This window comes from Vicia villosa, unplaced genomic scaffold (genome assembly GCF_029867415.1).
Source record: "Vicia villosa cultivar HV-30 ecotype Madison, WI unplaced genomic scaffold, Vvil1.0 ctg.000464F_1_1_1, whole genome shotgun sequence".
In the NCBI taxonomy this organism is placed as follows: Eukaryota; Viridiplantae; Streptophyta; class Magnoliopsida; order Fabales; family Fabaceae; genus Vicia; species Vicia villosa.
Window position 1 is genome coordinate 68265 of NW_026705222.1, and position 72089 is coordinate 140353.

At 36.1% G+C, this 72089-nt stretch overlaps 3 protein-coding genes across 3 annotated transcripts; 2 read left to right on the forward strand and 1 right to left on the reverse strand.

Moving 5' to 3' along the window:
* Window positions 1–36234: 36234 nt before the first annotated feature.
* On the reverse strand, window positions 36235–37776 carry LOC131628564 (uncharacterized). The gene is made up of 2 exons (XM_058899393.1): window positions 37243–37776; window positions 36235–36255 (listed from the first exon to the last, which is right to left on the reverse strand). Exons 1-2 carry the CDS (start codon window positions 37774–37776, stop codon window positions 36235–36237), a joined length of 555 nt encoding a protein of 184 aa, XP_058755376.1.
* A 5575-nt stretch (window positions 37777–43351) lies between these two features.
* Window positions 43352–46198, forward strand: LOC131628565 (helicase-like transcription factor CHR28). Its single transcript, XM_058899394.1, has 6 exons — window positions 43352–43399; window positions 43918–43988; window positions 44079–44992; window positions 45367–45494; window positions 45579–45800; window positions 45887–46198. Exons 1-6 carry the CDS (start codon window positions 43352–43354, stop codon window positions 46196–46198), a joined length of 1695 nt encoding a protein of 564 aa, XP_058755377.1.
* Window positions 46199–50152: 3954 nt separating this feature from the next.
* On the forward strand, window positions 50153–51873 carry LOC131628549 (uncharacterized). The gene is made up of 3 exons (XM_058899379.1): window positions 50153–50332; window positions 51281–51402; window positions 51571–51873. Exons 1-3 carry the CDS (start codon window positions 50155–50157, stop codon window positions 51628–51630), a joined length of 360 nt encoding a protein of 119 aa, XP_058755362.1. The 5' UTR covers window positions 50153–50154; the 3' UTR covers window positions 51631–51873.
* The last annotated feature ends 20216 nt before the right edge of the window (window positions 51874–72089 follow it).

A 72089-nucleotide genomic window follows, 5' to 3' on the forward strand; every position in this document is an offset into this window, starting at 1 on the left:
GACTTTTTATCGATCGGAATGTCGCGGTTAAGCATGAGTCGCCACCGACTTTTATTTTATCCAAACAAATTCAGAAAGGCTAAAAGAAACAGAAAAAAACCTTCTAAACAAATCTAAGTTCGGGGGGTAATTTATGCAAAGGGAAGGTGTAAGGCACCCTTTGCATCCATGGTTTTCCATGGGCTCTTAATTGCTTTGCTTGCTCGTTTTCAGAAAATGTAGATGAAAGAGGAAAAAATGGACTTTAGCTCGTAAATGAGCGTAGCCAGTTTTTGAAGAATTTTGAGAAAGAATATAGAAAATAGAGCATAGCAAGGCAATTAGGGGCAATTACCTTAAACTCAGATGATAGGTCTCTTTTTAGCCTTTCAGAATGAAAGGATCAGTCCTTGCCATAAGAGGGCAGGAAGCCTTTCGTTTGGATGTTAAAGGGTCGTCGAAACATCCTTTGCCATAAGACTGTCCCATGCCATAGAAGGGCAGGTAGTCTAAGGTAAGGATCAGAATAAGCCTTATTCGTAGGCAACCAGAGGATACCTCAGCCTTTTCTGTAGGCAACTTCCGAGGGTCGAGGTCATATAGTGTATCGAAGGAAGCATCATTAGGGTCGTATGACCTTTATTTATCGAGGCAGCATGGCTGAGGTATCCTCGTATTCGAGGGACATGGCTTATTCTGCAAAAACACAAGGCAACAGGCAACAAGGCAACAGGCAACAAGGCAACAGAGAGGTTACCCCAAAAGTGTGCGTGTGTGCAACAATCACGTGGTTAATTCAATCAAATTATCTTGTAGTTAGTTATTCTAATTCAATTAACAGGCTTGCACTCCCTAGAATTACTAACCACGCAATATAACAAATACGGGGAAGGGAAATTGCAACCAGCGGAGGAGAGGGGAATTGAAACCAGCGGGATATAAAAATAAAAGGCAAAAGGTTTAACATAAATAATAATTTAAAATAGGGTTTAGGGTTACCAATACTCGTAGCTTCGGCAGTCGACAAACCCTGAAAATTGGAAAAGAAAGAATGAATAGAGGGGTGAGTGCATTATCGGTTCGGAGGCAAATGAGGTTAACCCTAAAAAAAAAAAGAATAAAGAATTTAAAAGTAAATCAATGAAGAGTACTTAGCTTGGCATTTGCCCTGACAGGGTTGGTGGGCAAAGGTTTGCCTGAAGCATTGACTCTGACCATTAAGAACTGAAAGAAGAAACATCAAGGCGTGAGTGTATAGGCAGTTCATTGGTATTTAAAAATAAACCCTAATTTTAAAAGGGGGAAAATAAACAAAAGGAGAGAATAATTTTGCGTTAAATATATAAAATAAATAAATAAATAACGAGAGTTGAATCGGAACTTAGCTTTTGGTTCGATCGGGTGCATTGTCGGAAGGTACTTGAAAAGACAATCCTGAAAAGGCACAGAAGAAGAAGATTTTCAGTGTATGGCATGATCCTCGCCAACCCTGATTAGGGCACAAGTTAATCATAATTAATAGATTAAATAAAATCGAACTGACTAATTATTGGTATTCTACCTAATTAATTAATTCGACCAAAATAAAATCTCGATTAAATATCCTAACCCTAATATATATTAAAAGGAATACTAACCTAATTAGATAATTAAATTAATTTATAAGTTTAATTAAATAAAATTATCATTAACAATTAAAATAAATATTTTTTGTTTTTTATGTTTTTTATGAAGAAGCAAAATCAGAAATAAGTTGTATATAAAAAAGAAATCTCAAAAGAAGTTGAAAACAAATGAGAGAAAAAAAATTATAAAAGAAAACTACATTATAATTAAAACAAACCGAAAAATTAGGGATACTTAGCTTTCGATCCTGTGCTGCACTTCCATGAAGGACCGTGGTAGGCTGCAGATCTTCAGACGTTGGATCTGGTATTAGGGATATCTGAAGGCCTTGATGGGAGGGTGCACCGTAGTCTCGACTTGACTTGCTACACTGGATCTGCATTTGAACACAAACAAAGAACAACAAAAACACATAATAACAATTGCAAGAGGCAGGGATCGAACCCCTGCCCTTGCCTACTAATTGAAACGCATCCTTTGCCAATAGACCATGAGCTATTTGCTGTTAAGATTATCATCACTGTATATAATAAATAAACAACGAATATTTTAAAGTTTGAATGGCACTCGCGCGCCCTGGTTCCTTCATCTTCTTCGTTGCGAATTCTGGAAAAAGTACAGGCTTTTCCCTACGGTTCCAAGCGTGGCTATACCCTGCAATAATCAAAACTCGACAAATATGCAACATAAATCCCATATAGATACATGAATCGAACGTAAATTTCCTTCTAAATTCAATGGCATCAGTCTCTACAACTAATTTTACCTATTTATTGAAACCCCAAATCAAGGTTTGAAAACCTAACAATGGCAATTGTCACAAATATGCACAGAAACGAAATTAAATGTCCATAGAGTATCGAAACATTGTCGAGATCAAGGATATGCAATTGAATTTCATAAAGAGTGCATGAATCAATGTAATCGAAACCGAAAACATAAGCGCAAACCGTGAGGTATATGGTTCTGTTCTTCACTTGTTGGTCGATTTAAATGACTGGTATAGCTCTAGAATTGTTCAAGGAACACGTTTGAAACCTCAGAATGTCTTGAATTGCCTTCAATCTCTCCAACCGAATTCAAGCTTTCTTTGAGATTTTTTGCGCTTTCTTTGTGTTCTATATGGCTGCCAATCCTCCTCCTTTCTCTCTTCTTGCAAGTCTGTATATATAGTGAATTCAATTAGGTTTACAAAACATGAACCAAATCTTTGATTGGAGAGATATGAAGATTTCATTTGGAATTTGTATAGAATCTTTCCGATTTTGGAAATCTTGAACCATCCTTATGCCTTGCACGATTTCTTCCCACATTTGATGATTGGGTGATTGGAAAATTAATCTCATGACTTATTCAAATTATTTATTATTTTACTTAAATTATTTAAAATGAATAGAATTCATATAAATAAATAAAAATAAAATAAAATAATTGGCCTATGAATAGTTGTTTGGCCCATGGACACATTTTGAGATTCAACAATTAGGCCCACTAATTCAAGACATCAAAAAAAATCATTATTTTGATTTTAATGCATTTTCACATAATTGTCCATCTTTAATAATCCATAACTCTCTTAATAATGATCATAGGACGGTTATGGAGTCCATTTGAAGCATCATAAGTTGACTTGTCTTTGAGAAGAACAAAACCCTAGTTGGAGGGTGATTGCTTAGGAGAGTGGTAATCAGACTTATTTTTTCAGTGCTTTGAACCAAAAATTGATGGGCAAATTTTGGGGTATGACAGATGGTCAAGGCAGAATCAGAACATGGGTCTATGGAAGCATCAGAAGAACTTGAGATCAGAAGCAGAAGCACTGAAGTTCTCATGGTATCACGCTCAGAAGCACTTCAAGGTCAGAAGATAAGAAGATGCTATGCACCAAGCTGTTTGACTCTGATGATATTCAAACGTTGTATACACAAACATCAGATCAGAAGAAAGTACAGGTGGCAGGCTACGCTGACTGACAAAAGGAACGTTGGAAGCTATTAAAGGCAACGTCAGTAGACACAGCGTGAACAAGGCTCGAGGTAGTTGACAAAAGCGTGAAACATTAAATGCAATGTTGTACGGAACACGCAAAGCATTAAATTCTCCCAACGGTCATCTTCTCAAGTGCCTATAAATATGAAGTTCTGATGAGAAGCAAGGTTACGAATCCTGAACGAACTTTTTCTGAAAAACTTGCTGAAACGCTGTTCAACTCAAAGCTCAGAAACTTCATCTTCATCAAAGCTCACTACATTGCTGTTGTAATATATTAGTGAGATTAAGCTTAAACGTTAAGAGAAATATCACTGTTGTTATTGTAGCTTTTCAGAAGCATTTGTAATACTCTTAGAATTGATTACATTAATTTGTAAGTAACTAGAGTGATCAAGTGTTGATCGGGATACTCTAGGAAGTCTTAGCTTGTGTCTAAGCAGTTGTAATTAGAGTGATCACGTGGTGGTCAGGATACTCTAAGAAAGTCTTAGCTTGTGTCTAAGCATTTGTTCCTAGAGTGATCAGGTTGTGATCAGGATACTCTAGAAGACTTAGTCGCGGACTAAGTGGAAAACCATTGTAATCTGTTGCGATTAGTGGATTAAATCCTCAAGTGAGGTAAATCACTCCGTGGGGGTGGACTGGAGTAGTTTAGTTAACAACGAACCAGGATAAAAATAACTGTGCAAATTGTTTTTATCGTTCAAGTTTTTAGACTACACTTACTCAAACCCCCCCTTTCTAAGTGTTTTTCTATCCTTCAATTGGCATCAGAGCGCCGGTTCTAAGTTGCAAGCACTTAACCGTGTTTAGAAAAGATTCAGGAAGAGAAACACGCTTCAGTAAAAGATGGCTGGTGAAATTCCAACAGATCCACCTGCATCAACATCTGGCTCTGCTGAGCAATACAATGGTAACAATGGTTATACTAGACCACCATTATTTGATGGTGAAAACTTTGAATACTGGAAAGATAAACTGGAAAGTTACTTTCTTGGTCTAGATGGTGAACTATGGGATCTTCTGATGGATGGTTACAAACATCCAGTGAAAGCTAGTGGCGTAAAGCTTACGAGGCAAGAAATGGATGATGATCAGAAGAAGCTTTTCAAGAATCATCATAAATGTAGAACTGTTTTGCTGAATGCTATCTCTCATGCTGAGTATGAGAAGATATCTAACAGGGAAACGACCTATGATATATATGAGTCATTGAAAATTACCCATGAGGGAAATGCTCAAGTCAAGGAGACTAAAGCTCTTGCTCTAATCCAGAAATATGAAGCCTTCAAGATGGAGGATGATGAAAACATTGAGAAGATGTTCTCAAGATTTCAAACGCTAACTACTGGATTAAGAGTTCTGGATAAAGGCAACACCAAGGCTGATCATGTAAAGAAGATTATCAGAAGCTTACCCAAAAGATGGGGTCCAATGGTGACTGCATTCAAGATTGCCAAGAATCTGAATGAAGTTTCTTTGGAAGAGCTTATCAGTGCCTTGAGAAGCCATGAAATAGAGCTGGATGCAAACGAGCCTCAGAAGAAAGGTAAGTCTATTGCATTAAAATCTAATGTTAAAAAATGCACTAACGCTTTTCAGGCTAGAGAAGAAGATCCTGAAGAATCAGAATCTGAAGAAGAAGATGAACTGTCCATGATCTCCAGAAGGGTAAACCAACTCTGGAAGAGCAAGCAAAGGAAGTTCAGAGCCTTCAGAAGTTCAAAGAGATTTGAACGTGGAGAATCTTCTAGTGACAGAAGATCTGACAAGAAGAAGGCTGTCTGCTATGAGTGCAATGAGCCTGGACATTACAAGAACGAGTGTCCAAAACTTCAGAAGGAGAATCCCAAAAAGAAGTTTCATAAGAAGAAAGGTCTTATGGCAACATGGGATGATTCTGAATCAGAATCAGAATCAGACTCTGAAGGAGAACAAGCCAACTTCACGCTGATGGCTACAGAAGATGATGGATCAGAATCTACATCGGAATCAAATTCTGAAGAGGTATTTTTTGAACTATCTAGAGAAGAGTTAGTTTCCAGTTTAACAGAACTTCTGGAACGCAAGGCTCATCTTAGTATCAAATACAAAAAGCTGAAGAAGCAGTTTGAATTTGAAACTAAGAAGCTGGAAGTGGAAAACTCTGAACTGAAGGAAAAAGTTTTAAATCTATCCAAAGATAGTGGATCTCCTTCTGAAACAGAAAAATCCATTCCTAGCATGAATCATATTCTGAAAGAATATGACTCGAGCTTCAGAAAGTTCTTATCTAGAAGTATTGGCAGAAGTCATCTTGCTTCTATGATATATGGTGTTTCTGGAAACAGAAGGTTTGGTTTTGGCTATGAGGGTGATACCTCACATAAATTTGAACCTGTTGATGATCTGAAGATCACATACAAGCCATTGTATGATCAGTTCAAATATGGCCATGCTCATGATATTAGGCTCACTTCACATGCACAGAAGTTTAACATTGTTCACACCAAGAAGCATGTGACACATCCTAAGAAATATCGTGTTGACAAACCTAAAGAATATCATGTTGTTCCTCCTGTTAAATATTTTGCTAAACCCAAGTTCAATTAGAACTTGAGGAGAACTAACAAGAAAGGACCCAAGAAATTGTGGGTACCTAAGGAGAAGATAATTTTTGTTGCAGATATCCTTGGCGGCAAAGAAGACAAAAAGCAAAATGTCATGGTACCTGGACTCTGGGTGCTCGCGACACATGACGGGAAGAAGGTATACATTCCAAGACCTGGTGCTTAAACTAGGTGGAGAAGTCAAGTTTGGAGGAGATCAGAAGGGCAAAATCTAGCCTCTGGAACCATAAGTCTTGGTAACTCTCCTTCCATAACTAATGTACTTCTTGTAGAAGGATTAACGCATAACTTATTGTCCATAAGTCAATTAAGTGACAATGGTTATGACATAATCTTTAATCAAAAGTCTTGCAAGGCTGTAAGTCAGAAGGATGGCTCAATCCTATTTACAGGCAAGAGAAAGAACAACATTTATAAGATAGATCTTCAGGATCTTAAGAATCAGAAGGTGACTTGTCTTATGTCTGTTTCTGAAGAGCAATGGGTCTGGCACAGAAGATTAGGACATGCTAGTTTGAGAAAGATTTCTCAGATTAACAAACTAAATCTGGTCAGAGGACTCCCAAATCTGAAATACAAATCAGATGCTCTTTATGAAGCATGTCAGAAGGGCAAGTTCTCCAAACCTGCATTCAAGTCTAAGAATGTTGTGTTTACCTCAAGGCCGTTAGAACTCTTGCACATTGATCTGTTTTGCCGAGTCAAAACAGCATCTGTCAGAGGGAAGAAATATGGATTAGTCATCGTAGATGATTATAGCCGTTGGACATGGGTAAAGTTCTTAAAACACAAGGATGAGTCTCATTCAGTGTTCTTTGAATTCTGCACTCAGATCCAATCTGAGAAAGGGTGCAAAATCATAAAGGTTAGAAGTGATCATGGTGGCGAATTTGAGAACAGATTCTTTGAGGAGTTCTTCAAAGAAAATGGTATTACCCATGATTTCTCTTGTCCTAGAACTCCACAACAAAATGGAGTTGTAGAGCGAAAGAATAGGACTCTACAAGAAATGGCTAGAACCATGATCAATGAAACCAATATGGCTAAGCATTTCTGGGCAGAAGCAATAAACACTGCGTGTTATATTCAGAATAGAATCTCTTTCAGACCTATTCTAAATAAGACTCCTTATGAATTGTGGAAGAACAGAAAGCCCAACATTTCATATTTCCATCCTTTTGGATGTGTATGTTTTATTTTGAATACTAACGATCATCTTGGTAAGTTTGATTCTAAAGCACAAAAGTGTTTCCTTCTTGGATATTCTGAACGCTCTAAAGGCTACAGAGTATACAATACTGAAACATTGATTGTAGAAGAATCAATCAATATCAGGTTTGATGATAAGCTTGGTCTTGAAAAACCAAAGCAGTGTGAGAATTTTGCAGATTTTGATATTGATGTATCAAAAGCAGTAGAACCAAGAAGCAAAGCTGTAGAAGCTGATAGTCTCAGAAGCAATGGATCAGAAGATCAAGTTGCTGCATCTTTAGAGAATCTCAAGATTTCTGAAGAGCCAACAGTCAGAAGATCACCTAGACTTGCTTCAGCTCATTCAGAAGATGTGATCCTTGGGAAGAAAGATGATCCCATCAGAACAAGGGCATTCCTTAAGAACAATGCAGAATGTCAATTAGGTCTTGTTTCTTTGATCGAGCCAACTTCTGTTGACCAAGCTCTAGAAGATCCTGACTGGATAATTGCCATGCAAGAAGAACTAAATCAGTTTACAAGGAATGACGTATGGGACTTGGTTCCTAGACCAAAAGGATTTAACATCATCGACACTAAGTGGGTGTTCAGAAACAAGCTAAGCGATAAGGGAGAAGTGGTAAGAAACAAAGCCAGACTGGTTGCTCAAGGTTATAGTCAGCAAGAAGGGATTGACTACACAGAAACCTTTGCACCAGTGGCCAGGTTAGAATCTATTCGTCTATTAATTTCTTTTGCCACTCAACATAACATCACTCTTTATCAGATGGATGTCAAGAGTGCCTTCTTAAATGGTTATATAGATGAAGAAGTTTATGTCCATCAACCTCCTGGTTTTGAAGACTCCAAGTCTCCAAATCATGTTTTTAAATTAAAATCATTATACGGATTGAAGCAAGCTCCGAGAGCTTGGTATGAATGTAATACGGTGAACTGACTTTTTATCGATCGAAATGTCGCGGTTAAGCATGAGTCGCCACCGACTTTTATTTTATCCAAACAAATTCAGAAAGGCTAAAAGAAACAGAAAAAAACCTTTTAAAGAAATCTAAGTTCGGGGGGTAATTTATGCAAAGGGAAGGTGTAAGGCACCCTTTGCATCCATGGTTTTCCATGGGCTCTTAATTGCTTTGCTTGCTCGTTTGTCTTTAGAAAAAGTAGATGAAAGAAAAAAAAAGTGGACTTTAGCTCATAAATGAGCGTAGCCAGTTTTTTGAAGAATTGTGAGAAAGAATATGAAAATTGAGCATAGCAAGGCAATTAGGGGCAATTACCTTAAACTCAGATGATAGGTCTCTTTTTAGCCTTTCAGAATGAAAGGGTCTATCCTTGCCATAAGAGGGCAGGAAGCCTTTCGTTTGGAGATTGGAGGGTCATCGTGTTATCATTCGCCCTAAGACTATCCCATGCCATAGAGAGGCAGGTAGTCTAAGGAGAAGGATTCAGAATAGCCTTTCGTAGGCAACCAGAAGATACCTCAGCCTTATTCGTGGGCAACTTTTGAGGGTCGAGGTCATGTTAGTATATCGAAGGCAGCATCATTTTTAGGGTCTCATGACCTTTTATCGAGGCAACATGGCTGAGGTATCCTCATATTCGAGGGACTGGCTATTCTGCAAATAACACTAGGCAACAAGGCAACAGGCAACAAGGCAACAGAGAGGGTTACCCAAAAGCGTGCGTGTGTGCACCAATCACGTGATTATATTCAATTATATTATCTTGTAAATTAGTGAGGCTAATTCAATTTAATGGTTGTCACTCCCTATTTTACTAACCACGCAGTTTAATATAAAATAACAATAATAGCAAATATGGGGAAGGGGACAATGAAACCAGCGGATCTCCAATAGGGTTTGGCATAAGTAATAATAAAAGACAGAAAATATCAGGGTTAGGGTTTAGGGTACCACTACTCGTAGCTTTAGCAGCCGACAAACCCTGAAAATTGGAAAAGAAAGAATAAACAGAGGGGTGAGTGCATTATCGGTTCGGAGGCAAACACAGTTACCCCTAAAGAAAGCAAAAAGATAAAGGATTTAAATAAATAAATAAAAAGCAACTTAGCTTTGCATTTGATCTGGTATAGTTGGCAGGCAGAGGAAGCCTCGGAGGTAACCCTAAAAAATGGCAAAGGCAGACAATAGGTGAATGTATGCATAGTTCAAGAAATATAAGGGCAAACCCTAAAATCAAAAGGAGACCAAATAGGCTTTTAAAATAAAATAAATTAAATACTTAGCTTTGATTGGAAGGTTGATAATTGAGGGTTGTCTGAAGCATTGACTCTGACCCTCTGAGGATTGATAGAAAAATAACAAGAGGAAGCAGTGAGTGTATGGCTAATTCAATGGCAATTAAATTTAACCCTAATTTGACAAAAAAGAACAAGATAAAATAAAATGATTATTTAAAATAAATATGAAGTAGGACTTAGCTTTTGGCTTGACGTGGCGCATAGTCGGAGTATATTGGAAAACCAACCCTGAAAAGGCACAGAAACAAAAGTATTCAGTGTATGGAATGTTCGTCGTAAACCCTGATTAGGGTATGATTTAAATAAGAAAATATAAATGATTTAATTAATTATTGGTCTCGCGACCTAATTAATTAAATCAGGACAAGAAAATAAAATCGAATGCGAAAGTAATTTTTATGAATTTTTTAAAGTTATAATAGAATAAATATGAATTTTTGAAGTTTTTTTTAATAATTAAATCAAATTAAATAATATTGATATAAATAACATGTATATTAAATATTATATAATATAAATAAACAATAAGTATAAATTTATTCATAAATTTTTTATATAATTTATAACATAAAACACATTTTTTATTTGATGAAAAAGAAAAGAAAAAAAATATATATATTAAAATAGAATGAAAGAATTGTGTAATTAGAATAAAGGGAATTAAAAAACTCAGCTGCTGATCGTGTGCGGCGCAGGCGCGTGTCTACGGTGGATTGGCGCTTCTGTAGGCGTTGGATGCTTCTGGCTATGGATCTGACGGCTGCGATGGATTGAAAGCACATGATGCACATAGATCTTGATGTACCGGACCCCACGAGTCTTGCGCGCCTTTTTGTGTTTGAATCAGCCAATGAGAAGCTGCCACGCTTCACCTCCTTCAACGCAACCGTCGCCTTAGGCTATACCTTCGGCGGATCCGTTGCTAAAACCAATACCTACGGATTTTTTCCGTAGCTACAAAACCTGCACATCAAACATCGTAGTATGCGACATATAAATGCAAACAAAGACCATGGATCGACTGGGTTCAATCTTCTGAACGCAATGGTACCCTTATTACGTCATAATTTTGCCTTAAGCCAAAAGCCCCAATTCGAAGCTTAAGGGTCCATCAATGGCGGATTCTCGCACCTGCATCCAAACTTAACCAAACTATCCAGAAACGTTCTACACATTACCACAATCATGAATATGCAATTACATTTGATTAAAGATGTATGTATTATGCAAATCGACAAAGAATGGAAAACGGCAAACCGAGGAGTATGGGGATGCGTTCTTGATGTCTCAGGCCCTGGGAACGATCGGGAAATCTTCCTTGAGGATCTTGGAACACGTTACAATCAACAAAATCACTTGAATTGTCATCTAATTCAGAACTCGAAATTGAGTTTTCTTGGAATTTTTGGACTCGGTTTTAGGGTTCTTTGGCTGCAGAATCCGTCCATTTGTGATCTGAATTGTTTGTATATATATAGGAGACTGAATTAGGGCTATAAAATTGGATGAAATCTCAATGAATCTTTGATTGCAATTTTGATTGGAATTTGATTTTTCTAGTTTCCAAATTTGGTCTAAATCCAATATTTCCCTCACTAATTTGATTTGCACGAATTTGGTATTGATTATTGGATATTTGTGTGATTGATGATGATTGAAAAATAAGAACACATCACATATTTTATATTTAATACTTTTATATAATTAATTCATGATTTAAATGATTAAAATCATTAAATAATTAATAAAAATACTATAAAATATAAGGATGTGATTCTTGGAACGTGCATGGACTTGGAATGAAGATTGGGTGAAAAGGAAATGGGCCCATTTGGAAATATTTGAATTTTTGAACCTTTTCTCTTCACATTTGCCCTTGAAAATAGTCCAACTTTGACAAGGTCTATATCCATCAATTTTTGAGGTATGGAGGTGTTCTAGGACTTTTTAGAAACCTTAGATAATCCTCTAACCAATGTCTTTGGTCTCATGTCAAAATTATTTTCCATGCTCCTTGTGTGTCCTTTTGAAAAAAGTGACTTTTTGTTGTCTTTTGAAAATGACCTATAATGTTTTAGTCCATATCTCTCAAATGAAGCATTTTTAGACTTGGCATGTGAGAGACAAAATTGTAGAGAATCAAATTTCCTTCAAAATTAGCTTTGGATGGAGAATTTCTGATGTTCCGTGTGAGAGTTATGGCTGGTCAAAGTTCAGTTGACTTTTCCTATACAAAACCCTAATTTAGAAACTTCTTGATTTGCTGAATTTTGATCTTTCCTTGATGGATCATGATCAATTCTTGATCACATGGTGAATGATACTTCAATATGAGGATCTTGACAAAAAATCAGAAGTTTTGACTTTACTTTGACCACAGTTGACTTTTTAGGTCAACTAGTCAACTGTTGATTTTCTGAACAGTTAAGTGACCATTCCCTTGAATTGAGACTTGATACTTGTCATAGAGGTCATGTGAGATATTTTGAGCCATATGGGATGTCTTGGAGCCACTGATTCATTGATTTTCTTTCTGAACGACAAAGCCCTAGTTCTCTGATCTTTGCTTAGGAGAGATGTCTTTGAGCTTTATACCTTGATTTGAATTTGAATAAGAGAAATAGTGTGGGCAAATTTTGGGGTATGACAGCTGCCCCTGTTCAATTATCTTAAACCTGAAGATATAGAGTGGTTTGTATGCCAGCCGGTATCTGAAGGTGGAAGATGATTGAACACTAGAATACCAAGAAATTTGCCCTAGCAAAAATAGGGACTTTTGTCGGAGATGGGCTTAAAGATGCCATCCAGGTCTTGAGAGAAAGTTTATTGGAGACTGACTTAGATCTAAGTCTTTTGATCTATCCATGGAGGATATTCGAAACTAAGTATCAGAACTAAATCGTCGTCTTGATTATCTCTGAACTATCTTCGAAATAATTGTCACAATTAAATCTCTATCTTGATTATCTCTGAACTGTTAAGTATCAGAATCAAATCTCTGTTTTGATTATCTCTGAACTATCTTTGGAGGATACCCAAAATTAAGTGTCAGAATTAAATAACTATCTTGATTATCTCTGAACTATCTTTGGAGGATACCCAAAATTAAGTGTCAGAATTAAATAACTATCTTGATTATCTCTGAACTGTTAAGTATCAGAATTAAATCTTCGTTTTGATCATTTCTGAACTATCTCTGGAAGATATCCAAAATTAAGTGTCAGAACTAAATCTTTGTCTTGATCATTTCTGAACTATCTCTGGGGAATATCCGGAACTAAGTATCAGAATTTAGATATATGTGTTGATTATCTCTGAGCTATCTTTGGAAGATATCCAAAATTAAGTGTCAAAATTAAATCTCTGTCTTGATTATCTCTGAACTATCTCTGGAAGATATCCAAAATTAAGTGTCAAAATTAAATCTCTGTCTTGATTATCTCTGAACTATCTCTGGAGGATATCCAAAATTAAGTGTCAAAATTAAATCTCTGTCTTGATTATCTCTGAACTATCTCTGGAAGATATCCAAAATTAAGTGTCAAAATTAAATCTCTGTCTCGATTATCTCTGAACTATCTTTGGAGGATATCCAAAATTAAGTATCAGAACTAAATCTCTGTCTTGATTATCTCTGAACTATCTCTGGAAGATATCAAAAATTAAGTATCATAACTAAATCTCTGTCTTGATTATCTCTGAACTATCTCTGGAAGATATCCAAAATTAAGTATCAGAACTAAATCTCTGTCTTGAATAAGCGTCAGAATTAAATCGTTGACTTGATTATCTCTGCACTATATCTAGAAGACAATGTTTATTTGATTGTAGAAATAAGCTGGAAAAAGAAACATTAGTTTTATGCAATGTTGTGATGCATGCATTGTAATGTTTATGAATGAAAGTGTTATGCATAGGCAATGAGGCGTATGTATGTTATGTATGAATTTACTATGACACATGATATACGAAAATGATTTATGCTATTTGGAGTATCTTGAGAAAATAAATCTCTGTATCATTGTGATCTTGACGTTCCATATTGTCTTGAAGAAGTACAGCCGGGGATTTATGATTTAGGCTTGGGGATGATCAGAAATTTGATGTACCCTGATTGGGGACAAAAAGTATTAGTAATCCATGTTGGAGAAGAGGAATGTGTCGGGGAACCGACAATGTTGAAGAGGTAAACTCTGTTGAGGAGCTATGTCTTTTGTTGGACGAGTATGTTTGAAGATATCTTTTTGAGGATTACTCTGTGGGGATATGATCTCGTGAAGTCGACTCTGTGGGGAAGCATGGATGCCTTGAACATTGCCCCCCAGTGATTATAGCACTTGCCATTCTTGGACTCGTATTGGTTGGAAAACACCAATGAATGTTGATCGAAGCGTTGAACATGCCTTGTATACTTTGCCCCCAGCTAATAGGAACTTGAAGAGATTCACCTCTCGAGGACTTTATGAAGTGCATACTGTAGGTGACATGCCCCTAGTAATCGTACAGTTAGGATGATGCCCCTGACTGTTTGGAATCTTGACTTGATTTCCCCTGATGGATTGAGTAAAACGTGCCATGCCCCTTGTATACGTAGGAGACATTGCTTCTTGGAGTAATCTTGTCTGTCGGGATAACTTTCAGTCATTAGTTGTACCCTGTGCAAGTCCTTTCTTTTGCTAACATTTGAAATTATGTAGCAGAATATGTTTAATAATGTATTCATGAGATGCAATGCATACGTTTGTCTTGAGTTGTTTTTTTTTTTTGAAAAACATTAAAGCAGGAAATGTAAAAACATGACATTTGTAAGAACATGATATTTATAACAACATGCCGTTTGTAAAAACGTGACATTAACTCGGCATTTATGGTAAACCTTAAGGAGTCAGGATACCTTTTTGGTGACAGTATGCTTTCGAACTAACCATGCTTCAGTTAGGACTTTCAAGGGTTGTAACGTGGCTTGGTTCACGGTTTAAGAAACAAAGGATAATGGATCAAAATTTATTTATACCCATCCCCTTCTTCGTGATGTTCTCCAGTCCTAAGCTCAGTTAATTCAACTTATGCATTCAGGTTCCAAGAGACTTTTGGATTTGCACCTTTGATAATGATGATGGTTCACAAGAAAAGAGAACTTTTTAGATGGCAGTCCCTTCTTCCTTTTGGTAGTCACAACATTGTGTTGTTCAAGAATTTATTGACTTCTCTTTTTTCATTTTTTTTGATATCCCTAACTTTTGCCTGAACTGTCTATTTTGAGCTTACAGTCAGCGGGGTGCCTTGATTTTTGCCTAAGTCTTCTTTTTGATTTTTGACTTAGCAGGCTTTTCTTTGTATATATGTTTTTTCATTTTTTTTGAAAGATATTGATTGCCTTGCTTAATGATTGATGAACCATGATTGGATTTTGATTGACATCTCCAACGCTTCTTTGATGTATGCGAATGAACGCTTGTGATTGAAACCCTTGTCGAAAGGTGTACTGAATGATTCTCTTAAAATAGAATGCACAGCCAAATTAACTGAGCACTACCCTGCCCCAGGTTATGATCAAGGGTTTTAATTAGTACAAGAAAGAAACTTCTACTTCTTAGGCTCAAAGGGGTTGACGAGGGATTAACATCCTTATATCTCCACTATTTAGGAATTGAAACAATGCCTGTACATCGTCAGCATAGTCCGCTCAAAAGCATATTGTATGAGGTTGCGGTATCGTTTTCGTCATCCTCCCTCAAAAGGCTTACAACTTTAGCAAGAGTTGAATAAACATAAAACATATGCAAAGTAAATACGCAATTTAAAATGAGTGATAACGAAATAATGTACTCAAGACAAACATATGCAATGCACTGATGATAATTATTAAAACAGATAATGTCTATCATAAGTCGAATGTTTAAACAAACAAAATAGAAATTGAAAATGAAAGTAAATCTAATGATCTAAAAAGTTCATCCTTCTAGCCATCCATAGCATTAGCAATCTTGTTGTGATTAGGCATGGGAGCAGTGATCACATTAGGAGTTGCAGGGGTGTCGAACTCAATTTCGCCAGCGTCGATCATATCTTGGATCTTGTTCTTCAACGGCCAACAATTCTCTGTGTCATGTCCAGGACTATTAGAGTGATATGCGCACCACGCATTGGGTTTGTAACTAGGAGCAGAGGTGTTAGGATTCTTAGGAGGATCCCTAAGGGTGATCAAATTTGCCTTTAGCAGATGTTGTAAAGCTTGAGCTAGCGACGTGTTGATCTTTGTGAATTGACGTCTGGGTGTAACTTGTTTGTCTTGACGACCTTGTTGAGGCGCCGGTATGGAGCTCAGAACTGCCCCAATATGTTGATCATGGTTTATCCTTTTCTGCCCATACACAGCATTGGAATCTGACCTCCCATTGAAATGCTTCTTTGTAGTACTTGAGGATGTAGCCACTTGAATCTTACCACTTCGAATGCCACTCTCGACACGTTCGCCAGTCAGTATGAGGTCAGTAAAGCCAGACGAGGAGCTACCCAGTAAGTGACTATAGAACGGTCTAGTTAACGTGCCTGTAGCAACCTGCCTAAAAATTATAACTTAGAGAGTCGCCACCTATTCTGAAGGGCGAATAGGAAACCCTACGCAGTATAGAGATCAGGGTAAGATACTATATTCAGGTCGAGGGAAGGTGTTAGGCACCCTCAACCCTTTCCTAAAGGCTAACATTCAAAGATAAAGGTTTACGGCAAGGTTTATAAAGAAAGGTGACAAACAGTTAATAGGGTTAAAGACATGATTAAGATTTGGAGGAAGGGGACTCGCCTTGTTGCCAAGTGCCTACGTATCTCCTTATGGAGAATCAGAGTCAACGTAGTTCGGGGAAGGGTTGTACGCCCTTAGAGTTAGAGTTTGAATGGTTTGAAGGCTTTTTTACTGGCCTGTCGTAGTTTTGAATGAGGATGAAAATCCGTAGTTTGAAATTTGTGGTTTGAAAAAGACGGGTGTTTTAAGAGTGGGCGTACAACCCTGATTTTGATTTGTACTATTAACTGCGATAGTCGATTGATTCAATTACCATAGTTAACAGATTAATAGTTGTATCATTACCAATTCTAATCAATTGATTTGATTATTACTAATAATGAATTATAATATATTTTTTTTAATAATTCTATGAATTGATTTGCATTGTTACCCCTCGCAATCGATTGATTCGATTAAAAAGAATAACAAATTGAAGCGAGAGGAGAAGAACAGTTAATCATCACAACTAATAAAATAGTTGCAACCATTTAACCAAATAAAAATTAATTTTATTTTAATTAAATAAACAAACATGAAGTATATCCCTTTTTTTATTTTATTATTAGATTAAACTAGATTTAATTAATTAATTTTAAAAGACTAAAACTAACAAAAAAATACATCCTAATAATTACTTACATAACAAAATGAAAAGAAAAATATATACATGTGGGAAACAACCGCCCCACTATTGTTGTTTCAAGCTTTGACTTTTCCAATTTATGAAGCTCCAATGGGAGCGTGACAAGTGGCGTAATTAATTAAAAATAAAAAAACAAAACAAGCATACATAGAGAAAGAACCTTTCTCCTCTTCTTTCACGATTTGTTTCTTTCACAACTTGTTTCTGCACTTTTCCTTTCTTCTTCTCCTTTTCCCAAAATTCATTTTTCTCCCCAAAATAACAAAATCCATACATCATCAAATATTTAAAAGAAAGGAAACTTACATCAAGATGGTGGGGTCGAGAGAGACGGATCGGAATCACGGCGTTGGCGGCTTGTATTCGAGGTGGTTTTTGGAGGTTCGGTGGTTGATTGACGGCGTCGTTGAATCTGTTGAAGAGTTGCTCGTTGTTGATTGAAGCAAGGTCCAGTCGAGGTTGCGATTGTTCCGATCTGAAGTTGCTGCCGCAGCGGTTTCGTGTTTTGGCTTCGCATGATTTCTTCCACTTCTTTAACTTTACTCTTCCTGAAAAAGAAATTTGAAATAGATTGATGGTGATATCTGTAGTTAGTGATTTGGATTTGTGTTTTTATTCACTGTGTTTTGAATGATTTGTTTTAAACATTGATGAAGACTTAGTTTTAATGGAAAATTATTTACAGAGTACAAGCAATTGTTGATTTGAATTTGTACATGGCCATGAAAAAAACGTGAGGGTTGATGATTACAAATCTGAAACATATTGGCTTACTGTATAATTTAAAGATGATAAAGAAAGCTAGTGATTAGTTCTTGAAATTGTTAAAGAAAAAATATTTAAAGGTTAATAAAACTTAATAACAATTAGTATCTAAATTATAATAATTAGATAAAAGAATTAGAATTAGAATGGTTACCTATAGAAATTGGTTTTATGAGAAGCTAAAACTATAACGATTTTATAAGTTAATATAATTTTGGGATTTGTTAACACATATACACAATTGAAAGAGTTTTATATACATAAGATATTTTAAGATAAAACCATCAAATATTTATCACATGGTTGAAAAATAAAAACAAATTAAAATTAGAGAGGGGAGCCTCATATTTTAATCATCAGCCAAATAACATTGAAAAATTTTAAGAGAGGCCTCAGGTGTCATCATTGGCCAAAAGTTTGAGAAAAAAGTTTTAAAAACGGGGAGGCCTCATAGATTAATCATCGGCCAAAACAAGGTTAAAAAAACCGTAGAAAGTTTTTGTGAAAAAAAAAACTTAAAAAAGTGTAAATGAAATTTGATAGAATTGTTAGATAATTGTTGATGAAAAATGTGAAGGTGGAGTGCTCTATTTATAGAGTGGAATTAGGTCAAGAGCAATCCTAAAAAGGAAATGATCCAACCCAAAAGGCCCATGGACCTTCTTGATCCCCAAGATTAAGAACCTGGACGTACTTGTGTCCAGGTGCGAAAAAAGATTAAAAAAATAGTTTAAAAACATAAAAATGCACCAAGCGGGAACTGAACCCGTGACCTTTTATTTGCAAGCCTTACTTCCAAACCAACTTAGCTATGTTATTTATTTGAAATAAAAAGCCAATTGAAGGTGTATGAAGCATCGGTCATCATTTTCTATTTATTAAAATATAAGCAATTTAAGAATAAACTACTATATTTTAAAATAAACTTTAAATCGAATATTTATGAAATTCAGGATGTCAATGTAAATGAATCCAAGATTTTATAAAAAAATCCAATTTTGAAAATAATTTCGAAAACTTTTGTCACTAAAAAGTGTGGGCAAATTTTGGGGTACAACAGCTGCCCCTGTTCAATCTTCTTAAACCTGAAGAGGTAGATTCGCATGTTCGCCATTCGTGATCTAAAGGTGGAAGATGATTGAACACTTAAGTGCCCAAAAATTTGCACTCATCGATGCGGGAAGTAATGACGCTGGAGATGGGCTTAAAGATGCCATCCAGAAGTTGACAGAGTGTTGTCTGTGATGGAGGAATTCATCAAAATGAAGTAATGTCTTACATAAGACTACCTGGAGAGGTTCCTGAATAAGGTAGATCAATTAGGCTTTAAACAAAGCTCGGGAAGAACTGTCTTGTAGAAGATTAACTGAGAAGCTCCTTGAAAGGGCAAGGGATGTCTTAAAAAAATCGGATAAATATGTTAAGGAAGATTACCTAAAAAGGTGGAGATATGTCTTAGAGAAGACTACCTAGAAAGGCTCCTAGAAAGGATATAAAACGTCTTAAACAAGACTACCTAGAAAGGCTCCTAGAAAGGATATGAAACGTCTTAAACAAGACTACCTGGAAAGGCTATGGTACGTCTTAAACAAGACTCACCTGGAAAGGCTCTTAGATAGGATACGGGATATCTTAAACAAGACTTACCTAGAGAGGTTCCTATAAAGGGAACGATACGTTTTAAACAAAACTATCTAGAAAGATTCCTATAAAGGGAACGATATGTTTTAAACAAAACTATCTAGAAAGATTCCTATAAAAGACACGATACGTTTTAAACAAAACCATCTAGAAAGATTCCTATAAAGGACACGATACGTTTTAAACAAAACTACCTAGAAAGGTTCCTATAAAGGTCATGGGACGTTTTAAACAAAACTACCTAGAAAGGTTCCTATAAAGGTCGTGGAACGTTTTAAACAAAACTACCTATAAAAGGTCAGGATACGTCTTACACAAGACTGCTTGGAAAGGATAGGATACATCTTAAACAAGATTGCCTAGAAAGGTTAGGATACGTCTTAAACAAGACTGCTTGGGAAGGTTGATAATTGTCTTGGACAAGAATACCTGGAGAGGTAAGAAATTCTTTGATTGCTTCTAGATTGTCTTTGAAGAAAGACTTGGAATGAGGTATTGGAATTGTATCTGTTAAGATTGAATCGTTGATACGATCGTATTTGCACTGTAATTGGATGATAACATCCTTTTCGATTATGAAATGACCTGAAAAGGCAGCGTTAGTTTTATGCAATGTCATGATGCATGTGTCATGTAATGAGATTCTCAAAATAAATGAGAATTATGCATGTATGCTTATCCCACACTGCGGGATGTAAATAGTACAGGCGTGGGAAGATCAATTATGCAACAATGCTCCTTGTATGATACTAGTGTGACTCCCCGATTATCAGAAATTTTGAGAGACGTGCTCCTTAATATGAAGGAGGGACCTTTAGAGGGAACTCGAGTTCCACCATGTCTTGCCTGATATGCATTGCCCCAGTGTTTGATTTTTTTGAAAGATATGCCCCTAGTCAATAGGATCCTTGGTTGTATGCCCCTGTTTTAGGAAAACCCTCTGGATGTGGTTTCCCCATTCAAGAGTCTTTATCAGGAATGATCGTCTTTGATTAGACCAATTTTGAGGTCTCCTTGATGCTAAGTGTTGATTTAAATGTGAAGCAGATTCTTTTCAGAATGAGTCATGCGTTTAGGTTGCATCCTGACGGACAATGATTTGCTGAGTACTTAGGATGAGATGATGCCTTCTATAAGACTACCTGAAGAGGTCCTTGGAAAGAAATGGGATATTGTCTTAAATAAGATCGCGCTTTAAACAAAGCTCAAAGGGATGTGTTTGTGCAGAGGGTCAAAATATTCCTATAGAGGACAGAGACTTGTTTTTTTTTTTGTGGTGTTTTAAACAAAACTTAGGAAAAGATATCTTGAAGAAGATCACCCTAAAAAGGATGGTGAACTGTCTTAGAGAAGACTCTGTACTTTAAACAAAGTTTGACAAGGTTCTTGAAAGCATAAGAGAAGTTTGAATATGTCTTAAAAGACTAACTAAAAAAAAATTTAAGAGATGTCTTACAGAAGACTACCTAGAAAAGGTTCTTGGAAAGGAATATGTCTTAGAGAAGACTACCTAGAAAAGGTTCTTGGAAAGGAATATGTCTTAGAGAAGACTGTTTGAAAGGGTTTGAAAATAGAAAGGATAAGGTGGGTCTTTAAAAGACTGTCTGAAAAAGGCTCCTAAAAAGGGTGAGAAGTATTTGAACATGTCTTAAAGAAGACTATATGGACAGATTGAGAAGTATCCTATAAAGGTTCCTGGAAAGGATGTGAGACTGGCATTGACACCATCTGATACTGAGTGACCTTTGCAACGTGCCCCCAGGTGATGGACTTGCCCCATGGGCTATTCAGCATCCTTGAGAGATTCCAATGGATCTTGATTAGATTGCCCCATGTAAATGGGATAATGACGAGTTATGCCATGTGTACATATTAGCCATCCCAGTCATGAGTAAGGGATGTTTCTTCTTTTGACGAGTTTTTAAAGCTACTTCGTCAGTCAGTAGGATTTTTAGCCATTAGCCATGCCCCATGCAACTTCTCCCTGATGTTTAAACATCTGAAACTACATAGACAAGTGTACTTTGTAATGAAATTCATAAGATGCGAATGCATATGTTTGTCTTGAAAGTTTAAAAACATTTTTTTTGAATAAAACGAAGTTTTTTTTTGTAAGAAAGTGATATCAACTCAAAAGTTATAGTAGACCTTAAGGAGTCGGGATACCTTTGGTAACAGTATGCTTTCGAACTAACCATGCTTCAGTTAGGACTTTTAAGGGTTGTAACGTGGCCTGGTTCACGGTTTAAAGAAACAAAGGATAGTGGCTCAAAGTTTATTTGTACCCATCCCAATCTTCGTGATGTTCTCCAGTCCTATGCTCAGTTAACTATGCATTTAGTCTCCAAAAGAATTTGGGGAATTATGACATTGACTTTTATGATGGTTCAAAAACCAAAGGTTTATCTGCAAAGGCAGTCATTCTCCTTTCTTGTAATATCTTTCCTTTTGTCAAAGGTATATAGTGACCTCTTTTCGACTTCGTTATCCCTAACTTTTGCCTGAACTGTTCGTTTTAAAACTACAGTCAGCGGGATGTCCCAATTTTGCCTAAGTCTCCTTAATAGGTTTCGACTTAGCAGGCCCTTGCATTGCTTTCTCTTTTTTCTTTGCGGATATTGACTTCCGAACTTAATGATGACGGGGAACCATCGGTGATTATGTTCAAAGGAACAACTTGGATTAATTAAGTTAACTGAGCAACTACCCTACCCCAGGTTATGTATTAAGGGTTTTATTTTATATGAAGGAAAACTCCTACTTCTTTAGGCTCAAAGGGGTTGACAAGGGATTAACATCCTTATATCTCCGTTATTTAGGAATTGAAACAATGCATGTACATCGTCAACACGGTCTGTTCGAAAGCGTAGTGTATGAAATTGTGGTATCGTTTTCGTCATTCTCCCTCTAAAGGTGTACGACTTTTAACGAGAGTTGAATATCACAAATGAGAAAACCGAGTAAAAACACAGTTTTAAATATAGTGAGAACACTAGGAGTAAATCAAGACAAACGTAAGCAATGCATTAATGATTATTGTAAAGTACACAGCATATGTCGTAAGACTAATGTTTAAACAAACGGAAAGAATTTGCGAATGAAAACAAAACTAATGATCTAAGAAATCCTCCTTCTAGCCACCTATGGCTTTAGACTTGTGAGGATCTTCGAACACAATGAGCCCTTCTTCAATCAAATCTTGGATCTTGTGCTTCAATGGCCCACAATCCTCTGTATCATGGCCAGGACTATCTGAATGATAAGCGCACCTAGCATGATGCTTGTACCCAGGAGCGGGGTTAGCTGGAGCTGAGTATGGAGGCAGCAGAGTTACCAGGTTCTGGCTGAGCAGACGTTGCAAAGCTTGAGACAGTGGCATGTACAACGGAGTGAATGATCGTTTTGGCTTGGACCTCCAGGTGCGTTGGCCACCCTGTTGCTTTTGCTGATCCATTGATCTCTTCTGCTGAAATCTTGTTGGATAATATGGTCGGGATGTTAGGTTATCCTTCCCAATGGTCCCTTGTTCTGGAGATAGAAGAGGAATCTTCTCTTAATGTCATGAAAATGATGTGTATGCCATGCATGATATGTATGATATCTTTTTTTCTTTCTTTTTTTTGAATAAAATATGATGCAAGAATGCCCCTGATGTATGATGAATGGAAAAAGAAATAAATAAAAAAATGATCAACACATATATATATACATATAGCACATAATCACATAGGTTCATAGGTCCGACGTAGCGGCTCTTGGGAGCCAACCTTATTATAGGGGGGTTCTAGAAGGTCTCATGGGGTCGTTCGTAGCCTCCGAGACTTTTTGTCTCTTCGGATTTTAGAACAACTCATTTTATCCATGAGGTTCGAATTTTTGGGGTAGGTTCTCGGAGAGATCAGCCAAGTATCCAGTCCAGCCCTCAACAAAGTCAAGCCTCATTTTGGACATTTCTGAATACTCAACCCACTCCGAGTGGAGTTATCAATGAGACTCGTAGGCGATTCATACTCCCCTATTGATCTCAAAGTTAACTCCCACACTTAGGGTTTAACACAACATAGAAAATACCAGCAATGCATATAATATATAATCAAACATTTTAAGGCAGATAAATAAACATTTAATCAAAAAAACAAAAAAAAACAAAAACAAATAAATAAATAATTTAAAATTTATTAAAAGAGATGAACCTCCCCTAAACCCTAAAAATGGCAAGTTTTCTAACCCTAAAATGCGCCCAAACCTAACCCCTGCCAAAACCTATAGGAGCATAGTATTCACCATTTAAGTGGTCCCCAGCAGAGTCGCCAGCTGTAGCAACCTGCCTAAAAATTATAACTTAGAGAGTCGCCACCTATTCTGAAGGGCGAATAGGAAACCCTACGCAGTATAGAGATCAGGGTAAGATACTATATTCAGGTCGAGGGAAGGTGTTAGGCACCCTCAACCCTTTCCTAAAGGCTAACATTCAAAGATAAAGGTTTATGGCAAGGTTTATAAAGAAAGGTGACAAACAGTTAATAGGGTTAAAGACATGATTAAGATTTGGAGGAAGGGGACTCGCCTTGTTGCCAAGTGCCTACGTATCTCCTTATGGAGAATCAGAGTCAACGTAGTTCGGGGAAGGGTTGTACGCCCTTAGAGTTAGAGTTTGAATGGTTTGAAGGCTTTTTTACTGGCCTGTCGTAGTTTTGAATGAGGATGAAAATCCGTAGTTTGAAATTTGTGGTTTGAAAAAGACGGGTGTTTTAAGAGTGGGCGTACAACCCTGATTTTGATTTGTACTATTAACTGCGATAGTCGATTGATTCAATTACCATAGTTAACAGATTAATAGTTGTATCATTACCAATTCTAATCAATTGATTTGATTATTACTAATAATGAATTATAATATATTTTTTTTAATAATTCTATGAATTGATTTGCATTGTTACCCCTCGCAATCGATTGATTCGATTAAAAAGAATAACAAATTGAAGCGAGAGGAGAAGAACAGTTAATCATCACAACTAATAAAATAGTTGCAACCATTTAACCAAATAAAAATTAATTTTATTTTAATTAAATAAACAAACATGAAGTATATCCCTTTTTTTTATTTTATTATTAGATTAAACTAGATTTAATTAATTAATTTTAAAAGACTAAAACTAACAAAAAAATACATCCTAATAATTACTTACATAACAAAATGAAAAGAAAAATATATACATGTGGGAAACAACCGCCCCACTATTGTTGTTTCAAGCTTTGACTTTTCCAATTTATGAAGCTCCAATGGGAGCGTGACAAGTGGCGTAATTAATTAAAAATAAAAAAACAAAACAAGCATACATAGAGAAAGAACCTTTCTCCTCTTCTTTCACGATTTGTTTCTTTCACAACTTGTTTCTGCACTTTTCCTTTCTTCTTCTCCTTTTCCCAAAATTCATTTTTCTCCCCAAAATAACAAAATCCATACATCATCAAATATTTAAAAGAAAGGAAACTTACATCAAGATGGTGGGGTCGAGAGAGACGGATCGGAATCACGGCATTGGCGGCTTGTATTCGAGGTGGTTTTTGGAGGTTCGGTGGTTGATTGACGGCGTCGTTGAATCTGTTGAAGAGTTGCTCGTTGTTGATTGAAGCAAGGTCCAGTCGAGGTTGCGATTGTTCCGATCTGAAGTTGCTGCCGCAGCGGTTTCGTGTTTTGGCTTCGCATGATTTCTTCCACTTCTTTAACTTTACTCTTCCTGAAAAAGAAATTTGAAATAGATTGATGGTGATATCTGTAGTTAGTGATTTGGATTTGTGTTTTTATTCACTGTGTTTTGAATGATTTGTTTTAAACATTGATGAAGACTTAGTTTTAATGGAAAATTATTTACAGAGTACAAGCAATTGTTGATTTGAATTTGTACATGGCCATGAAAAAAAACGTGAGGGTTGATGATTACAAATCTGAAACATATTGGCTTACTGTATAATTTAAAGATGATAAAGAAAGCTAGTGATTAGTTCTTGAAATTGTTAAAGAAAAAATATTTAAAGGTTAATAAAACTTAATAACAATTAGTATCTAAATTATAATAATTAGATAAAAGAATTAGAATTAGAATGGTTACCTATAGAAATTGGTTTTATGAGAAGCTAAAACTATAACGATTTTATAAGTTAATATAATTTTGGGATTTGTTAACACATATACACAATTGAAAGAGTTTTATATACATAAGATATTTTAAGATAAAACCATCAAATATTTATCACATGGTTGAAAAATAAAAACAAATTAAAATTAGAGAGAGGAGCCTCATATTTTAATCATCAGCCAAATAACATTGAAAAATTTTAAGAGAGGCCTCAGGTGTCATCATTGGCCAAAAGTTTGAGAAAAAAGTTTTAAAAACGGGGAGGCCTCATAGATTAATCATCGGCCAAAACAAGGTTAAAAAAACCGTAGAAAGTTTTTGTGAAAAAAAAAAACTTAAAAAAGTGTGAATGAAATTTGATAGAATTGTTAGATAATTGTTGATGAAAAATGTGAAGGTGGAGTGCTCTATTTATAGAGTGGAATTAGGTCAAGAGCAATCCTAAAAAGGAAATGATCCAACCCAAAAGGCCCATGGACCTTCTTGATCCCCAAGATTAAGAACCTGGACGTACTTGTGTCCAGGTGCGAAAAAAGATTAAAAAAATAGTTTAAAAACATAAAAATGCACCAAGCGGGAATTGAACCCGTGACCTTTTATTTGCAAGCCTTACTTCCAAACCAACTTAGCTATGTTATTTATTTGAAATAAAAGGCCAATTGAAGGTGTATGAAGCATCGGTCATCATTTTCTATTTATTAAAATATAAGCAATTTAAGAATAAACTACTATATTTTAAAATAAACTTTAAATCGAATATTTATGAAATTCAGGATGTCAATGTAAATGAATCCAAGATTTTATAAAAAAATCCAATTTTGAAAATAATTTCGAAAACTTTTGTCACTAAAAAGTGTGGGCAAATTTTGGGGTACAACAGTGCCCATGAATATGTCCACCAACTCTCTATCGTTCAAAGAAGGTCGGACCCTTCCAGCTAGATCTCTCCACTTTTGTGCGTACTCTTTTAAACTTTCTTTAGGTCCCATAGACATGCTTTGTAGTTGCATGCGAGTTGGTGCGAGATCGGAATTATATTGGTATTGCTTATAGAAAGCAACAACTAAATCTTCCCAGGTATGGATGTTGGTACTTTCCAGTTGATAGTACCATTCGAGTTGAGTTCCAGATAAACTTTCCTGAAAGAAATGGATCCAGAGCCTCTTATCAGCAGTGTGAGGCTGAATCTTCCTTACATAAGACCTCAAGTGTAGTTTAGGACAAGAGACTCCATCATACTTAGCAAAGGCGGGAGTTTTGAATTTTGGAGGAATAACGACCCCAGGCACAAGTCCAAGTTCTTCAAAATCCAGCCCAGGTACCTTCTGAATTTCCACACTTCTCAGACGCTCTTCTAACATCTTGTATTTGTCAACGGGATGTTTGCCCTCATGGTAATAATCCTCTTCTTTTTCAGAGAGTTCGGCAGAATCGTGGTTACTTTTTGCATCGGTTTTGATACTAGCATCATCATCTTGCTCATCCTCATCACTGTCTTCAGAGGTTTCGGCATCCCTGAGTTGCAAGATTGGTCTAAGCATTTTCACTCGAGTCTTCTTACCCTCTTTGGGAGCTTCAGCTTCTTCAACCTTTTTGAGAGGGCCTTTGAACCTTCTTCCCAGATTGAGAACACCTTTAGGTTTCTTGGTCTTCTTTTCCTTCTTAGTCAGAAGGGATTTCAGCTCATCTTGCCCCTTGGACAAATTCAGAATCAAGGCTTGGAACTCAGTGTTTTGAGCTTGGAGATCCTTAACTGATTGTTCGAGATTCATGATGCTGAAATAAACAGCGAGGAAGGATGAGAGACCTATTGTAAGAAACCTGTTATGCGATGTTATGAATGTAAATGCAATGCTTTCGAGGATCTATAGGAAATTTAGTTTGCAACGTTTAGACATTGAATCAAACACAGCTATGTCTAGAGAATTCTGGCTTTCGTCTTTGGACGTCCTTCTTTGAGAATCAAGCTCACCATATCGAGTGGGTCATCGCCTCTGATTCGGGATACTTCTGAATTTAAAGGTACCTGGCTAGAGGAAAATAAATCCTCTTGCCCCTTGATAGGTATCGAGTCTCTGAATTGGAAGGCACGTGGCCAGAGGAAAATAAATCCTCTTGCCCCTAGATAGGAATTCAGTCCTTGATAAGAGCACCTGAAATTGTGCGCCCTAAATTCCTAAGATCCTTGAAAGGGTTAGTTGATCATGTTATGCTTATGATGTCATGATGTCATGATGTTATGCGAATGCAGTTCATTAGTCATAGTGTGAGATAGTAAGGACAAACAAGTCCTTTCAACAAAACCTGCGAGAAAATGAAGGTTAGTAGCAAACACAAACAAGTCACACAAGTCAGGCAAGTCACACAAGTCACACAATTTTGCCTTATGGTTAGGCTTGCACGTGGTTCACAGGTACGTACCCTCCCCCTGAAGTTTAGTTGGTTCAACCTGTCCTATATAAAGATCGGGTTCTAGGGAGCTCATATCATTGACCTTTCTCGAAGGCGCTTATCTCAGTTCGGCAATCGAATCACCAACCGAGAAGGTCCTGAAAGTCCAGTCCATATGAGTGTAGCTTCGAGTATCAACCAACTTCAGTCGGAACCAAAGCCAGCCATCTCGCTACTTTCTAAAAGGCCAAGGTCAAGTTCGACTAAGGTTCTAAGGGCGAATTAGTGCTTAATGACACCACGCGGCAGCCAAGCATTTCCTCAGGTCGGATCCCAAGGAACACCAGGACAAACCAATGTGTCACACTAACGATGGCCATCAAGTCAACCACATCAGTATACGCTGTGCAGTCTCATTGATCTCATGCCATTTACCTAAGGTACTCAGATCCGGGTTAGGATCTTTCACACAGCAGAATACACAAAACAGCCCTGCAAAAGTAAAGCAAACAAAGCAAACAATAGAAAACATTTAAGTGATTCCTAAACTTTTAAGGTAACCCCTCTTTTATCGAAATTTTCCCCAGCAGAGTCGCCAGTTCTGTAATACGGTGAACTGACTTTTTATCGATCGAAATGTCGCGGTTAAGCATGAGTCGCCACCGACTTTTATTTTATCCAAACAAATTCAGAAAGGCTAAAAGAAACAGAAAAAAACCTTTTAAAGAAATCTAAGTTCGGGGGGTAATTTATGCAAAGGGAAGGTGTAAGGCACCCTTTGCATCCATGGTTTTCCATGGGCTCTTAATTGCTTTGCTTGCTCGTTTGTCTTTAGAAAAAGTAGATGAAAGAAAAAAAAAGTGGACTTTAGCTCATAAATGAGCGTAGCCAGTTTTTTGAAGAATTGTGAGAAAGAATATGAAAATTGAGCATAGCAAGGCAATTAGGGGCAATTACCTTAAACTCAGATGATAGGTCTCTTTTTAGCCTTTCAGAATGAAAGGGTCTATCCTTGCCATAAGAGGGCAGGAAGCCTTTCGTTTGGAGATTGGAGGGTCATCGCGTTATCATTCGCCCTAAGACTATCCCATGCCATAGAGAGGCAGGTAGTCTAAGGAGAAGGATTCAGAATAGCCTTTCGTAGGCAACCAGAAGATACCTCAGCCTTATTCGTGGGCAACTTTCGAGGGTCGAGGTCATGTTAGTATATCGAAGGCAGCATCATTTTTAGGGTCTCAAGACCTTTTATCGAGGCAACATGGCTGAGGTATCCTCATATTCGAGGGACTGGCTATTCTGCAAAAAACACTAGGCAACAAGGCAACAGGCAACAAGGCAACAAGGCAACAGAGAGGGTTACCCAAAAGCGTGCGTGTGTGCACCAATCACGTGATTATATTCAATTATATTATCTTGTAAATTAGTGAGGCTAATTCAATTTAATGGTTGTCACTCCCTATTTTACTAACCACGCAGTTTAATATAAAATAACAATAATAGCAAATATGGCGAAGGGGACAATGAAACCAGCGGATCTCCAATAGGGTTTGGCATAAGTAATAATAAAAGACAGAAAATATCAGGGTTAGGGTTTAGGGTACCACTACTCGTAGCTTTGGCAGCCGACAAACCCTGAAAATTGGAAAAGAAAGAATAAACAGAGGGGTGAGTGCATTATCGGTTCGGAGGCAAACACAGTTACCCCTAAAGAAAGCAAAAAGATAAAGGATTTAAATAAATAAATAAAAATCAACTTAGCTTTGCATTTGATCTGGTATAGTTGGCAGGCAGAGGAAGCCTCGGAGGTAACCCTAAAAAATGGCAAAGGCAGACAATAGGTGAATGTATGCATAGTTCAAGAAATATAAAGGCAAACCCTAAAATCAAAAGGAGACCAAATAGGCTTTTAAAATAAAATAAATTAAATACTTAGCTTTGATTGGAAGGTTGATAATTGAGGGTTGTCTGAAGCATTGACTCTGACCCTCTGAGGATTGATAGAAAAATAACAGGAGGAAGCAGTGAGTGTATGGCTAATTCAATGGCAATTAAATTTAACCCTAATTTGACAAAAAAGAACAAGATAAAATAAAATGATTATTTAAAATAAATATGAAGTAGGACTTAGCTTTTGGCTTGACGTGGCGCATAGTCGGAGTATATTGGAAAACCAACCCTGAAAAGGCACAGAAACAAAAGTATTCAGTGTATGGAATGTTCGTCGTAAACCCTGATTAGGGTATGATTTAAATAAGAAAATATAAATGATTTAATTAATTATTGGTCTCGCGACCTAATTAATTAAATCAGGACAAGAAAATAAAATCGAATGCGAAAGTAATTTTTATGAATTTTTTAAAGTTATAATATAATAAATATGAATTTTTGAAGTTTTTTTAAAAATTAAATCAAATTAAATAATATTGATATAAATAATATGTATATTAAATATTATATAATATAAATAAACAATAAGTATAAATTTATTCATAAAATTTTTATATAATTTATAACATAAAACACATTTTTTATTTGATGAAAAAGAAAAGAAAAAAAATATATATTAAAATAGAATGAAAGAATTATGTAATTAGAATAAAGGGAATTAAAAAACTCAGCTGCTGATCGTGTGCGGCGCAGGCGCGTGTCTACGGTGGATTGGCGCTTCTGTAGGCGTTGGATGCTTCTGGCTATGGATCTGACGGCTGCGATGGATTGAAAGCACATGATGCACATAGATCTTGATGTACCGGACCCCACGAGTCTTGCGCGCCTTTTTGTGTTTGAATCAGCCAATGAGAAGCTGCCACGCTTCACCTCCTTCAACGCAACCGTCGCCTTAGGCTATACCTACGGCGGATCCGTTGCTAAAACCAATACCTACGGATTTTTTCCGTAGCTACAAAACCTGCACATCAAACATCGTAGTATGCGACATATAAATGCAAACAAAGACCATGGATCGACTGGGTTCAATCTTCTGAACGCAATGGTACCCTTATTACGTCCTAATTTTGCCTTAAGCCAAAAGCCCCAATTCGAAGCTTAAGGGTCCATCAATGGCGGATTCTCGCACCTGTATCCAAACTTAACCAAACTATCCAGAAACGTTCTACACATTACCACAATCATGATTATGCAATTACATTTGATTAAAGATGTATGTATTATGCAAATCGACAAAGAATGGAAAACGGCAAACCGAGGAGTATGGGGATGCGTTCTTGATGTCTCAGGCCCTGGGAACGATCGGGAAATCTTCCTTGAGGATCTTGGAACACGTTACAATCAACAAAATCACTTGAATTGTCCTCTAATTCAGAACTCGAAATTGAGTTTTCTTGGAATTTTTGGACTCGGTTTTAGGGTTCTTTGGCTGCAGAATCCGTCCATTTGTGATCTGAATTGTTTGTATATATATAGGAGACTGAATTAGGGCTATAAAATTGGATGAAATCTCAATGAATCTTTGATTGCAATTTTGATTGGAATTTGATTTTTCTAGTTTCCAAATTTGGTCTAAATCCAATATTTCCCTCACTAATTTGATTTGCACGAATTTGGTATTGATTATTGGATATTTGTGTGATTGATGATGATTGAAAAATAAGAACACATCACATATTTTATATTTAATACTTTTATATAATTAATTCATGATTTAAATGATTAAAATCATTAAATAATTAATAAAAATACTATAAAATATAAGGATGTGATTCTTGGAACGTGCATGGACTTGGAATGAAGATTGGGTGAAAAGGAAATGGGCCCATTTGGAAATATTTGAATTTTTGAACCTTTTCTCTTCACATTTGCCCTTGAAAATAGTCCAACTTTGACAAGGTCTATATCCATCAATTTTTGAGGTATGGAGGTGTTCTAGGACTTTTTAGAAACCTTAGAGAATCCTCTAACCAATGTCTTTGGTCTCATGTCAAAATTATTTTCCATGCTTCTTGTGTGTCCTTTTGAAAAAAGTGACTTTTTGTTGTCTTTTGAAAATGACCTATAATGTTTTAGTCCATATCTCTCAAATGAAGCATTTTTAGACTTGGCATGTGAGAGACAAAATTGTAGAGAATCAAATTTCCTTCAAAATTAGCTTTGGATGGAGAATTTCTGATGTTCCGTGTGAGAGTTATGGCTGGTCAAAGTTTAGTTGACTTTTCCTATACAAAACCCTAATTTAGAAACTTCTTGATTTGCTGAATTTTGATCTTTCCTTGATGAATCATGATCAATTCTTGATCACATGGTGAATGATACTTCAATATGAGGATCTTGACAAAAAATCAGAAGTTTTGACTTTACTTTGACCACAGTTGACTTTTTAGGTCAACTAGTCGACTGTTGATTTTCTGAACAGTTAAGTGACCATTCCCTTGAATTGAGACTTGATACTTGTCATAGAGGTCATGTGAGATATTTTGAGCCATATGGGATGTCTTGGAGCCACTGATTCATTGATTTTCTTTCTGAACGACAAAGCCCTAGTTCTCTGATCTTTGCTTAGGAGAGATGTCTTTGAGCTTTATACCTTGATTTGAATTTGAATAAGAGAAATAGTGTGGGCAAATTTTGGGGTATGACAATGAACGTTTAAGTTCTTTCCTTCTAGTGACCTTCAGTGCTTCTGCTTCTGATCTCAAGTTCTTCTGATGCTTCCATAGACCCATGTTCTGATTCTGCTTTGACCATCTTCTGATGTCTTGCCAGACCATGTTCTGATGTTGCATGCTGAACCTTCTGAGACAAAGCTTCTGAGCGCTGATTTGTGCATACTCTTTATATATTTCCTGAAAAGGAAATTGCAATGTATTAGAGTACCACATTATCTCACACAAAATTCATATCCTTGTTATCATCAAAACTAAGAATATTGATCAGAACAAATCTTGTTCTAACATCGACCACTGGCACAATGGTCCTGACAACACCAAGCTTAAAATCATACCTCAGCTCTAATATGGCATCGTCCACCGGTATAGTGGTCCTAAAGATGCCTAGTTAAAAATTATAACCATGTTTCAAACTCCAACTAGTGTCGACCATAGGCATAGTGGTCCAAATGACACTGAGTCCCAATTTTAACTATTGACATATAAATAAACAATGACAAATAATAATAATATTCATTGTGTTGTCAATTTCTCTAAGTAAAAAATACTTGATAAACCAACACCTAAAGTGTCCAAAATAAAATACAACGTGATAAGAAAATGACATGAAGAGTAAATTCCCACTAACCAAGTGTATCAAAAGAACTCAAAATACCCATGTTCTCAACATGGTTTTTGAACACAATGGGCCTAAGTCCCTTGATTAGTGGATCAACAAACATGAAATCAATACTAATTTATCTTTCAAAACAAGTTCAAAACCAGTTCAAAGAACTAAGGTATCACTAAGAGGTCAACATTATCACGCAATCCCCTTTAGGCGGAATGCACAAACCCAGGTCACAACACGGGTCGGAACCTCAAATAAGTTACTCGATGAGCATACATTAGGTTTAAAAATCTATCTCCTTTGAATAGATAAATTCTCTAAACCAAAGCACCTCTAGCAACTTAATCCACAAATTTCAAGATTAGTCTACTCAATGAGCATACATTGAATTTAGAAATCTATCTCCTTTAGGCGGATAAATTCTTTAGACTAAAGCATATCCAATAGCTATATCCATAATTAACCATAATCTCTACATACAATTATCCTCCTTTAGGAAGTCGATCATAATAATGACTGAAAACAATTCCTCAAACTACAAAAAGGCTTTAATAAATTAAAATGAGTGATCTCACTTTGGTGGTAATCACACCGAATAATTTATAGAAATTCTACGTATGTGAATTATATAAAGTGTGGTGAATTCATACTGTGTATGTATGTTATTCATTATAAGTAATTATATAATTTCTATAATGATGTGAATTATCACCCTTCTGTTGGAATATTTTTTATAACGGCATCGCTCAGGTACAGAAGATTAGAGTTGCTTCTAGCAAGAGAGTAGCTAGAGGAGTTATTATTATTTTATTTTCGTATTTTGGATTTGTGTCATGCTCTGGTTATGAAACAGTGAGAAACATTTTTATTCATGTTTTTAGCAATATTTTGTATAATATTTTTATTTTGTTATTTTAATAAGTTATGTGATGTTTGGATTTGATGCCTCCTTTTTCTAATAAAGTAAACTATTATGAGACAATAATGTGTTGTCCGAATAAATGTGATTCTGCTGTTACATGCTTATGTGAAAGTGTATGAAAATCATGAATTTTAATTAAGTGTTATTGAACATAGGCATTTGTGGTTTTTGAAAATTTACATTTGGGTTTGGATATAGAAAATAATAACCAGGTCAAACCTACTTAAATCCACTAATAAAAAATTTATTACTAGTGTTTTTGTTGTGTGTTGTATAATTTATTACTTATAGTCTTAACTTATTTAGACTTAATTAGTGTTTTTTTTCATAGTGAGTTATATAATTTACTACTTTTTTAATTGAAGCATTTTGTTTCATATTTTATTTATTTATTCTAACAATTTTAACTTCTTAATTTATAAAATTACATTCTTGATATTTTTTCCTCAAATTCTCATCTCATTCAATTTCAAAAGTTTGATTCATTAATGACGTGACATTGCTTTGATAGTTTTTTTTATTCGTGCACGGAGTGATAATAATTACTATAAAAAAGCAACATACACCTATTTAAAATTTCAAGTTTAAACTTAAAGAATGAAATTCAATTTAACATTATTGACTTTTGTTAGTTGAACCAAGATATTGATGTGATTGTCATCCTTATAAGTTGGGAATGTATTCTTCCGCCTGAATTTTTTCCATGTTTCCTTCTATGATAAATCCTAACCCTTTATTTTATTTTTAAATTTTAAATATCCTAATTTTTTTCAATGATCATGATTTTACTGGACCGACCCTCCATTCATTGAAGAGAATCTAGTCCTTTGTAAATTTAGATGACATTCTTGTAAGTGGAATAATTTCATGGATCAATTATATGAAATTAGAACACCAATACTTACTTGTTGCAGACATGATTTGGGAATTAGGATTGTCGTTATTTTCACCTTGATTCGATCCCTGAAAAGATGAATGACCGGATCTTCCTTTGTATCTCACACTCCTCGTTCACAACTCTCACTGGGGCAAGTTGTGGAGCCGTTAGTTATGTTTCTAATTTTGTGATTACATAGGGGACCTAGCCAAATAATATATATAACCCTAGTCCCTACCCATTACGGGCAAGGGTTAAAAACCCACACTTTTGCCCACATCAATCAGGTTTCGGATACTCAAGCTTTTAATTAAAATGATTACTTAACCAATAAAGGAGCCTATTTATGCACCCCCATCAGAATCATGACTAACACATTTTTCACAAACTAAATAACAATTGATTATAGCCCATAAAATGATAAATAACTCTAACATTCTCCCACTTGGGCAAAATCAATTGTGTGATTTTAATTTTAAAAATACATTTTGAAACGACGTTCAGGTTAATGACTAATTCTTTAAAATTCGGTCGCATTTTAAGGAAATGTATGGTTTCAGGTGCAGTATATAAATGACTCCATCTAACAAAAATTAAGCAGTATTGAATCATGGCAATTATTATATTCTTCATTGACAAAAAACCTTTCATGGTTACAAATACTACAGACCCTGTCAACTAGTCAACTGTTATTTTCTTTATCAGTCCTAAACAATTTCTCTCAAATGCATTAACGCCAAAGAAATTGCATGGTTTTATAAATCATAATGCCTCAGCTCCAATATGATGTCAACCATCGGCACAATGGTCTTGACAACACCAAGCTTAAAATCATACCTCAGCTCTAATATGGCATCGTCCACCGGTATTGTTGTCCCGAAGATGCCTAGTTCAAAATTATAACCATGCCTCGACTCCAACTAGTGTCGACCATAGTCACAGTTGTCCAAATTACAATGAGTCCCAATTTTAACAATTGACGTATAAATAAACAATGACAAATAATAATAATATTCATTGCGTTGTCAATTGCTCATAATAATAATAATATCTTCTTGAGCTTCAATACTTATGTTACGGATGAAAAACGCCTCCGATTTATTCATGTTAATATCTTGGCCCGACGCTTCGGCATACACCTTCAAAATATACATAAGGTGTCTAACTTCTGTAAGATTTTCCCTGCAAAAAAGAAAACAATTGTCAACATAAAGTAAGTGAACACCGAAGGTGGCCCCCTAAAGATCTTGATTCCATGAATGTCTCCTCTGTCAACTGAGCTTATGATAATGGTTGTAAGACCTTTGGCTATGAGAATGAAGAGATAAGGAGAAAGTGGATCTCCTTGTCTCAATCCCCTTTCTGGCTGAATGGGTCCGACACGATCCAAATTAAATAAAACAGAATAATGAACTGAAGTAACACACATTATCTTCCAGTGAACCCACCTTTCTGCAAATCTCAATCTAACTAACATCCCTCTCAAAAAAACTCCAATCAACCCAATCGTACGCTTTTCTAATATCACTCTTAAGAGCTAATTCCGCAATGTTACCTCTTGTCTTGCATTTTTTATTATGAATAACCTCGAAAGCTATCAATGCATTATCAAGAATAGATCTCTCTTCCACAAATGCCGATTTCTCTTCTGACACACACTTAGAGACAACATTTCAAGCTGTTTGCAAGGAGTTCATATACCATTTTATACACCACATTACATAAAGAGATGGGCCGTAAATCCTTCATCGTTTTCGGGTTCTCACAATTAGGAATAAGACATATATTAGTTTCAATAAGGGTAGCAGGAAAGAAACATCTATGTATCCAGTGAGTTACGGCACTAAAAATATCCTCTCCACAGACTTCCCAAAAATGTTGGTAAAAAGTTGGGTTGAAACCATCTCGACCTGGAGATTTATCTGGGTGCATCTGGTGCAATGCCACATACAACTCATCTTTTGAAATAGGACCCAGTAGCTTAGAAATATCTTCTTCTATGATCTTAGGTTGGATGTGCGATTATACCGGTTCATGAACATTTTGTTTTTCTTGGAACAACATGGTGAAGTAAGTCTTAGCCATATCACATAAGCCAGTTAGCCCGCTGCTTCCAAAAAATTTCTTCACGGGCTAGCAACTGCGCATGCTTTTGATGATTGCTGTTACCATCTCCAAACTAGCCTGATTACCAACTTTGTTGTAGTGTTCCATCTCATTTTCACATTCTTGTACTTCCTCTCTAAACCGACTTCTCTTCCTCCTACTCCACCTTCTCAGCTCCTCCGCACAACCCCCTAACCTATCTGATATTTCCATCCCTATGTTAGGCCCCCTCCCCACTTCGACAACATCCTGAATATCTTGCTCCAACAAACATTTATTTTCAAACTTGAATGAATAACGGTAACAGTGTCTTTCTGTGGGGTCTGTATGAAGAATGATAGGATTGTGATCCGAATGCGAAGCCATCAAGTTAAGGAGCCTCGTATTCAGAAACAGCTCCAGCCACTGAGTTTTTGCCATAGCCCGATCGAGTCTTTCTTTGATCATATGTGGAGTACCTATACTTTTAGTCCAAGTGAACTGATACCCTTCAATGCTGATATCAGTAAGATTGAACTCTTCAACTGCATTATGGAACTCGTTACACATCCAATTCGGATGTGAATGGATGCCCCTCTTGTCCTCTTGAGATAACATATCATTAAAGTCCCCAATGATACACTACGGATTGTCCGACATGTCTCTAAGGTCTCGCAACATATCCCAAGAAAATTTCTTATGCCCTCGCTTCGGGAAAGCGTAATAAAAAGTCAACCGCCAATGCCCTCGAATATCATCCTTAATTATCATGTTCACAAAGTTCTACGAATAATTCAACACTCTACACTTTATATTATTCCGCCTCAACACCGCAAGACCACTACTCCTTCCATCAACATCTACTGCCAAGCAAGAATCAAACTTCAATGTGACCCTAACTGTTTCCATCTTCCTTGCGTTCGCGAGAGTTTCTGAAAGAAAGATTATGTCCGGACTATCAGGTTGAGCAATGTTACGCAGATTAGGAATTGCACTCAAGATGCTCAGACCTCGGCAATTCCAACTCAGAATGATCATTATTTTCGGCAGTCCTGGCTGCCAGGACCTACCGATAAAAAATGCTGAAGTTTTTCCCCATCATCATTTGTATGTGTCTTCCCATCCTCTCTCCTTCTTTTCTTTTCCACCTGCACCTCCATACCTTTGGAATCCATCTTTTTTTGCATTATAGGGTAGTTTAGATTTTGGTTTGAAGATGGTGATATGCGACCAGTATTGTTGCTAGAATTTTTTATGGTTTTGGCCTTAGTATTGAGTTTGTTTTGAGCTTTGCGGTTGGTTTTGTGATGTTGGTATTATGGTCATTCTTATTCGGTTCCAGTTGGGAAATATTTAATTATGGGTCCTGCAAATTTTGACTACTGCCATTGGTTATGGCATGTTGGTCCTTATCCTTTAATGTAGCAGCTTGAAAAGAATATGGAAAATTGGTGGGGTCATGTGTGGCTATGTGATTGGTTTTATTTTGATTAAAAGCCGACAATGAGTGATTAATGTTGGGGACAAAAACACGACAGTGACCGACAATCAAATCATTTGGTAATGATGAGAATGTTTTATTGTTTTGGACAGTTGTGGAAATTGAGTTAAGTGTAATAACTCTTGTGTTTGGCTGAAGAATAGGACCATAACATGCATAGATATTCAACGTATCAAAATTATGGGAAATGATACTCTTGTCTCCAGAATTCATTGAATTTCCATTCCAAATCACTCCCCTCCTCCCCTTCTCCATCAATTTCAAAACAGAAACCTTCCTCTTTTACTTCTATCTCATCTTGAATGGACAACCCTTCAATATTCACATCTGCCATGTAAAACCAGATTCGGATCGGACCGCAAAAGTGCAAGAAACAAAGACTAAAAACAAGGAGAAACAAGCGCAAGAAACAAAGACTAAAAACAAGGAGAAACTCTTCTCAACAGAGAAGTCAAAACAAGCCCTAGCAGAAGACTAGAGAAATTTATAACTTAAAAATATTTGACATTGTTTGTTATGAAAGTAATTATCTTTTTCTTTTTTTGACAACCAAAAACTTAATTCATATCATTATATAATAAAAGTTCAATACAAAGAGGAGTCGTGTAGAACAAACTACGCCTAGTCCAAGAATCGGCCGCTTTTGCTAATGAATGAGCAACGGAATTCGCTTGGCGTTTTACAAACTTTACCTCAAAGTTAGAAAAAGTAGACAACAAAGATTTAATGGAAGAAATAATACATCTAAACTCAGAAATACCAGTGTTATTGGAATGGATGGCTTGAGTAACGCTTTGGGAATCACTCTCGAAAATGACATGATCCAAATTCAAATCAATAGCACTAAGCATAGCCTCCTTAAGGGCCAAAGCTTCCATCTCAGGAATTGGAGAGAGACCAAAATCCCACGCGGTACCTGCTACCATAAAGGCACCCGAGTTGTTCCTCACACACCACCCACGATTCAAAGTGCCACGACTAATATTAAAACCCGCATCCACATTACACTTCACCGTACCAATCCTCGGCGGAGACCACCTTACATTAGAAACCTGAACAGAAGCACGGTTAACATTCTCTTGAGCCATATGCCACTCTTGCCATCCAGATAAAGCATATAACCCGAGTTTGGAATACTCCTCACTCTCCTTATTCCAAATCAAATTATTTCTATTCCTCCATAATACTTCGATCATCACCGCAACACTTCCTGCCGTCAAATTATCTTCATGACTACATACATCAAAAATCAAAGCAGAAGCATCAGAGAAAGTAGATAACCGAGGATCAATAACATTGGATAGGCCGGCTATCCTCCAACAACGATTAGTAACTTCACACCCAAAAAGAACATGCCAAGTATCCTCCACCGGATGCTCACAAAACGGGCACGATGTCGGGCACAAAACATAATGTTGACGAAGTCTAGCTCTGGTTAGAAGACACTCTCTGCAAATTCTCCAAAGCAAATGCTTGACTCTTGGAGGAGCCTTAATATTCCAAAGACTACACCAATCCCCATTCACACTATGAAAACCCCCATTCTCCTGCTCCTGTCTCCACAATTTATACCCCGACCGAACACTATAATACCCACTTTGCTCATGAGTCCACCTCCACTTATCTTCCACCACATCTTCAACTAACGGAACCTGAAGGATAATATCTACCATCTCATAATCAAACAAATCTCTTATAACGTGAGCATTCCAAAATTTCCCATTTGGTGACAATAGATCATGAATAGTAATATCATATACTCCTCTCCGTTGGGGCCCCTGTACACACCCTTCTATTCTTCCTCGAAGCCAAGGTGAGGACATCACTGGTATGTTCCTTCCATCTGCAATACACCACCTACATCCAAGAGACAAAATAATCTTGGCTTGCCAAATACTACGCCAAACAAAACTAGGATTATTACCTAATTTAGCTTCAAAAGAGGTTGTTCTAGGAAAACACCTCGCCTTGTAGCATCTTGCCACTAAAGAATGAGGTTTTGACAAAAGGTGCCAACCCCTCTTAGCCACCATAGCCATTTTGAACGCCCGCAGATCACGAAAACCAAGACCCCCATCATTCTTTGGCCCTGTCATTTTGTCCCAAGACATCCACCGAATACCTCGATTATTTTGTCCTCCTCCCCACCAAAAAGAATTAAGCATTTTTTCGATATCATCCACAATCCCTTCCGGTAGGATAAACAGACTCATAACATACGACGGTATAGATTGTAACACCGATTTTATCATTACCTCCTTTCCTGCTCTGGATAACGGTCTACTACGCCAGGAATTAATCTTCCTCCAAATCCTATCCTTCACATAGCCAAAAATAGCCTTCTTTCCCCGCCCTATAAGGGAAGGAAGACCCAAATAAGTACCAGTTCCTAACACATGCTTCACTCCCATAATGTTTGCTAGATCTTCTTTGCCTGCTCTGCTAAGATTCCTACTAAAGAACACCTCTGACTTCGACAAATTTATCTCCTGCCCAGAAGCATTTGCATAAATATTAAGTAACTCCATGAGATTATTTGCCTCGATCAAATTAGCCCTGCAAAATGAAAAACAATCGTCAGCAAAAAGTAGGTGGGACACACTAGGTGCCCCCCTACAGATCTGGACTCCATGAATATCCCCACGAGCGACAGCCCCTCTAATAAGAGTAGAGAGCCCTTCAGTGATAAGAATAAAGAGATACGGGGAAAGGGGGTCCCCCTGTCTCAATCCTCTTCCTGGTTGAATTGGTCCAACACTATCCGCATTCACAAGAACAGAATAGTTCACCGACGAAACACACATCATCATCCACTTTACCCAAGAATCCGCAAAGCCCAATCAATTTCACGATGAATATGATATTCCATCAATTTCTATTCGAATGAAACCGTAAATTTTGACCCATTGACATATTTTTCAAAACAAGCTTTCGAGTATTTTTATATAATTAAATTATTCTTACATAGATATGCATGAATATTAAAATGTCCATAGCGTGCACTTAATTAATAGTTTCCTATCTGAAATTGTTGGCCTAGTTTATCATTTTTCTTAAATTTAACCGTATATATAAAAAAATAAAAAAAATTAATAGGAAATCAAATAAACATTTCCGAATTTAATGTTTGTCCAATAATAACAAATAGGAAATTGTTGACCTAATTTATCATTTTTCTTAAATTTAACCATATATATAAAAAAAATATTAAAAATTATTAATAGGAAATCAAATAAACATTTAATTTAATGTTTGTCCAATAATAATAAATAGGAAATTGTTGACCTAATTTATCATTTTTCTTAATTTTAACCATATATGTAAAAAACTAAAAATTAATAGGAAATCAAATAAATATTTCTAAATTTAATGTTTGTCCAATAATAACAAATAGGAAAGTGTTTACATAACTTATCATTTTTTTTAAATTTAACCATATATATAATAAAGTAAAAATAAAAATTAATAGGAAATTAAATAAACATTTTTGAATTTAATGTTTGTCCAATAATCACAAATAGGAAATTGTTGACCTAATTTGTCATTTTTCTTAAATTTAACCATGTATATAAAAAAAAAAAAAATAATAGGAAATCAAATAAACATTTCGGAAGTTAATGTTTGTCCAATAATATAACATCTTGAATTAAGAAATAGGAATAATTGAAAATAGGAAACACTTTCAGAAAATAATTGTAAAATGTTGCCTTTAGCGAAAAGTTGCAACACTTTTTTTTTTTTTGAAAGCAAGAGACTAATATTATAAATCAACCACCAACAGGTTCAACAATTACAAGACCAAAACCAAAGAAAATTACAAATCGATTGCAACTTTAAGATAAGTAAAACAATGGGTTATTGCTAAACTCATAGAAATTACAATAGGAATGAGTAATTTTCCCAATGAAAGACCACCTCCACATTAGGGCCTTACAACTCCAAACCACATCCCTCGAGTTCTAAGAAGCATTGTTGAAGACTATACCATTCCTACGAAGCCACAAACTCCAAATAATAGCCAACCAAATGATTCCCTCCTTTCCCTTTTTGACTTTCTTTTTCCGACAAAAAGAACTCCGATGACAAAACCCCTCCTTAAAATTCGTAAAACTTTGATAATTCATTCCTACCAATCGGACATCTCCCTCCAAACAATAACAGAATTCCGACAAAATAATAAGGAGTGTAATAACGATTCATGACAATCACCACAAAAAGAACATTCTAAATTCAAGGAAGAATTGAGAATACCTTGCGAAAAAGAGAGTCTTTCGTCGGGAGTTTATTCAGAGAGCACCTCCAACCAAACGCCTTCACTTTTACGGGCGCCTCCACCTTCCATAAAGCACTAAAAGCCGATTGGAAGCGATTATCTGGACCAAGAGGAATATGCTGCAAATTCAACCAATTATAACAAGAAGAGACGGCAAAGATGCCATCAACACCATGATGCCACCTAGCAGTGTCGGGGCTGTCGGGCCGCAAAACCGGTGCACCATCCAGCAGCATACAAAGACGGTTCAAATCATCACTAGTTTGCAACAAAGCGGCTGCCGGAATACCGAAGTCCCCCCAAAGCCACCTCCCTTCTCTCCAACCTCCCATAGCTCCTAGTGAAGCGTTTTGCAAGAGAGAAGCATTAAAAAGACCCGGGAAGAGGTTCTTTAAAATTCCTCCGTTTAATCAATTAGCATGCCAAAAGGATTTATAAAAACCGTGACCAACCTGAAAAACAAAATTGTTAGTAAAAAAATCGATTGGAAGCTTATTCCCCACCGAAGCTAAATCCGCCCACCACACCCAGGAAGTTTTTGTCTTCATGCTATGAAATGGTGTGTTTCATCATAGATAACAATAATAACAAATAGGAAATCAAATAAACATTTCTGAATTTAATGTTTGTCCAATAATAACAAATAGCAAATTGTTGACCTAATTTATCATTTTTCTTAAATTTAATCATATATATATATATATATATATATATATATATATATATATATATATATATATATATATATAAAATAAAATAAAAATTAATAGGAAACCAGATAAACATTTCCGAATTTAATGTTTGTCCAATAATAATATCTTGAATTTGGAAACAGGAAATGCATTAGTTATTATGATTTAAATATTCATCACTATATTCATTAAAACATTAGTTATTAATTAACATTGATTTTTCGACAGTACTATAATATATTTGCTTACCATGTCCTATTCCGCAAGTGAACTAACTTTGTAGTTGATTTCAGGATCTGTCTCGACCAACATCAGAAGTTAATCTCCCAGATGGGCTATTGGCAGTTCCTCTTTTACGTCATCAGGTTACTTTACAAATTCATTCATTCTTTTCAATAAATGATATTATAATAGGTGCATTTACATCATCCAACTGATATAAATTGTTGTGTCGGAGAATTTCTCTATCGTGGATGGTTCAAAAGGAAACATCAAGTTTACGCAGTTCCGGAGGAATTCTTGCAGATGATCAGGGTCTTGGAAAAACTGTGTCAACTATTGCTTTAATACTAAAGGAAAGGCCTCCGTTGCTCGAGACGTGCAACACTGCACAAAATAGTGTATTAGAAATCGTGGATTTGGATGATGATCCACTTCCAGAGAATGGTGTAATGATGAAGGAATTTGACGCGCATCAAGATACATCTAGAAATGGAAAAGAAATCACAAGTGTGATATCGGGTCACGCAAAAGGCAGGCCATCTGCAGGAACCCTTGTTATTTGTCCGACCAGTGTCCTGCGACAGTGGGCTGACGAACTGGATAATAAAGTAACCTGGAAAGAAAATCTCTCTGTGCTTGTGTACCATGGAAGCAATCGAATCAAAGATCCTCATGAGCTTGCCATGTATGATGTTGTTTTGACTACTTATTCAATTGTTAGCATGGAGATCCCTAAAGATGGCGGACAAAAAGAAACTAATGAAAATCATGCTACAACGAGTAAGAAAAGGAAATGTCCTCCTAGCTTAAAAAGCGGCAAGAAGAAGGATGATGCAGGTCCTCTTGCAAAAGTAGCCTGGTATAGAGTTGTCCTTGATGAGGCCCAAAGTATAAAGAATCACAGAACTCTTGTTTCAAAGGCTTGCTGGGGTCTTCGAGCTAAGCGCAGATGGTGCTTGTTCGGAACTCCAATCCAGAATTCAATTGATGATCTCTACAGTTACTTTAGATTTCTAAGATATGATCCTTATGATGAGCTCACAACATTCTGTTCAAAAATCAAGGTTCCTACCAACAATAATCCATCAGTAGGGTATATAAAGCTACAAGCTATCTTAAAAGTGATCATGTTACGTCGGACAAAAGGTAAGATTTGCATGTGAGAATTTTAGATATCATTTTTGCCATGATATCTATTACTTCCTTCGCTATACACTGCCTTCTATGTGATAGAAATTAAATTTGGAACATCTTTTGATGATATATATATATTTATGTTATATTTGTTATATGATTAAAAAATTTCTAAATGCCTCACTGCTTAATGTAGTAATTAGTTGTAATAAGTGTTGATTTTTTTGCTCATTAAGGAGATGTATTTTTGTTGAAAAATTTACACAATATTCTAGGTTTAATAGTATTGTTTGTATAATAAATGCTCTAATTTATGACACTGAAAAAATTGAATGACTGTCACTGGCATTAGATTGAAATTTGTTTGTGACCATCATTTTCTGCAGACACAATTCTTGATGGGGAGCCTATTATATGTTTGCCACCTAAACGTGTGAAGTGCAAAAGAGTGACATTTTCACAGGAGGAACATGACTTCTATTCCAAGCTAGAGACTGACTTCTATCTTGATAAAGTTTTGAAAGATTAGGATATTCAAAAGTCCGGTTTATTTTCACAGAAAGATGATTGAGTTTCTGTTTCTGCATGCATGTTATAGGAATACGCCGATGCTGGTACTGTGAAGCAAAACTACGTTCACATTTTATCGATGCTTTTGCGCCTTAGACAAGCTTGCAACCACCCTCAACTTGTTAAGGGTTACAATTCTACTTCTCACTGGACATCTTCAGTTGAGACGACCGTTAAGATTCCTCGGGAAAGACAGCTTATTTTTTTGAAATGTTTAGAGGCTTGCGTGACTCTTTGTGGTATCTGTAATGTACGGTTGCTCGCGCTTATATACATCATCTTGATTGACCACATCTCTTTTCTGCTTTAACATTCTTATCACATGATTCTATGCAGGATGTTCCTGAAGATGCTGTTGTTTCAGTCCGTGGTCATATTTTCTGTAACCAATGCATTTCTGAACATCTAACTGGGGAGGACATTCAGTGCCCTGCTACAAACTGCAAAACTCAACTTAGCGAGTCTTCAGTGTTTTCCGAAGCCACACTGAACGATTCTTTATCTGATCGGTCTTGTGATCTTTTGCTTGGTACCTCCGGTTCTGAGGTAGAGGATTCTGAACCTTTTTCAAAGACTCGGCCAATTTATTCTTCAAAAATAAAAGCTGCACTTAAGGTGTTGCAGTCATTTAAGCGGAAATGTCTTTGAAGGCTGCTAGTCTTGGTCTGAACATGGTTGCAGCCTGCTATGTTCTCATACTAGATCTATGGTGGAATCCTACAGTTGAAGATCAAGCCATAGACAGAGCGCATCGAATTGGACAGACTCCTCCGGTTGGAGTTGTGCGCTTAACAGTCAAAGATACGATTGAAGACCGTATTTTAGCTTTGCAGGCATTTTAATATTTGTGCATGTTCTTGTTTTTCAAAATATTTGCGTATTTCCTATACAATATTTTTGGATGATCGTGGACACTTTAGATATGATCGTGGACACTTTAAAATATTTGTTCATGATGTGATTAGGCATACAAATGGTAAGCTGGCGTCATTGTTGGTGGCAGCAGAAGACATATAGGCTTGGATATTGTATTTGTATAGGTCAGTGGAGAGCAGTAGCATAGACAACAACATAGGAATCATTGTTGTACACTAATAACAATGTTAGTATCTAACTTCTCTCTAAATCTTCAGCAATATCTCACCTAATCACACCAATATTGTCAGTGGTGAAGAAAAAGCAAGTGACTATTTTTCGATCCTCTACTAGGAAGAATATAGAGCAATGATGCATACTATAATTAAAATCATTCGGCTACAAAGCTTGTTAGAGACTATTCAAGTATAATGCATACATCTCATAGTTTTACATTATGATAATGCTGGGATAGAATATAAGTATATGACGGTAATTATTAGCATTAATGATGATAAGGAATTTTGCACATTTTATTGATAGGTTGTAGTTATTAACTCCAATAGGGTATCTATGGAAGTTACAATTGTTATTGTAATTAGATTTGAACCAAATAAATTTCCAAGAACCAATTTATTTGAGGGGTGATTTGTAGTTTTTTTGAACAGCCAAAAGAATAAACTCTTTATTAATAAAACAAGGCATAAGAAATGCCATTACAGTTTAGTTACTGGTAGCCATAAAACTCTAACAGAACCAGACAAGTCTCCTGCTAGAAAAGAAAAACTACATTGAAACAAAACAAGTGGAAATGTATAAAAAACAGGCACCAATACATGTGTATAAACCAGTTCATGTAGTCAAACAGCCTAATCATCTTGCAGTTTGGTTCCCTCTCATTCAAAAAAAATTAGGGGATAACTTCTCTACCCATCACAAAAAAATTAGGTAGTGTACCTTCCCCCAATCACATTGCAGTTTTATCTTATTTAATTAATTATTAATTAGTATCTTTTTGGTTGTTTCCAAAACATTTTACATTGAAGGTAACTTTACCCAACTTTTTGAGTTTGGTACATAAGAATTCACCAAGAAATTATCCAAAGGTGCCTGAGGAAGATTTTGTACTATTGGTAGCTTCTCCGGCGGTATTGCCGTGACTTTTAAAAATATCCAAACACACGCTTAGTTGTAAAAGGATGAATGAGATAGGTAAAAGGCCAGTAAGGAATAATGATTGATATTTATTTTGTTGGCATACCTCACAAGAAGTAACAAAAGATTTTGTCTTTTTTATGCCTTTCCAAAATACAAAATCATTGTAATAAAGTTGAAATTTTGGAAGATCTAGGTAACAAAAAGTAAATAGGTATATCTCTCCTTCCCAAACATGCCTAGAAGCATGGTCTCCATAGAGATGAAATAAAGAGGTATCACCGACTCGTGGACTTTCGTGTAGTCCTCTCATACATCTCTAGATGAACTTGCGAAGTGAATGAGCTTGATGAAGTAGTATGGAGTGGGTGAGTGATAGAGGATGAATGCTAGATTATAGTTTATTTAGTCATTTTATTTATATGGCTATTTAGTTGGACTCTTATTAGTATTGGGGCTTTGGGCTTTTAGGTTTATGATCCATTATTAATGTTATATATTGTACTCTCATAGAGACATTATGAATCAAAGAAATCAAAGTTATCTTTTATTTTAATTTCCTTTACTTTTAGTGTTCTTCCCTTTTTAGTTAAAAAACCATAATTTTATAGTCTTGATAGGAATCTTCCTATCAGTGAGTTTGATGGAACTTCCTCAAGGATTTGAAAATGGTTTGCTGCAAAGGAGTTCAAATAGAATTTTTTTTTTAAGTAACTTTTTAGAAAATGAAGGAAGAAGAGGGAAGGGTCTAACACGAGTATATTAAATAAAAGCATCCGGAGATACATCTCTGTAAAACTTCTTGAATTTTAAATTAGGGTCATGCTAATATATGCCCTTAGGGCACATGTTAAGAACTAAATTTAGAAATTTTTTCATAAAAATTGTGCATTGTTTTCACAAAAAATTTATAATTAATGTGTTTATTACGTTTTCCAATACTAATTTACTATACTTAGGTTTCTTAACATGTGCTCTAAGGGCACATGTTAGCTTTATCCTTTAAATTAAAGGTGTTTACGAATATGTTTCTCCCGATTAACCTCGTATTGCATATGGAGATGCATCTCAAGACTAAATTTTGACAAAATAAGTGTTTTGTCAATTTGTGTGGAGGAGTGTGTAAAAAAGATGCATATGGAGAGTTGTAACTTTTCACGATAGGGTTCAGAGCACGTAAAAAGGAATCCCCTTGCAGTGTTTCAAAATCTCTAATCAAGTTACAAACGACAATACCATGGGCTCAATTCAAGAAATTGACGGATTTATGTCCTCTTGTGAACATTTTATTGTGGTTCTTAAGAGATTACCTCATGGGTCACGACTATGAAGCCGCAATTTTATTGATAAATGAAAAACTCAATTATATTCCCGAGAATTTTTTATTGCACCCTATCAAACATTACATTTCAATATTCAGATGGACGTTGCAACATCTTCTTAATATATTCGACCAATCGTGAAATCGTCGCATCCAGCTCAATTGGAACTTTTGATTCTAAACGGAAAAAAGTATTCCACATAGCTCTTAAATCTGCACCCGCCTTCAGCTCAAAATTGTTGAACTCAATCTTCTTATCGTTTCATGGTAGGAGACTATGCACTATATATTTCAGATATTCAAGAGGAGTGTACTCATTGATCTTAAATTCAATTGAGGGTTTCGCACCATTAAAGTAGACATTTGCGACATGTCAAATGATGTTCATTCTGATGTTCATTTTGGTATGAAACAATGAGACAAGTGCCCCATATTTATAGTAGTTGTAGATAATTATGGACCTCAAAAATTCTACCTTGTACCAAGGGATGTTTCGGAAATGCATCTCCAGTATCACCCTGTTATCTGAATTCGAAGATGTATTTTCTAAACCCCTCAGAACATAATGAAATTATGTTTCAGACAGAAGCAGAACTTGTAATAAATGCATAATTTTTTGACAAACTTCAAAATGTATATATTAGACATCATTAATATTAGTACAAGATTACGTACAATAAATTGATAAAGGAAACTTAAATGAACCTAAAGACATCTCTTCGGCTAAACCTATAACTATAAGTGGTTCCCCTTTTGATTTTATTTATTTTATTATCTTTCAATCTCGCTCAATTTGGTGAACTTTTGCATCATTTCAACAAAATGGTTCGGATAAGTCTCTAATTTGGTTGTTGAATGAGTTAACCACTCTGGTGATGTAAGGGGTATATGGCCTCCCGGTTTCAAATAAACTTGAACAAAATGTCGCGAATTTGAAATCCATCCAAAACACATAATACAATCATTTGAATTTTGAGGTGGTACAGTCTGAAGTAGAAAAATGTTTCCTAGAAACCATATCTTGTAAGATCAATACACACGCTATCATACGCACTTGCTATGAGATGACTCATTTTAGAGAAGCGCATCCATTTATCCTTCGGTGCAGGTCCACTAATGCAAGAAATAAGAGAGTGATAAATTGCTTCAAAATTTTATATTTTTTTCTATATAGTCGTGTGTATGATTTTTTATTGCCCCTCAAATATTGAATAAATTGATGGCAGACAACAGTTTGATCATCCTCTCCTTTACCAACAGTGGCGGTTCTACCATGCGGCCAGCAGGGGCATATGCCCGGGCTCCTACTCCAACAGTGGTTCCTTCTACCTCCCTTTCTCTGTCTCCGTCGCCTCCATCCTCCTCTGTCTCTTCTCTTCCCATCGTCTCCAGCTTCTTCTATTTCCTCCGCCATCGAAGTCTTCTCTTCCATAATCCCATAGCAGCCGTAGGTAAGTTACTAGATTTCATTTACTTTACTTTTCCTATGTATGTATTCAACTCACCTTCTTCTTCTTAATATGCAAAAATCTGCATTGTTAAAGTTAGTTGGTAAGCTTATAATTCAAATTTCCAAACTTGCATTCCAGGTGTTCGACAGAATGTCTGACCCATGTTAAGTTTTAATTTTTGGATTATTAGTGATTGAAGAATTGAGTGATAATGGAAATGATATGAAATAAACTTATAAATATGATAAAAACGTGTCTAAAACATCAATGGAATTTGGGCAAGAGTTTTGAAGTAGAATAAAGAGTAGGAATGTCTTAAAAAGTCATAAACAATTTTTTTTTTGAACATAAGTCATAAACAATTTTCTTTTCTTTAACAATGGGCCTATTAGAGATGTGTAATTGTGGCATCATACTACTTACTACTTATGAGTTATCAATTTTAATTTGTACTCCTAGTTTTTCTTATGCATCTTATCAATTTATGTTTGTATCTCCATTTTTTCGTAGTAGTAAGATGTAAGAGTACAAATATAAGAACTAATATGGATAAGAACAAATATGATAAAAGTACAAAATCATTGGATAAGAACCATAATACTTCTAAGTTTTTGCGGGCGAAATAGCTTGTATTGGTGCAGGGTAAGAAGTATCTTCTTGTTCAATTTTTATTCACTTCAAGTTATGATTGAAGATAACTAACAACTATTGTGGTTGATGTTTGCACAATTGCACATGATTTTTCTTCTATTACAACTTCTGAGTGTGATCCATTTTATCATATGGTGGAATAAGTATTGGATCTTAGATGGAGAAATAAAAATAGATGTACATATTATTACTCCTGCAAAGGTTATTTTGGTGCTCAATAATTAGATTTTGTAAAGACTTAGCTTCATATAAATCTATGCATTTTGATATCTTTACATCTTATTTGACTTGGCACAGGTGCTCCCTTGGACTTGTTATGTCAACACTGTTTTATGTTTTTGCTATATGTGGAATTGTGTATATGTATGCATCATATGCCTCAAATGGAAGAAGTATTTGTTTCACTCTCAAATGGAGAAGTAAGTTTCTATGATTTACATGCTTTTAATTTGCAATTACTTATCAAATAAAAAATCCTTATAAAGAGAAAAGGTTGGTAATGTCTCTTTATCATTCTTGACAAATTTTGGAGTATAAGAATTATAGCATGATGTTATGATGATGTATTGGCTGTAATGGTTTTTCAGGTGCGGCAATGGTTCCGAAATAAACACAGAGTCGACGGGTCAAGTTGCTTTATCAGTTAAGAGGAAGAATCTTTACGTTGATTTTTCAGATGAATCTTCATCAATAAAGGGTTTGTATAACATATTGGGACACCCTTTGAAGGGTTTCTTTCCTCCTCTTTTTTACAAGAGCCTTTAACATTTTTTTGAGAGCGTTTATCTGTTACAATTCGTCAAAAAATTATTATGTCAAATACTGTCTTGATAGAAAATTATGAAGCCAGTGAAAACTTGCCCAGGCTTCCTAATTTTTCTGGCTCCGCCACTGTTTACCAAGCAAAAAGTAGAAACTGTTCAAAAACCACAGTTATCTTCGCCTTATATATTGATGATCTGTTCAATGTATTTGTGCATAAAAATCAGCATCTTGTCAATGAATGGGATTTTCGGTGGAGGCGATGAATGAGGTGGTTTGCTAAGGCAATCTCCTTTGAAAATATTTTTTTGAGATTTTAGAGTTCGTGAATTCGGAAAACATTTGTCAACATGTTCAACATATGAAGGAGATTGCAACGTTGAATTTTCACTCGCTATAGGTTTGACTTTCTTAGGAGCACCTTTTGTTTTTACCGGTTGAGAGGGTGGTTTTAAGTCTGTGATTTTTAGATATGCACCCTTCCTCCATTTCTATTTGATGTGGAAGTTTATATTGTCATCAGCTTTCAAAAATCTATCTTGTATCACTTCCCATTCGGTCAACATAGAAATATTCATTTTACCATCTTTCATGACACCATCATCATCATCAAATATGAGTCTTTTTGAGTGAGTGCAAACTTCATCCATTTCTATCGGGCTATCAAGTTTCATCTTCTTAGATATAAGGCAGGCACATGGGAGACCATAGGTTAAATAAGTGTGCAACCATACTTTGAGCTATTAGAACCTACATTATCAACTTTTTTGACTTCATGAAAAATATAATTCAGACCTGGTCGAGATATGTTTCCAACCAACAAAGAATAAAAATTGTTGTGCTTGAAGCTATGTTCCAACAATGTGATGCTACGAACAAATGATATTTGTATCTCATTATGTTGGTAACAACAACTCGAGTATTGTATCGCGAGGATTTGTTGTATTGTTATTAACCTACGATTGGAACAATGGGGGGTTTAAGTTTCGATTAATGTAAAATTAGTGCAAAAATTATTATCAAAATAAGCTTAAACGGCAATTCTACTGATTCGGGTACCAATTTATCACTGTTTCATAAAACTGCAATCCCCTAAGCGGATTCTATTCTCTTACCGGTTACAAGACCAATTAACAAGCAACATTGACATTATAAGATTTCATTTCTATTTTCTGAATAAAGCAAACGGATCAACACAACCACGAATTAAGAAAACTTGATTCTAACATACGCATTTTAATGATTAAGCAATGATAAAGTATGAATAAAAGTCAAGGAACATCAATCAACCGGTATAAATCAATAGTATTATATATAACTCGAATTAAGCAAACCAGACTTATAGATTAATATTGAAGGGAAAAAAATTGGATTAAAGATTAAAAACCTCAAAGTATTTGAAAACTGTAACCAGCAGAATTTGCCCTAGGGGATTAGTTCCTCATGATTCGTACAAAGTTTCAATTTTTGATTTTTGTGAATAGTAAAAAAATATGATATCCCAATATCACGGCCAAAATTGTTTTAACAACCTAAGGGTTTCACTTACAATCCGAACCGGGTCGAAAACATAACTCAAGCCCATAAAAAAATCACCCAAAACAGCTTAATTTCTACCGTCAGAAACTGCAACGAACTTCTGGGAATTATACACTCCAAATCATCCTTTGACCCCAACAATAAAATTGTATCTCTTTCTCTCAGCATTCCGGCGATTATTAGAACATGTCGATCTGATTCCCGTAGCTCCAGTTATGAATTTTTTATTAAAAGCTGCAAATTGTGAAAATAAAATACGAAAAATCAAATAAAGGCAAAAATAAACTAAATATAAAAACATCATAAAATAGAAAAATTAACAAAACAAACCATGGAAATTCCTAAGAACAAACATAGAAGAATGTGCATCCAAATGCACTGATCAGTGTCTAACATGATCGGTCCAAGCACGGACAATTTTCTCTTTAACATGATCTAAAATTGTACTTTCACTATATTTTAGTAAATCTAGATATTTCTCACATGTAACACCCGTATATTTTAATTTTTAATTTAAATGGAAATTTAATTAATAATTAGAGTTATTGGTGATTTGTAGAATTTAATTGGAAAATGATGGTTTATGGTGTTGGGCCATGTGTGATGTTAAGGAATGAGGGGGTGTTATGTTAGTAAAGGTCTTATTCCAATTAAATTTTATTTTATAAAATAATAAGAATTGGGAATAAGGGAAAGGATCGTGAAAAGCAGAGCAGAAGAGATGAGGGATTGGAAAGCTGGTACGTGAAGAGGAGCAATGGAGGGAGAGACCAATCAAGAGCTCTTTGGCTAAGGTAAGGGGGGACTCTCCGGTTATCATCTATTATCGTGTTCTTAGATAATAATATTGATTAGGGATGTTGTTGAGTCAATTGGATTATATGTTGGGTTTAGGGAGGTTATGGATTGATGAAAATTGCATGGATTATTGGTTGATTATGTGTTGTTTTGATGTGTGATGATGAATAATGATGCAATTGATGGTTAAATGCCTGTATATGATGTTTAGAGTCAGTTTTGGACTCAATTTGGGTGAGATCGCAGGATCTGACGCAGACCTAAAAGTCTGTGAAATCGCCAGTTCGCGCCGCGTCCTAGTGTTGGCGCCGCGAAGGCGTACTTGTTTTCTCACATCGCGCCGCGTGAATAGGTTGGCGCCGCGAACGTGTTTGTGTGCTTCAGGTCGCGCCGCGAACTTTGGTTGCGCCGCGTGCTGTAGCGTTAGTTGTTTTCTTGGAAACGTTAAATGATATGTAACTTTCGAACCGTAGGTCCGTTTTTAGTGTCGTTTCGAGCACGATGAATCTTATGAGATAGCCTACGTGTTTAAATGATGAAATGAGGTGTGAATCCAATTATTTTTAAATATGATTTTATTTCTTGGTGATTGATGTATTGTACATATATGTGATGAGATGTGTTAAATACATGCTACGTTGAAATATTAATCATGTGACGATTTGTTTAATTGGATGATATATTGTTGACATATATGATGAAATGTAACAATATAAGATGTTGTTTTGAGAAACATTATGATGTGATGAATTGTTGAGAATTGTATGATGTTGATTGATTTGTTTTGGAATGATGTGGATACATGTGTGTTCTTCTTATTGATGACGATGATTGATGTGGACACATGTATGTTCTTTAATGATGATGATGATGATTGATTGTGATTGAATGATGTTAATATATATGAACATACTTGATAATGATGATGATGTTGATGATGATGATGATGATGATGGTATAAGTATGTTGTATATGTTGCATTCATTCATGTTCATTGATGATACTGTATCCATAAGGGTGTGTTGGATCAGTGAAGGGCATGATTCCCATTGTGTGGAATATGTGCTGGCAGGGCCGTATCTTGATGATGTTGGATCGGTCATGGGTTATTCCCATTTGATGAGGTTGGTACCACATGCATAGTGTCAGTTCATACATATGCATACTTTTATAACATGATTGGAAGTATTCCAGTGTTATAAATATTGATGATGTGTTGATTGCGTGTTTTGTTGAATTAATGTTGAGTATAATTGTCTGTGTGAAAGATGTGTTCTGCTGATGTTTGTGTAAACGATGGATGTTCCTGATAATCTGAATATGATGAAATTGGGTGAATAATATAACTATGATGTGTTGTTACTTAAGATGCAATAACATTTGTTAACTGTGATGAGACTCACCCTTACTGTTGACATTTTCAGATTGAGGATAGCTGCTTTCGACTTGGTGAGGATTAGCTCATAAGTCGGTTTAGTTGTTGTGTCGCTGTCATGCTCTGATAGATGTAACACTGGGGACGCGATGTTTTGAGTTTCGATTATAACTCTATTGTTTATTTTATTTGAAGTTTGATACATTAACAATGTAATGTTGACTTGATGATTTGATTCTGCTGTGTAAACATGATTTTATCTAATGAGTTATAATTTCAGATGTTTCAGTGAATGCATGACATATGTCGAACGTGTGTTTTCTTTTATTTTTGAATTGTGACACCCTTTGCATGTTTACTCTGATTTAATTTTGTTAATTGCCGTGGGGTATTAGAGGGGTGTTACAATAGTGGTATCAGAGCCTGGTTGGTCCGTCCGGCCAACTGTTGAGTCAGTTGAGTTGCGCGACAGTTGTATATTGTCGGCATTTTATTCCTTGGTACGCGACATGTGAGTGAATCACTGTCGGTACTTGGTTGTTTGTTGCAGGTGTTGGATTGAAACAAGTGGGGGAGAAGCTTCGCTTCTCGGTTATGTTTCAGTTGTAAGAAGATTGATTCAGTAGGCTGTTGTTGGCAACAGTGCGAGCGTTGTTGGAGTTTGTTGTTTCCCGAATTGAAGGTGACTTGGAATTAAGACTTCACTGGAAATTGAGTTGGAACATCTTGAAGGAAGATGATTAGAGGTGATTGACAGTTATTGTAAGAGAAGGAAATTGGAAAGTTGCGATGTGTCAGCTCTACTGGTGTACTGCGAAGATGTCAGTTGAGTAGCCTTACGTCTCGGAAGAGATTCAGTTGCAAGTTTGCAAAGGGGATTGCTGTAGTAACGTTTCAGAAATCTCACTTCGGCGATGGGATGTGTTGCTCAAGTTATAATAATGTTTGGAAGTGAAGAGATATGATAAAGGGCTGTCTGGAATGCGATCGAATTGAAGAGAATGAGTTCTCGAGTGAGATTTTCGTAAGCGAAACGCAGGAAAATTGCTGAATAGCTGCGGAACTTCGAAAATTCATAACTGGAGTTCTGGACATCCGAATTGAGTTCCGTTTGAAGCGTCGGAAAGCTAACGGGATGAACTTTGTTATAAAAATAGTTGCAGCAGCTGTAACATATTTAATTGCGATAGAATGACGTCGAAAAGAGGTGAAGTTACGGTTACTCTTGTTCTTATAACTAGACTTGTTTATTGGCACTGCACGGGATGTCAGTGTCAGTGTTGAATGGATTGAAGGAATAATTAGAAGGTTTGTGGAGAAGTGATTTTAAGAATTGAATTTACCAATTGAGGAGTTTTGGATATATCGCATAGAGTGTCGCTGTATGATGTCAGTGTTGCATTTTTCGGGCAATGATTGGAAAATTCGTATCTTGAGTTCCGAGTGTCGGATTAATGTGTCGTTTGAACCTACGAGGAGAAGGGATTGTGTTCTAATTTATGGAAGATTTATAAATACAGTAGAGTGACCCTATGAGGAGAGGTTCTGAAGTCGGTTATGGAAGCGTGAAACTGGTTGAATAGGAATGCCTACTACCGTGATTGTTTGAAACAAAAATCGAGTGGAACATGTTGTTGATGAATAGGTTGATGAGATGTTCGGTAATAAAGATGGTTTGAGTGCCGATGAATTTTAGTGAAGAGTTCATTAGTAGTAAAGATGGAATAAACTTTAGAACTCTTGGAATCGTATTTGTGATGGCAAAGTAACGATAAGTATAAAAGAAGAATTGTAGGGAATTTCTAACATCTGTTAATGTGAGAAAGACTTTGTTGAGATGTCGAGTGGGATGATATTTGGGCACGAAAGATGTCATGGAATTTGGATTAAAACCACGAGTTATGAATGTTGTCTTAGTCGTGCAGGTTAATTGTATGGCTCAAGATTCAAAGTGTTTAGTGATCATAAGAGTTGAAGTACCTCTTTAAATCAGAAAGGGCTTAATATGAGGCAGTAGAGATGATTAGAGTATATTTTTTCTTAGAATAGGATTTTGGTTTGAATCACCATCCTAATGAGGAAAATGTTGTGCTATGGTGTTGCGTAAGAAGTCTTTAAAATGTCGGTGCTAATGATGAATGAGTTGGATTTAATTGGATGATTTAGAGACTTGAGTTAGTATGTGAAGGCACTCCTAATAGTGTTAGATTGAGTATGCTAGAAGATGACTAGTGGTATTCTTAACGAGATTAGGGAAGGTCAGAAAGATGATGTTGAGTTGATCGATAGGTTGACTTTGAATTACCAAAGTAAAGGCGGTGAATTCAGAATCGACGAAAACGATGTAATGAGGTTGAGTGATTGGATTTGTGAAGGATATTCTAGAAGGACACCGTAGTGAATTATTGAACTACGATGATGTTAATGAGTTTGGGTGCAAACTCGAAAATGGACACTATTATGTAGTAACGACGGTTTATGCTTAAATATGATTTTCAACTAATATTGACAAATTTAGGACTTGATCACCCTAGATCTCTTGTTGGTAGTAGATGGAATCATATAGATGAGATAAACTTGTTTTGTTACCTTAATGGTATAAGATGTGATGAATGCGAAGCCGTGGGAATAATCACTCACTATGTTGTGTGAACTTATGAAGAAGTGAATATGAAAGAGTGCAACATGGTGGATGATGACTTAAGACGGGTAATCAGAGTCGCGCAGCGAAAGTGTGATGTGGAGTAGTGTTAAGAGTACTACTCGCGGGAAGTAAGGAATTAATATGTCGGAAGCCTACATAGAGAATATGTATTGATCTATATGTTGGATTTAGAATCCAGTGGATGTAAGGATGTCGTGTCGAAGAATTATAACTCTTTTGAATAATTGCCGAGATGATGAACATGTTATTACGGTTGTACGTAGTTAACGAGTATGTATTCGGTGAAATTAAAACGAAGAGTTGATACTATATGATGCTGTAATAATTTTGTGTTGTTATTAAGGTGATATTGTAGATTCCAGATATAATGAGTAATTACACTCTATGAAGGACGGAGTGGATTTAATTCTTAAAGAAGAGTGGGATTCAGTTTGAGCTATTATGTAAGCAATGGTATATCGAGGCTGATGAGTGTGATTATAACTACTTGTGCGTACTCGTTCCGATGGTGAGAATGTTTTAATAGATGAAGTAAATCAGGAATTTGTTTTTGAGTGCGAGTAAGTATTACTGAGTGGTAAATTGGTACCATGAATGAAGAAGAATGATTCTTGAAACGAATGAGTAAAGAGAGTCGAAATCGGGTAAAACTTAGAGATCTAATTTGTACAGATGATTGTGATGAGTAATCAGAGTAGTGCGGAAAAGCGGAATGTAACGTGCTGGATAATTGATGGTGTAACTTGAGGGGAGTCAGATAGTTGGAATTCAATAGTATAGGAATGTTGTTATTGAGTTTCTTGAAGGAAGCGGTTGGTGAAAAATGTAAGTATTACATTATCACTCAGATGGAAAAGTATGTTTAAGGTTGGTATGTTTGGTAGATGGAATGCATTACTGCATTGTTGATCAAGTGTGATCATACTATGGATTGTGTAATTGTATTACTCAGTTGTTGAGTGTATTGTATAGGTTATGCCTCAATGTTCTATTGTAGTTAACCTTTTGGAGATATAATGAGCGGTACACCTTTGGATGGTCAAATGCGACGTAAGAACTGGGATTTGAATGTATGAAACATGTTTCCTGTTGGTTATGTCAGATGGATTTTTGAGGTTGACTGATAGTAATGTTAATTGAGAGCTGGAAAGTCAGGTGAAGGACTCTTATACGAGCTGGTTACTTGAGGTATGTTTTCGAGGACGAAAACTCTTTTAGTGGGGGAGAGTTGTAACACCCGTATATTTTAATTTTTAATTTAAATGGAAATTTAATTAATAATTAGAATTATTGGTGATTTGTAGAATTTAATTGGAAAATGATGGTTTATGGTGTTGGGCCATGTGTGATGTTAAGGAATGAGGGGGTGTTATGTTAGTAAAGGTCTTATTCCAATTAAATTTTATTTTATAAAATAATAAGAATTGGGAATAAGGGAAAGGAACGTGAAAAGCAGAGCAGAAGAGATGAGGGATTGGAAAGCTGGTACGTGAAGAGGAGCAATGGAGGGAGAGACCAATCAAGAGCTCTTTGGCTAAGGTAAGGGGGGACTCTCCGGTTATCATCTATTATCGTGTTCTTAGATAATAATATTGATTAGGGATGTTGTTGAGTCAATTGGATTATATGTTGGGTTTAGGGAGGTTATGGATTGATGAAAATTGCATGGATTATTGGTTGATTATGTGTTGTTTTGATGTGTGATGATGAATAATGATGCAATTGATGGTTAACTGCCTGTATATGATGTTTAGAGTCAGTTTTGGACTCAATTTGGGTGAGATCGCAGGATCTGACGCAGACCTGAAAGTCTGTGAAATCGCCAGTTCACGCCGCGTCCTAGTGTTGGCGCCGCGAAGGCGTACTTGTTTTCTCGCATCGCGCCGCGTGAATAGGTTGGCGCCGCGAACGTGTTTGTATGCTTCAGGTCGCGCCGCGAACTTTGGTTGCGCCGCGTGCTGTAGCGTTAGTTGTTTTCTTGGAAACGTTAAATGATATGTAACTTTCGAACCGTAGGTCCGTTTTTAGTGTCGTTTCGAGCACGATGAATCTTATGAGATAGCCTACGTGTTTAAATGATGAAATGAGGTGTGAATCCAATTATTTTTAAATATGATTTTATTTCTTGGTGATTGATGTATTGTACATATATGTGTTGAGATGTGTTAAATACATGCTACGTTGAAATATTAATCATGTGACGATTTGTTTAATTGGATGATATATTGTTGACATATATGATGAAATGTAACAATATAAGATGTTGTTTTGAGAAACATTATGATGTGATGAATTGTTGAGAATTGTATGATGTTGATTGATTTGTTTTGGAATGATGTGGATACATGTGTGTTCTTCTTATTGATGACGATGATTGATGTGGACACATGTATGTTCTTTAATGATGATGATGATGATTGATTGTGATTGAATGATGTTGATATATATGAACATACTTGATAATGATGATGATGTTGATGATGATGATGATGATGGTATAAGTATGTTGTATATGTTGCATTCATTCATGTTCATTGATGATACTGTATCCATAAGGGTGTGTTGGATCAGTGAAGGGCATGATTCCCATTGTGTGGAATCTGTGCTGGCAGGGCCGTATCTTGATGATGTTGGATCGGTCATGGGTTATTCCCATTTGATGAGGTTGGTACCACATGCATAGTGTCAGTTCATACATATGCATACTTTTATAACATGATTGGAAGTATTCAGTGTTATAAATATTGATGATGTGTTGATTGCGTGTTTTGTTGAATTAATGTTGAGTATAATTGTCTGTGTGAAAGATGTGTTCTGCTGATGTTTGTGTAAACGATGGATGTTCCTGATAATCTGAATATGATGAAATTGGGTGAATAATATAACTATGATGTGTTGTTACTTAAGATGCAATAACATTTCTTAACTGTGATGAGACTCACCCTTACTGTTGACATTTTCAGATTGAGGATAGCTGCTTTCGACTTGGTGAGGATTAGCTCATAAGTCGGTTTAGTTGTTGTGTCGGTGTCATGCTCTGATAGATGTAACAATGGGGACGCGATGTTTTGAGTTTCGATTATAACTCTATTGTTTATTTTATTTGAAGTTTGATACATTAACAATGTAATGTTGACTTGATGATTTGATTCCGCTGTGTAAACATGATTTTATCTAATGAGTTATAATTTCAGATGTTTCAGTGAATGCATGACATATGTCGAACGTGTGTTTTCTTTTATTTTTGAATTGTGACACCCTTTGCATGTTTACTCTGATTTAATTTTGTTAATTGCCGTGGGGTATTAGAGGGGTGTTACATCACACACATTCCTGAAATTTATAACAGCATCGGCATATAAATATTGTATAAGAGTTTATTATAATATTCCATGCATCCATCATTTTTTCACTTGACGCTCGCCTTAACCATTTTTCCATATTTGCCCTCTATCTATTTTGTCTCTACCGTGGGTTTAACTCGACTTCTTACATTCTTTGTTGTGTGATACCTACAAAGTAATGCATAAGAAATAGGAATTACTTTTGAAACCAAATTTATCAAAGCGATATCACAGTCGGTAACAATTACTTTCGGCGTGTCTTCTTGGTCCTTCAGCATCGCCCGGCATACCTCAAAGCCCAAGTAAAATTCTCCTCTTTTTCGTTCTCTAGAAATGAAAACCCAACAGAATAAGTCTTCGTAACAAAAGTAACGTTAACAATTTCCAATAATATAAGCTTGTATTTGTTGGTCTTATACGTTGAATCAATGATGACCATAGTAGGAAACGTATTGAACAACTTTATAGAATCAGGATGAGTCCAAAATATATCTCTAATGATTACTCCATCCTCGCACATTCGGTACCTAGATACATAATTTTTTTCTCTAAAAGTTTCAATAAGTGTTGTATTTCCGTTTCATAATTTGGTAGCAAATATTGTACACTTTCTTAATATTTGCGATATATTCGGGTCTTTTACGTTTCAAATTTACAAGTATGTTTTTCGGTTGCTCCAAATTAAATGTCATGTCAAAAATGCATTCATTCTCATCTGGCATGAGGCGACATACAATTGGATGATCGGATAATTTTTCACACAAATCACGGTTATGTAAACCATATATCACATTTAATCTCCATTTATTATTTGCCAACCAATAACCACACAACTTAAAAGGACAGTCACATTTTTTTGTAGCAGTGTCATCTAATTTGAAATTTCAAAGAGGAGGTCTCTATTTCCCACTTCTTCCGCATGCCAATGTCACAAATGCACTGAAGGTAGAGAAAAACAAAAGAAAGGGGAGTTTGAATTGGGTTTTCAAAACTTGCCCTTCTTAGAAAAATATTTGTATAGATAAACATTATCGTATGCAATAAATATAAATATTACTCATTCATTTATCCAGGTCCCCTGTAACGCTCGGAAAAATAAGTATATGCTTAATTTGGACGTTTGTGACGTTTATTGGAATTTTATCGTTTTTGGAGTCGTTTCAGTCGGTATTAGTTCGGGATGGCGGACTAATATTTAATTGAAGGTTTTCATATTTTTGGTACTAGAAATATCATTAAGGTAATATTCCGCGTTTTGGGGCGTTTGAACGATATTTGAGCGTAGGGGCATTTTGGTCATTTCCGCGGGATAGATATTTTCTTTATAAGAAAGAAATATTGTGAGAAGGGAAAGGGATGGAAATAAAAAGAAGAGAAAGAAAGAGAAGAGAGGAAGAAGAAGAGCAAAGAGGAAAAACAAGAGAAAGTGGAGGATTCTCAACCGAATCGATTGTCGATCGTCACAATAGCAAGGTAAGGGGGTGAATCTAATTTATCTTGGATGTATGATTCTTATAGTCTTGTTCTTGTTCTTGTTCTTCTTGTTCCAATTTCCACAATTTTCTTGTGTGGTCTTTGTTTGATCTAAGTTTGTTTGAGAATGATTGTATGATGATTAAATGATATCCTTGTTGTGTTATGGTGATTGATCATGTTTGTTTTCCTTTTCCATGGCTTGATTGAGTTTGAATAAAATGTTAGGTTTTGAGATAGATTGATGAATCAACCATGAAAAGTTTGATGTTAGGTTGTTTCTATGGTTTGTATGTGTTGTATTGGTGTTATAATGATGTTTTGGAGTGGTTTTGGTGGGTATAAGAGGGTTAAAACTGTTCTGGTTCGCTCTGGTTTTTTCTGGGTTTACGCAGGTCCGCTGAGCGGAGGTGGGTCCGCTGAGCGGAGGTTCTGTTGCAGAAAATTCTCTGCGAAGGTCCGCTGAGCGGAGCTGAAGCGGACAACAGCTTTTTCTGTTTTTCCAAAACTTTGAAACTTCGTAACTCCTGAACCGTAACTCCGATTTTGTCGCCGTTCGAAGTGTTGGAAAGCTAACGCAATGAACTATATTATTATCTAATTAAATGATTCATAGGATGTAGTATCCCATTATTTTTATTAGGATCAAGTGATGAGTTGTGTAGTATGTTCAATTATCCAAACTTTGAAACCTTGTAACTTTGATCCGTAGCTCCGTTTCGTACGCCGTTCGAAGTGTTAGGAAGCTAGTTGGATGTTCTATATGATAGTATAGGCTTGGTTAGCTTGTTATTAATTGGTTATGAGGGTTGTTGATGAAAACACATAATTGTTTATATGCGCGATATGATTGGTAAATAATCATAGTGCTTGGTGGTAATTGTTAATGATGTAGGATGTAGTAGTGGTTGGTTGATTTTCATAAATGGTTTTGTGAACTAGTGCATGATAAATCATGATGATGTGTTGTGTGAATGTTATCGTATTGGTACGAGGTATGTGATTAGTTGTCGATAACATGAGATCATGTTCATATGTGTTATGTATTAATGAATGTTCATTCTTAATATGTGACAATGTTTGGTTGTTTATTATTAACATGATCTGTGGCCTTATGGCAAGTAATTGTTGTTATGAGAATGATGTATTATCATTGTTGAATTGTTGTTATTACAACTTGTTGATGATGTATTGATGGAGTTGTGGGCCAATGTCCAATATTAATTTGAGGTGATGCAATTTTGCGATCATTTATGCCGATGTGGCCAGTATGTTTTGACGGTGAATGTGTGTTGTGTGCTTATTAATGCCTGTGTGGTAATTATGGTGTGATGTAATTGATAACGATGTTATTAATCGGTGATGTATCCTTTTGGATAGAATATAAACGATGTAACGTGAGTGTATGATCGTGTTATATTGTTGATGATGTTGTTGTCGTGTAAAAGAGTCATATAATTGCACAGCATAACATTTCAATACGTTAATGGCGGAATGTTGTTAACAGATGGCCTGCGGGCATGGTTACCAGTAGGAGCTTAATGCTCGGTAACGGTATATTAGCCTGAGTGGCAAGAGGTCATAAGTGGGAGCTGCGTGCTCGATGATGACAGCCTGCGGGCTTCCTGAGTGGAATAAAGTCCCAGCATAATGCTCGGCAAGTGTATTTGTCATAATGACAAGGAGGAGTTTTACTCCGGATTTGGTACCACATGCATATGCATAGTCGAGTCTCATTCATCATCGTCAGTCTTTATAATTTATGTTACCATTCATGTGTCGCATTACTTATATATTGATTGTGGTTGACTTAGTGGATTACTTTGTTGTATGATTATTGATGATACTTGTTGGCATTACTATAATTGTCATGCTTTCATTATGAATTATATTCTCACCCTTCTGCTGATTTGATGCTTGAGTGGCATCCTGCAGATTAGCCGCTTTGGGAGTCTTTTGGAAGAGGTAGTCCTCCAGTTGGTCTTGTCGGTCGCTCTGATACGTAACACCGGGGAGTCGGGAGTCTGTTGTTATTTATTTGTATATGACTCTTTGAACATGTATATGTGATGATGTGCTGATGTGTATAGTAAACGCTTTATTTTGGAAAACTCCTCTTTGAGAGCGAGAGCTATATGTATATATATATATATATATATATATATATATATATATATATATATGTTCATATCTTCCGTGTGTTATGTATCGTTTTATTGGCAGGTGTTGTATGCTTTTGGCATCGCTGATGTCCGTTTGTTTTCTAGGTGTTTGTTTGGTTACTTAGTGTAACATCCTAATTGTGTTGTATGAAATTTTAATACTCTGATATTTTCTTGCCTAAATGCTTTGGGTAGAATTGGGGTGTTACATTAGTGGTATCAGAGCAGGTCGGTCTGTCCGGCCAGTGTTGTCTAATGTGTTTAATTCCTCAGTACGTGATAAGTGTGTGGAGCACTGTCAGTACTTGTTGTGCCTCTAGCCGGTTGTATGCATGAATGGTTTGAAGCTAAGTGGGGGAGAAGATATGCTTCTCGGATATGTTTCAGTTGCAAGATGTTAGTATGCTATTGAGGGCAGCAGTACTAGTGTTGTTGGAATTTGTTGTTTTCTGAAGTGAAGGCGACTTGGACTTAAGACTTCGGTTGTTAATCAAGTTGGATTGTCTCGGAGTAGATTTTGGTTATTTCTAAGAATTAGGAATATGAAGAGATGAGTAGGATCTCAGGTATTTTGTTTTGAGATATTATTAGAAGTGTTTTGGTACGTAGCTACCGGACGTCGGTGTTAACTGGTTCAGATAATCTTGGGAGATTTGTGAATTATGGAATCATAGTGCTTCTATGCTATGAGCAAAAGTTGGAAAAGAATATTATTAATGTTAGTACTGATAGTTTATACTCTATTATGATTGTCGGCTACCTATTGACAAATTGAGGACTTGATCACCCTTAATCTCTTGTTGATAGTAGACGGGATCGTATTGGACGTGATAGGCTTATCTGGCTAGTTTGATAATATTGGAAGTGAATGAGTTGGTGCAAGGTGGTACGACGTTGTTTATGTTGTCGACGACTTTGGATGTCCTTGAAAAAGAGCAATTGTGGGAATTGCGGATAGTTGTGCATTTGTATAAGTGTTTCTTGAAGGTTTAATTGATTCATCGTCGAAAAGAGGAATTCTGTCTTGGAGTTCTATTTTGACGGATTTAGTTCCTAGAACTATTGTTGTGTCGAGGGTTCCGTATCGGATGCCATCTTTTGAGTTGAAAGAGTTGAGGAGTCGACTTAAGGATTTCCTGAGAAGAGGTTTGTTCGTTCGAGTGTGTCGCCGTAGGGTGCACGTGTTTTGTTGGTTAAGAAGGAAGGTTCTATGAGGCTTTGTGTCGATTTTAGACAATTGAGAAAAGTGACAATTAAGGAAAAGTATCCACTTTCGAGGATTGATATTTTGACGGATCAAGTTGGTTGGATCTTGTTTGTTTTGCAAGTTTGACTTGAGGTATAGGTATCATTAGTGTGAAGATGATCATGCTAAGTATTTGATAATTGTTTTGTCCGTGTTGGGAAGAAGAAGTTGTTTGCTAAGTTTCCTTGTGTGTGTTTTTGGATGAGTGAAGTGAATGTTCAAGGGGTAAGTGGTGGTTTATGCTTTTATGCAAGTTAAGATTTTTGAAAGGATTTATCTGTCACAAAATTTAGAGTTGGCAGTTGTTATTTCTGTTTGGGAAATTTGAAGGCACTAATTTTTCGGATCTAGATTTGTGTGTGTAAGTGACTACAAGAGTTTGAAGTATTCATTTGATCAGGACGAGTTGAATATGAGAAACCATTGCATACGTCTATGTCGATGATTCGAGTATTGTGATTGTTGAAACAGTTGTGAGATTTGAGTTTGGTTCGTAAAGCGACTTCTTCAAGTGTTGAGCTTCATATGTGAAAGCTTACTTATGGTATTCTTGATGAGATTAGAAAAGGTCGGAAATCGGATTTGAATGGGTTGATAAGATGACATTTATTAGTCAAAGATAAAGATGGTGATCTTCGGATTGATAAGAGCAATGTCATGGGATGTCATGATCAAGGTTGTATTCCTAATGTTTGGATTTGAAAAGAGAACTTTGGATGAGGTGCGTCGTAGTGATTTGAGTATTCATCCTGACGTACTAAGATATATCAAGATTTGAGAAGGTCATTTTTAGTGGCAAGGTAATGAAGAAGGATATGAAGGGTTTTGTTTAATTGTGTTTGACTTGTCAGGAGTCGTCTGGTTTCATGTAACTGTTATCCATTCCTGAGTAGAAGTGGAATAGCATTTCTATGGATTTTGTTTCTGGTTTGCCGAGGACGTCGAGTAATTGTGAGGCGATTTGGGTCATTGTGGATATATTGACGAAATCTGCTCACGTTAATTCGATAAGAATGGATTAACTGATGGAAGTACTGGCGAGTGGTATGTTGATAAAAATTGTTTGTTGGTTTGTTTGTTTGCATGGTGTTTCGAAAGGTATTGTTTAGATTGAGATCCGAGGTTTATTTCTGAAATTTGGAGAAGGTTCACAAAGTACTTTGGGTACGAAGTTGCGTTTGAGTTTGGCGTATCATCCTCAAACGGATGGTCAGACTGAGAGGACGGTTTGGTCACTTAAGGATCTATGAGGGCTTGTGTTGTGAAACAAGGATGTGTTTGGATTAGCTTTTTGCCTTTGATTGGATAATACAAAGACTTTTGTCTGGTGTGCAAGCTGACACAGAAGATTAAGAGGTTGAGTATGCTAAAAGAGAACAATGAGTTTCTGGTGAATGCTAGAAAGAGTTGGAGGATGGTTATGAAATTGGTAAATATGTTTGTTATGGGAAATCAGAGTGCGCATCGGAAGCGTGAAATGACGCGGTTCGTAAGTATATGAATTGTTAGAGTTCAAATTGTGGATAGTGGATGTGGTAGGAATTATAAGACCACCAGATGTTTTGGTTACATGTTTGGCTGCTATGTCTTGGCACGGTCGTTTGGATGTTGTGTGACCGGGATGTTGGTGTTCTAGTTTTGTAGAGGCTCTTCAGAAGCTGTATATGTCGTGGAGCTTTATGTCCTTATCTAAGATGGTGTCTCGTTTCCATGGTGATGGTTCGAGTGCATGTGGCTAATTCCTTTGATGAGGGATTAGGGGTGTGTTTCCTTTTATAATGGTAACAATATGGTTGCGGTTTGGTTGACAAGTGCATTGTATGGGCATTGCGTCTTGTCCTTGTTGTCTGTGTCTTGGTTATTTCTTGTGTTTTGGTGTTAGTCGATGAGTGCATTGTATGGGCTGTGCATCTCGTTGTCGTTGTTGTGTTTTGGTTGTTTTGCTTTTAGCTAGAGTGGTTCGTTGTTTGGCGCTGATTGTGTCGTTGCTTTCGTGGCTTGATAGTTGGTTAGTCGGAGGCGAGAGCGTATCCAAGTTCGTTTGTGTTTGGGATATTTCCGAGGACGGAAATCTTCTAAGTAGGGGAGAGTTGTAACGCTCGGAAAAATAAGTATATGCTTAATTTGGACGTTTGTGACGTTTATTGGAATTTTACCGTTTTTCGAGTCGTTTCAGTCGGTATTAGTTCGGGATGGCGGACTAATATTTAATTGAAGGTTTTCATATTTTTGGTACTAGAAATATCATTAAGGTAATATTCCGCGTTTTGGGGCGTTTGAACGATATTTGAGCGTAGGGGCATTTTGGTCATTTCCGCGGGATAGATATTTTCTTTATAAGAAAGAAATATTGTGAGAAGGGAAAGGGATGGAAAGAAAAAGAAGAGAAAGAAAGAGAAGAGAGGAAGAAGAAGAGCAAAGAGGAAAAACAAGAGAAAGTGGAGGATTCTCAACCGAATCGATTGCCGATCGTCACAATAGCAAGGTAAGGGGGGTGAATCTAATTTATCTTGGATGTATGATTCTTATAGTCTTGTTCTTGTTCTTCTTGTTCCAATTTCCACAATTTTCTTGTGTGGTCTTTGTTTGATCTAAGTTTGTTTGAGAATGATTGTATGATGATTAAATGATATCCTTGTTGTGTTATGGTGATTGATCATGTTTGTTTTCCTTTTCCATGGCTTGATTGAGTTTGAATAAAATGTTAGGTTTTGAGATAGATTGATGAATCAACCATGAAAAGTTTGATGTTAGGTTGTTTCTATGGTTTGTATGTGTTGTATTGGTGTTATAATGATGTTTTGGAGTGGTTTTGGTGGGTATAAAAGGGTTAAAACTGTTCTGGTTCGTTCTGGTTTTTTCTGGGTTTACGCAGGTCCGCTGAGCGGAGGTGGGTCTGCTGAGCGGAGGTTCTGTTGCAGAAAATTCTCTGCGAAGGTCCGCTGAGCGGAGCTGAAGCGGACAACAGCTTTTTCTGTTTTTCCAAAACTTTGAAACTTCGTAACTCCTGAACCGTAACTCCGATTTTGTCGCCGTTCGAAGCGTTGGAAAGCTAACGCAATGAACTATATTATTATCTAATTAAATGATTCATAGGATGTAGTATCCCATTATTTTTATTAGGATCAAGTGATGAGTTGTGTAGTATGTTCAATTATCCAAACTTTGAAACCTTGTAACTTTGATCCGTAGCTCCGTTTCGTACGCCGTTCGAAGTGTTAGGAAGCTAGTTGGATGTTCTATATGATAGTATAGGCTTGGTTAGCTTGTTATTAATTGGTTATGAGGGTTGTTGATGAAAACACATAATTGTTTATATGCGCGATATGATTGGTAAATAATCATAGTGCTTGGTGGTAATTGTTAATGATGTAGGATGTAGTAGTGGTTGGTTGATTTTCATAAATGGTTTTGTGAACTAGTGCATGATAAATCATGATGATATGTTGTGTGAATGTTATCGTATTGGTACGAGGTATGTGATTAGTTGTCGATAACATGAGATCATGTTCATATGTGTTATGTATTAATGAATGTTCATTCTTAATATGTGACAATGTTTGGTTGTTTGTTATTAACATGATGTGTGGCCTTATGGCAAGTAATTGTTGTTATGAGAATGATGTATTATCATTGTTGAATTGTTGTTATTACAACTTGTTGATGATGTATTGATGGAGTTGTGGGCCAATGTCCAATATTAATTTGAGGTGATGCAATTATGCGATCATTTATGCCGATGTGGCCAGTATGTTTTAACGGTGAATGTGTGTTGTGTGCTTATTAATGCCTGTGTGGTAATTATGGTGTGATGTAATTGATAACGATGTTATTAATCGGTGATGTATCCTTTTGGATAGAATATAAACGATGTAACGTGAGTGTATGATCGTGTTATTTTGTTGATGATGTTGTTGTCGTGTAAAAGAGTCATATAATTGCACAGCATAACATTTCAATACGTTAATGGCGGAATGCTGTTAACAGATGGCCTACGGGTATGGTTACCAGTAGGAGCTTAATGCTCGGTAACGGTATATTAGCCTGAGTGGCAAGAAGTCATCAGTGGGAGCTGCGTGCTCGATGACGACAGCCTGCGGGCTTCCTGAGTGGAATAAAGTCCCAGCATAATGCTCGGCAAGTGTATTTGTCATAATGACAAGGAGGAGTTTTACTCCGGATTTGGTACCACATGCATATGCATAGTCGAGTCTCATTCATCATCGCCGGTCTTTATAATTTATGTTACCATTCATGTGTCGCATTACTTATATATTGATTGTTGTTGACTTAGTGGATTACTTTGTTGTATGATTATTGATGATACTTGTTGGCATTACTACAATTGTCATGCTTTCATTATGAATTATATTCTCACCCTTCTGCTGATTTGATGCTTGAGTAGCATCCTGCAGATTAGCCGCTTTGGGAGTCTTTTGGAAGAGGTAGTCCTCCAGTTGGTCTTGTCGGTCGCTCTGATACGTAACACCGGGGAGTCGGGAGTCTGTTGTTATTTATTTGTATATGACTCTTTGAACATGTATATGTGATGATGTGCTGATGTGTATAGTAAACGCTTTATTTTGGAAAACTCCTCTTTGAGAGCGAGAGCTATATGTATATATATATATATATATATATATATATATATATATATATATATATATATATATATATATATATATATATATATATATATATATATATATATGTTCATATCTTCTGTGTGTTATGTATCGTTTTATTGGCAGGTGTTGTATGCTTTTGGCAACGCTGATGTCCGTTTGTTTTCTAGGTGTTTGTTTGGTTACTTAGTGTAACATCCTAATTGTGTTGTATGAAATTTTAATACTCTGATATTTTCTTGCCTAAATGCTTTGGGTAGAATTGGGGTGTTACATCCCCCTTAGAAAAGGTTAGTCCTGTCCACCTGCCAAGGTGATTTTTGTAACAGCCTAATTCACCCCGGCGAATAATAATACAATCAGAGTAAAATTTTCATTCAAATTATCCATTACAAAACTTGGACGTCACATTCTTCAAAACATAAACATTTGCTCACAATTATTAACGGATACATTACACATTTAAGTCAAATGAACCGATCAAAACAACATAATCTTCAAAACATCTTTTATTACGCATCAGAAAATATTCATAATTCAATTAAAAACCAACATGACAAGTTAATTCAACAATTGCCAACATCAATATTTGAGAAGGCCTCAACAATTATTCAAAATCCAACAAATCAACGTTCATCCCCCCTAGTGTTACGTATCAGAGCAACGTCGCCAACTCGAACTAACTGAAGGTAAACATCCTTCACTCCATATCCTGCATGTTACCAACATAAGGGTAACATTCAAACAAAAGGGATGAGATATCATAACAATATAAAGAAACGTATGATAATAAGTATATGAAGAATAAATTCATACACATTTCACCAACTTCACAAAATCATCATCATCATCCATTAACGAATTGGCTATAAAAAGCAATGAAACCAACACCGACTAAAATGCATGTGGTACCAACAGGGCATAAGCCCTCGACATAATATCAATAAATAGAGGCAGCAACAAGGCATAAGCCCCCAACAATGCAATGTATGCGACATCGACATCCAACGATACAATTATGCAACCACAAGGCATAAGCCTTCTACAAACGCCAATATAGGTCATCACCTCATCGTCATCATACAGTCACATCATAAAATTACAAACAACAATTAGC

Bases quoted from the DNA above. Each gene is read 5' to 3' on its own strand.
- LOC131628564 (XM_058899393.1), bottom strand. From the start codon at position 37,776: ATGTTATCTCAAGAGGACAAGAGGGGCATCCATTCACATCCGAATTGG. The intron at 36,256-37,242 runs GTAACAGCAATC...TCTTTTTTGCAG, and splicing joins ATCAGGCTAGTTTGGAGATG to GGAAAATCTTACAGAAGTTA.
- LOC131628565 (XM_058899394.1), top strand. From the start codon at position 43,352: ATGCCAAAAGGATTTATAAAAACCGTGACCAACCTGAAAAACAAAATT. The intron at 43,989-44,078 runs GGTTACTTTACA...ATTGTTGTGTCG, and splicing joins GTTCCTCTTTTACGTCATCA to GAGAATTTCTCTATCGTGGA. The intron at 45,495-45,578 runs GTTTTGAAAGAT...TGCATGTTATAG, and splicing joins CTGACTTCTATCTTGATAAA to GAATACGCCGATGCTGGTAC.
- LOC131628549 (XM_058899379.1), top strand. From the start codon at position 50,155: ATGCGGCCAGCAGGGGCATATGCCCGGGCTCCTACTCCAACAGTGGTT. The intron at 50,333-51,280 runs GTAAGTTACTAG...GACTTGGCACAG, and splicing joins TAATCCCATAGCAGCCGTAG to GTGCTCCCTTGGACTTGTTA. The intron at 51,403-51,570 runs GTAAGTTTCTAT...ATGGTTTTTCAG, and splicing joins TTTCACTCTCAAATGGAGAA to GTGCGGCAATGGTTCCGAAA.